The sequence below is a fragment of the Fringilla coelebs genome (genome assembly GCF_963513975.1).
Source record: "Fringilla coelebs genome assembly, chromosome: Z".
NCBI lineage: Eukaryota > Metazoa > Chordata > Aves > Passeriformes > Fringillidae > Fringilla > Fringilla coelebs.
The window spans coordinates 23,331,061-23,403,149 of record NC_140031.1 but is presented as its reverse complement, the minus strand read 5'-3'; the positions used below and the strand labels follow the sequence as shown (position 1 = coordinate 23,403,149).

The 72,089-nt window shown below is 41.1% G+C and overlaps 1 protein-coding gene across 1 annotated transcript; it reads left to right on the top strand.

Annotated features, from left to right (window-relative positions):
• The first annotated feature begins 24,927 nt into the window (after positions 1–24,927).
• SCAMP1 (secretory carrier membrane protein 1) lies at positions 24,928–63,681 on the top strand. Its single transcript, XM_084224606.1, has 9 exons — positions 24,928–25,154; positions 37,527–37,604; positions 45,256–45,354; positions 45,615–45,726; positions 51,970–52,098; positions 57,630–57,789; positions 59,488–59,589; positions 61,347–61,464; positions 63,066–63,681. Exons 1-9 carry the CDS (start codon positions 25,098–25,100, stop codon positions 63,228–63,230), a joined length of 1,020 nt encoding a protein of 339 aa, XP_084080732.1. The 5' UTR covers positions 24,928–25,097; the 3' UTR covers positions 63,231–63,681.
• The last annotated feature ends 8,408 nt before the right edge of the window (positions 63,682–72,089 follow it).

Below are 72,089 nucleotides of genomic sequence, written 5' to 3'. Positions count from 1 at the left end.
GCGCTGCGAGCCCTCTTGCGGCTTCTCTTCCCTGTCTGCCCAGTCTCCTTTCTGGGGGGGCTTTTGCTGCTCTTTGCTTCGCACGCAGTCTGCAAATCAAAGAATTCTTATCAATGTTTCCTTCCTCTCACAAGGCTGCAAATCAGAGCGTCCAGCTCAAAAATCTATGGGCCAAAGCAAATTCTTCCAAAGCCCAAAGAGCTGAGAACACGGCTGGCTTTGGCAGTGGGCTGCGGCGGGCTGCCAAGCCAGCACTCGGAGGAAAAGACTCCTCTTTCCTACAGCCCAAAGGGCTGGGATAAGTGCCTGGCTATCTCTACTTCCACACTTCTTAATTATACCTCCCTGCCTAACATCTATTTCTCTCTGCTTTTCTTCCACAAATGTCTAGGCTTCAAATGGGATTTGAAATCAGTCAAATCAGTGAAGATACATGCTTCCCCCCATTTTCTATTACCCTCAATAGTACTTCTCTCTCTCTCTCTGTCTCTGTCTCTGAAGGAAATTGCTGTTTGCCAGTAAGGAAAGTTTGAGCAGAGCCACAGCAGCGGCAGCTCCTTCTTGGGGAGTAGGCTGGGATGCTCCAAAAGATCCCTGAAAATGTGCAGCATCTGCATGAAGGCAGCTGGGATTGCTGCTGTTAGCAAGCAGTGGGGAATGAAGGGTGTGATTGGAATCAGCAAGGCTGCCAGCCCTTGAGAAACCAAGCTGTAGAGAGTCAAAGGCCGTGTTGGTGGCAGTGCTGCTTTCTTGGGTCAAAGTTATGCTCCAGGATTGCGTATTCCAGGGCAGCAGCACAATGAAGCCCTGGGCAGCATCTGCTGCGCCTTTCCCAGTGCAGGGGACGACGGGATCCTGGCAAAGCGGCATCTGGCATGGCTTGCCAGCAGCTTGTGTCCCCTTCTGCCAGTTCCTTGATTCCCTCCTGGCATGTCTCGATTCTCTTGCCACTCACCTGAGCAAGGGTGCTGGCAAGTTGATGCTCTTTTTTCCAGGAGTAGTAGTACTCCACACACTGTGCCACGGTCTTACTCTGGATCTGTTGGGAAGAGAAAAAGAAGGAATCCCAAATGAGCCTGCTGTAGAAAAAGCAGAAGATGGAGTAAGGGAGGAAGGAAAATCCTGGAGGAAATGGAGTAGGGTGTAAAATGAAATCATCTAGAGGAAGCGAGGCATCATGCAAAGGAATAAACCGTGTCTTATGCTACGTGGTACCACATGTAATGCACAGACCAACAACAAATCCATCGAGCACCGTTCTTCTTTGCCCGCTTCACTGCAATTATGCCAGCGCAATGTGTGTTGTGCAAGCAGCAGCACACCTGTGAGACAAGTCTGACAGAATACAGCTGCTTCTTGCAAGAGAGCTTGCAGAAAAGGGCTGGAGAGGCAGGATCGTCATTTTCCCGCAGGCCTTGGATGTCCCCTTTTGTTACTACTTGAAGGTGTTTGGTGCTTGAGAAGAGAGAGACTGAAGTCCCGTCTTTGGTAGCTGAAATAACCAAGCTTTCCTTCTGATGATCTGCTAGGGTAAAGAACGTCCTATGGCTTTACCTGCTTCTGGATCAGATGAAAATCCTTGCCGTAGGTGTGGAAAGCCTTTTGGAAGGACTCCTTCTCCTCAGGTGTCCATCTATCGGAGCCTGGCCGTAAAAAGCAGCAGCGGGTCAATTGATGCCTCTATCCGCTTGAAGCAGATCCCCCTGGCTGCCGAAACCAAGTCGGCGCCAGCCATCATTCACCCGTGTCTACGTCTGCTCCCTCAGAAGGCAAGGAAGACAGGAGCAGGCATGGCCCAGGGAAAAGGCATGGAAAGGAAGTAAAGCTGAAGGAGGAGATGCTGGTGCTTTGCCCGCCCCCCGGAGAAGTGGAGACCTCGTGTGGGTGTTAAGCACAATTTGTTGAAGCAGAAATGCTTGCCACGGCACTTAAGGAGCCGGCAGCATGTGTCATTGAAGAAGAAGCTCTGCTTTGGTTACCTGCGTAATGATAATCGGCCAAGGGATGGCCTTGAGGTGTTGGAGGCCCCCCCGAGAGCAGCATCTCCAGAGCCTCCTGCAAGATCAAAGGGGGAAAAGGCTTTAGCTGCCCCACAACAAAAGCAGAAGCCAAAAATCATCCATGCTGCCTTTCAGCTACTTTGCCTCTTCAGGGATTCCGGCCACTGGCTCCCATAGGGCTCAAACACTGGCATTTGCTGCCAGCCCCTGGGTTTTGCTGCCCAGCCTTTTGATCCTGCTCCCCAAGAGTGCCATTTGGCTGACCAAGTCAGTGATCTTGCTGCTCCTGCAGCCAGAATTGCCTGGGCCCACTGAGGCTTCTGGGAATTTCCCCTGCAAATGCCTTAGAGAACAGGGATCTCCAGGCCATTCACAAGGCAGCAGGCTGCAGGAGCGTCGGCCAGTGCCTCCAGGAGAGATATTCTTCCTGCTCGAGCCATTAGGGCTCAGGCCAGGCCCAGCTGCAGGAGACACAACAGGCAGCAAGGGCTCTGCTTCCTGTTCAGTGCCTTCTTCAAGGAGCAGCCAGGAAAGGCTGTGCCAGTGCCCGGGCCTTCTGAATTCCCTGTCCACTCCTCCCTGCACCCAAAGAGCCGCTTCTTACCGGAACGCTGCCGCCAGCCTGGTGCAGGCAGTGCAGGGCCAGCTCCAGGTTAGCTGCTGCCCCGGGAATGCCACGGGAGCTGGCCATGTCCAAGAGTTCTCTTACTGCAAGCACAAGAGAAACCCACCGAAAGTCAGGCTTGAGCCCAGAAGGAGCAAAGCCTGCCATCTCCAAGGCAGAAGGAAAGCACAGGAGCTAAAGTCATCAGCTTGGAGAGCATGAAAAGCACAGCAAAGACAGGGGCATCTGAAGCAAAGGCCCACACAGTGCTGCTGGCTCTCCCATCCAAGCAGCTTTTGTAAGAAGAAGTGGGGGCCAATCTCTCCTCTGCCAGTGGCAAATGGCCCTGGCCAATTTGGAGAGCAGGACGCTAGCTCTTTTGCCCGCTCTGCTGCAAAAGCAGAGCATTCTCCTTGCCTCTAAGACTTGCACGTGGCAAGATGGGCGAGACAAGGAGAGAAGCAGAGCCTGCAAAAAGCTGCCTTTGGACCCAAGAAGCAGCCTTTCCCACAGCCCAGTATGCCAGGGCTGGAAGAGAAGCTTGACAGCTACCTCTGTCCGGTTTTTCCATGTCAGATTCATCTTCCTCCCAGGGTTTCCACACCAGGCTTGCATGCTCTTCCTCCTCACTGGCTGCTCTGGTCTGCAGCTCTGGGAGCTCGGCCTGAAAGTCACTGCCAACATTGATGTGTCTAAAGGAAGAAGAAGGCGGACGTAAGAAAGGCGAGCGGTCAAGAGACAGCGCCCGTAGACCCAAAGCCTTGCCCCAATGCCACCCTGACTCTGAAAGAGCAGTTCTCCTCTATGCCATTCCTCAAGTTGGCTGTCCTTTAACCCTGTGCCAAAACTCACGGCTGACTCTTGGCTCTTGCTTTCCTTTTCATTGTGCCTCCCCTTTCCACCTGCAAGAGATGAAAACAATGCTCCAGATAAAAATCCTTCTGCCAAGATGTGTCGCTAGCCTTCCTTCTCATCATTGCAAAGCACGAGCTCCTCTGTCCCAGCTCCCCTCCCTTTGGTGGAATTGCTGGGTTTTTTCACTTGGATTTTCAAAGGCAGCACCCCCTAGCAGTCTGCAGCTTCCTCAAGACGGGAAGCAGAAGGGCGTGCACTACTCTCTCGGGTCTTGGGGCCATGGAGAAGAACCAAGAGAATGGCATGGAAGATGTGCCAGTGGAGGCTTGGGTTGCATAGAAGGAGAAGGCTCTTCAGCCACAGGGTGCTTGGGCACTGCAGCAGCCTCCCCAGGGAAGGCGTCACAGCACCAAGCCTGAGAGAGCTCCAAAACCCTTTGGGCACTGCCCTTGGGCCCAGGCTGTGATTCTTGAGGCTGTCCTGGGCAGGCCCAGGATGCGGGCTCGATGATCTTTGAGAATCCCTTCCAGCCCAGAAAATTCTCTCCTACTGTGATTGTGCTCTTGAGAAGGACCACTCAAGATGGCATTTCATGGCTGCCTCTCGCCATGAAGCAGAGCCAGCCCTTCAGACATTGAAAAACTCAGACAAATCTATACCACTATCTCTATGCAAAAGAGATCAAAAAAACCCCCAAAAACAAACTATAAAGCGATTAAACCAGAATGGATCTGTGAGTGATGTAAGTATGCAAGTCTCTAAGAATTGCAGAAACCAGATCATTATTGAAGATGAAAGCCCCTGTTGGAGGAGAAGGCCAGCAAACTGCTTCCATGCCCTGAACGGTAGGGATCACAGAGGAGAAATGCCATCCTTCTGGTTTTTGAAGCTTTGGAGGAGGTGTGAGCAGGGTCAGGGCGCAAGAGGACTTTTTGACACTGGAGCCCTGAACTCCTCAGGAATGACCAATATGTTTTTGGGTCAGCACAACAAAGTTTCAGGAGTGAAATGGGTGCCAAGAATTTTCATCAGGTCATCAGTGGACGAGCATCTGCAAGTGCAGCGTGACAGCTCTCTCTGTCCTCTGTGGAAAGGTCTGTGTTTGCCCTGGGAGCAGCATTATTCCAAGAGAAGTAGGAGCCCGCTTTCATGAGGAATCTCGTCTGGGGAAAGCGAGCACGCACCCTGTCTGTGGTGGCTGGCGGGAGAGGCAGCTGGAGCCTCCTGCCGTTCTGTTAGTGCTTTGAGGGCAAACATGGACTTCCTTACCTTTGACAGTCCCAAAGGGACTGTGGGGATGCCTGGCGGCAGAGGAGAAGAGGAGGATGTGGATGCAGAGGCCGGGTGTGGCGCTGAGTGCAGAAAGCGAGAGAGAGAGGCAGGGAGAGCCCAGGAGCAGATCCTGCAGCTGCTGCTCCACCAGTGTTCCACCAACGGCCACAGGAGTGGGAGACAATGCCAGTTGCTAGGGGCAACATTCCATTGAGAACCCCAGGGGAGCCAGGGGACAGGAACAGGGATGGGCCACCTTTGCCCCTTTTGCTTCTTTGGCTGCAAGTTTGCTGAGAGAACCTTCCCCCTGGGGCATTTCTCATCAGTGGTCTGATGAGACGGGCAAAAGGCGTGCAGGGACAGCTCTGGGTCTTGCCTGGGCTTCTCTGTAAGGTGCCTGCAGCTGAATGTGCACAGGAGCCTGGCTCTGTCCAAGGGCCCAGAGCCCAGAGCCCATCTCCTGCCCTGGAGAAGCAGGGCGACTCCCGCCGCTGGCTCTCCTCGGGCTCTGAGAGGAGCTAGATGCTGCAAGGCGCTCCGTGCAGAACCAAGTGCAAAGCTTTCTCTGCAAGTGAAGGCATTCCTCCTGCCCCCTTGCTCAGTTGTCCTATTGCTGCCCAAGATGTCACTTGATGTTTTGCCTCCTTTGGCCTAGTGAGCGGGTCTCTCACCGCAACACTCCTTCCTTGCACCTTGGAGAAACAGGATGTTTTTCAGGGCAACTGATGGGGCCGCACACTGGGGCAGTCCACCAGCATGTTTTGGTAGTCAATCTGTTGTGCAGAATTTCTATGTCATTCTTCCAGCTGCCTTGAAGAAGGGAGAATGTTCATCTCTAATACTCTGGGCTTGCTCTGAGAAAGGAACACTGACAGAATGACTTCTCCACACTGACGGCCTTCACCTTTGTTTCAAGACTTAGGTCCCAGCTATGGCAAAACCCAGCCAGTTTTGCTGCCATCCCGCCTAGCGTTAAGCAAGAGCAAATCTGGCTTCCTTGCCAGCCTGCGTGTTCCACACACGCCAGCAAAGGCAGGGCGCAGCTGTACCAAGGCCCACTGCAGTGCAGATACTTTGTAGGTTCTCAAGTATCTGCAGTGCAGATACTTTGTAGGTTCCAAATCCCACCTGCCCTGGCTCCGTCGGACAAGGGCAAGCTTCCCTCGCCTTGCCAGAAGCAGCCTGGCAATTCCCCCCTCCCTGGCCCCCTCTCCATCCTCCCCAGCCCCTGCCTCCAAAGCCTTGCTAGGCACTGCCATTTGCTGGGCTAGACCAAAGAGTGACTTTGACTCTTCTTTGCTGCAAATGCCAAAGCTGTGAGAAGTGAGAGGATAATGGGCACAGCCGCTCTGCTTTAGCTGAGGAGATTGCTGGAGGCCCAGAGCGGGAGAGTGGGCCTTTACATTGAAACTGAAATGCAACCACTGATGTCTTTGTGGTGCATAGGGATTTTATAGAATCGGAGAGGTTAGAAACGTCCTCGAAGGCGCTCAAGTCCATCTGTCACCCACAATGAAAGCAAGTTCTGTTGCTGGGCAGCAAAAAAGGACGGAACCCTCTGCTTTTATCCCAGAAAGTGGAGTGAGACAAGATCACTCATTTTGCTCCAATTCATTGAATTCAACAAAGCCTCCCTTTGCACTCCCAGCCGAGGTTTTTAGGCATCAAAGGATGAAGCCCCACCGTTATTTCCTTGGCACTCATGGAGACGGCCCTTTGGAAGTCCTGCCAGCTGAGCAGGGGGCTGGGCCGGTGGGAGGACTCACGTGCCCACATTCTTCTCTCAGGGCAAGTGCCATGCTTGCAACACCAAGCAAATGGAACAAACTTGGCTGGAGTGATTTCATGCAGACAAAAAGACAGAATTTGGAACAAACTTTGTTTTAATGATAAAGAGAGGTTGCGTCTCAACAAAGGCAAAATGACAAAAGACAGAGCGTAGCCAACACCAAACCTCTTCCATTTACTGAGAAATCTATGACTACTAAGAAAAACATCTTCAATAATACTACTTAACTAATCGGAACTAATCGGAACTAATCGGAACTAATCGGAACTAAGAAATGGAGAGACTTGCTACCATGTCAACTCAGTAGAAGAATAAGCAACCCTAAAGTCTTAAAAGCCATCTTATTCCTATCTAGTCTTCTTGAGGGCTAACTCTTGATGGCTAGCCCTGCACGACTGCAGGCTTGTCTAATTGGACCTTTTCTTCTTGGCAAGAGGCTCTGCTTCCTTCCGTGGGCCATGTCTTCTCCTGTGTTTGTTCCTTTCCTTGATGGTTTCAAACACCCTGGAAGATAAGAAACAAACCATCCATTGTCAATTTAATACACACCCTGAAAGCAAGCTCGGAGACCTCCCTTTTAGTCCGAATTTCTGTCTTTTCAGGCTGTGACACATATGCAAATTGATCATCACCATGAGTTTGCTCTCTGTGCTTTCAATTCCTTGGAACGTCATCGTCCTTTTGCTTCATCCCCGTTTGAAGTTGACCAGCCCCATCAAAGCAAGCTTTGATGCTATCTATTCCTACTTGTATGAAGTGCGTCTTGCTGGGGGGCAGGGCAAGGTTTCCTTGTGAATTGAAGTGGGTTTGAGCTGAGCCCTTTGGGTTGGAAGTGGGTTGTAACCTTGAGCACGGCTGGCAGGGCCCATCCTCCAAGTGGCCTCAGCTTGCCCTGTGGTGCCTTTGAAAAGGCTCAGCCTGTTTGAGTGCAGAGGCGCAGCTTGGAGCAGAGAGAGGAGGAACTTGCGCACCGTTTGCACTGCCCGCAGGGAAAGGGGCCTCGCGCCGGCTGGGGCGGCTGGCGCGCTTGGCAGCAGGGACAGTCCGCGCTGCGAGCCCTCTTGCGGCTTCTCTTCCCTGTCTGCCCAGTCTCCTTTCTGGGGGGGCTTTTGCTGCTCTTTGCTTCGCACGCAGTCTGCAAATCAAAGAATTCTTATCAATGTTTCCTTCCTCTCACAAGGCTGCAAATCAGAGCGTCCAGCACAAAAATCTATGGGCCAAAGCAAATTCTTCCAAAGCCCAAAGAGCTGAGAACACGGCTGGCTTTGGCAGTGGGCTGCGGCGGGCTGCCAAGCCAGCACTCGGAGGAAAAGACTCCTCTTTCCTACAGCCCAAAGGGCTGGGATAAGTGCCTGGCTATCTCTACTTCCACACTTCTTAATTATACCTCCCTGCCTAACATCTATTTCTCTCTGCTTTTCTTCCACAAATGTCTAGGCTTCAAATGGGATTTGAAATCAGTCAAATCAGTGAAGATACATGCTTCCCCCCATTTTCTATTACCCTCAATAGTACTTCTCTCTCTCTCTCTGTCTCTGTCTCTGAAGGAAATTGCTGTTTGCCAGTAAGGAAAGTTTGAGCAGAGCCACAGCAGCGGCAGCTCCTTCTTGGGGAGTAGGCTGGGATGCTCCAAAAGATCCCTGAAAATGTGCAGCATCTGCATGAAGGCAGCTGGGATTGCTGCTGTTAGCAAGCAGTGGGGAATGAAGGGTGTGATTGGAATCAGCAAGGCTGCCAGCCCTTGAGAAACCAAGCTGTAGAGAGTCAAAGGCCGTGTTGGTGGCAGTGCTGCTTTCTTGGGTCAAAGTTATGCTCCAGGATTGCGTATTCCAGGGCAGCAGCACAATGAAGCCCTGGGCAGCATCTGCTGCGCCTTTCCCAGTGCAGGGGACGACGGGATCCTGGCAAAGCGGCATCTGGCATGGCTTGCCAGCAGCTTGTGTCCCCTTCTGCCAGTTCCTTGATTCCCTCCTGGCATGTCTCGATTCTCTTGCCACTCACCTGAGCAAGGGTGCTGGCAAGTTGATGCTCTTTTTTCCAGGAGTAGTAGTACTCCACACACTGTGCCACGGTCTTACTCTGGATCTGTTGGGAAGAGAAAAAGAAGGAATCCCAAATGAGCCTGCTGTAGAAAAAGCAGAAGATGGAGTAAGGGAGGAAGGAAAATCCTGGAGGAAATGGAGTAGGGTGTAAAATGAAATCATCTAGAGGAAGCGAGGCATCATGCAAAGGAATAAACCGTGTCTTATGCTACGTGGTACCACATGTAATGCACAGACCAACAACAAATCCATCGAGCACCGTTCTTCTTTGCCCGCTTCACTGCAATTATGCCAGCGCAATGTGTGTTGTGCAAGCAGCAGCACACCTGTGAGACAAGTCTGACAGAATACAGCTGCTTCTTGCAAGAGAGCTTGCAGAAAAGGGCTGGAGAGGCAGGATCGTCATTTTCCCGCAGGCCTTGGATGTCCCCTTTTGTTACTACTTGAAGGTGTTTGGTGCTTGAGAAGAGAGAGACTGAAGTCCCGTCTTTGGTAGCTGAAATAACCAAGCTTTCCTTCTGATGATCTGCTAGGGTAAAGAACGTCCTATGGCTTTACCTGCTTCTGGATCAGATGAAAATCCTTGCCGTAGGTGTGGAAAGCCTTTTGGAAGGACTCCTTCTCCTCAGGTGTCCATCTATCGGAGCCTGGCCGTAAAAAGCAGCAGCGGGTCAATTGATGCCTCTATCCGCTTGAAGCAGATCCCCCTGGCTGCCGAAACCAAGTCGGCGCCAGCCATCATTCACCCGTGTCCACGTCTGCTCCCTCAGAAGGCAAGGAAGACAGGAGCAGGCATGGCCCAGGGAAAAGGCATGGAAAGGAAGTAAAGCTGAAGGAGGAGATGCTGGTGCTTTGCCCGCCCCCCGGAGAAGTGGAGACCTCGTGCGGGTGTTAAGCACAATTTGTTGAAGCAGAAATGCTTGCCACGGCACTTAAGGAGCCGGCAGCATGTGTCAGTGAAGAAGAAGCTCTGCTTTGGTTACCTGCGTAATGATAATCGGCCAAGGGATGGCCTTGAGGTGTTGGAGGCCCCCCCGAGAGCAGCATCTCCAGAGCCTCCTGCAAGATCAAAGGGGGAAAAGGCTTTAGCTGCCCCACAACAAAAGCAGAAGCCAAAAATCATCCATGCTGCCTTTCAGCTACTTTGCCTCTTCAGGGATTCCGGCCACTGGCTCCCATAGGGCTCAAACACTGGCATTTGCTGCCAGCCCCTGGGTTTTGCTGCCCAGCCTTTTGATCCTGCTCCCCAAGAGTGCCATTTGGCTGACCAAGTCAGTGATCTTGCTGCTCCTGCAGCCAGAATTGCCTGGGCCCACTGAGGCTTCTGGGAATTTCCCCTGCAAATGTCTTAGAGAACAGGGATCTCCAGGCCATTCACAAGGCAGCAGGCTGCAGGAGCGTCGGCCAGTGCCTCCAGGAGAGATATTCTTCCTGCTCGAGCCATTAGGGCTCAGGCCAGGCCCAGCTGCAGGAGACACAACAGGCAGCAAGGGCTCTGCTTCCTGTTCAGTGCCTTCTTCAAGGAGCAGCCAGGAAAGGCTGTGCCAGTGCCCGGGCCTTCTGAATTCCCTGTCCACTCCTCCCTGCGCCCAAAGAGCCGCTTCTTACCGGAACGCTGCCGCCAGCCTGGTGCAGGCAGTGCAGGGCCAGCTCCAGGTTAGCTGCTGCCCCGGGAATGCCACGGGAGCTGGCCATGTCCAAGAGTTCTCTTACTGCAAGCACAAGAGAAACCCACCGAAAGTCAGGCTTGAGCCCAGAAGGGGCAAAGCCTGCCATCTCCAAGGCATAAGGAAAGCACAGGAGCTAAAGTCATCAGCTTGGAGAGCATGAAAAGCACAGCAAAGACAGGGGCAGCTGAAGCAAAGGCCCACACAGTGCTGCTGGCTCTCCCATCCAAGCAGCTTTTGTAAGAAGAAGTGGGGGCCAATCTCTCCTCTGCCAGTGGCAAATGGCCCTGGCCAATTTGGAGAGCAGGACGCTAGCTCTTTTGCCTGCTCTCCTGCAAAAGCAGAGCATTCTCCTTGCCTCTAAGACTTGCACGTGGCAAGATGGGTGAGACAAGGAGAGAAGCAGAGCCTGCAAAAAGCTGCCTTTGGACCCAAGAAGCAGCCTTTCCCACAGCCCAGTATGCCAGGGCTGGAAGAGAAGCTTGACAGCTACCTCTGTCCGGTTTTTCCATGTCAGATTCATCTTCCTCCCAGGGTTTCCACACCAGGCTTGCATGCTCTTCCTCCTCACTGGCTGCTCTGGTCTGCAGCTCTGGGAGCTCGGCCTGAAAGTCACTGCCAACATTGATGTGTCTAAAGGAAGAAGAAGGCGGACGTAAGAAAGGCGAGCGGTCAAGAGACAGCGCCCGTAGACCCAAAGCCTTGCCCCAATGCCACCCTGACTCTGAAAGAGCAGTTCTCCTCGATGCCATTGCTCAAGTTGGCTGTCCTTTAACCCTGTGCCAAAACTCACGGCTGACTCTTGGCTCTTGCTTTCCTTTTCATTGTGCCTCCCCTTTCCACCTGCAAGAGATGAAAACAATGCTCCAGATAAAAATCCTTCTGCCAAGATGTGTCGCTAGCCTTCCTTCTCATCCTCATCATTGCAAAGCACGAGCTCCTCTGTCCCAGCTCCCCTCCCTTTGGTGGAATTGCTGGGTTTTTTCACTTGGATTTTCAAAGGCAGCACCCCCTAGCAGTCTGCAGCTTCCTCAAGACGGGAAGCAGAAGGGCGTGCACTACTCTCTCGGGTCTTGGGGCCAGGGAGAAGAACCAAGAGAATGGCATGGAAGATGTGCCAGTGGAGGCTTGGGTTGCATAGAAAGAGAAGGCTCTTCAGCCACAGGGTGCTTGGGCACTGCAGCAGCCTCCCCAGGGAAGGCGTCACAGCACCAAGCCTGAGAGAGCTCCAAAACCCTTTGGGCACTGCCCTTGGGCCCAGGCTGTGATTCTTGAGGCTGTCCTGGGCAGGCCCAGGATGCGGGCTCGATGATCTTTGAGAATCCCTTCCAGCCCAGAAAATTCTCTCCTACTGTGATCGTGCTCTTGAGAAGGACCACTCAAGATGGCATTTCATGGCTGCCTCTCGCCATGAAGCAGAGCCAGCCCTTCAGACATTGAAAAACTCAGACAAATCTATACCACTATCTCTATGCAAAAGAGATCAAAAAAACCCCAAAAAACAAACTATAAAGCGATTAAACCAGAATGGATCTGTGAGTGATGTAAGTATGCAAGTCTCTAAGAATTGCAGAAACCAGATCATTATTGAAGATGAAAGCCCCTGTTGGAGGAGAAGGCCAGCAAACTGCTTCCATGCCCTGAACGGTAGGGATCACGGAGGAGAAATGCCATCCTTCTGGTTTTTGAAGCTTTGGAGGAGGTGTGAGCAGGGTCAGGGCGCAAGAGGACTTTTTGACACTGGAGCCCTGAACTCCTCAGGAATGACCAATATGTTTTTGGGTCAGCACAACAAAGTTTCAGGAGTGAAATGGGTGCCAAGAATTTTCATCAGGTCATCAGTGGACGAGCATCTGCAAGTGCAGCGTGACAGCTCTCTCTGTCCTCTGTGGAAAGGTCTGTGTTTGCCCTGGGAGCAGCATTATTCCAAGAGAAGTAGGAGCCCGCTTTCATGAGGAATCTCGTCTGGGGAAAGCGAGCACGCACCCTGTCTGTGGTGGCTGGCGGGAGAGGCAGCTGGAGCCTCCTGCCGTTCTGTTAGTGCTTTGAGGGCAAACATGGACTTCCTTACCTTTGACAGTCCCAAAGGGACTGTGGGGATGCCTGGCGGCAGAGGAGAAGAGGAGGATGTGGATGCAGAGGCCGGGTGTGGCGCTGAGTGCAGAAGGCGAGAGAGAGAGGCAGGGAGAGCCCAGGAGCAGATCCTGCAGCTGCTGCTCCACCGCTGCTCCACCAGTGTTCCACCAACGGCCACAGGAGTGGGAGACAATGCCAGTTGCTAGGGGCAACATTCCATTGAGAAGCCCAGGGGAGCCAGGGGACAGGAACAGGGATGGGCCACCTTTGCCCCTTTTGCTTCTTTGGCTGCAAGTTTGCTGGGAGAACCTTCCCCCTGGGGCATTTCTCATCAGTGGTCTGATGAGACGGGCAAAAGGCGTGCAGGGACAGCTCTGGGTCTTGCCTGGGCTTCTCTGTAAGGTGCCTGCAGCTGAATGTGCACAGGAGCCTGGCTCTGTCCAAGGGCCCAGAGCCCAGAGCCCATCTCCTGCCCTGGAGAAGCAGGGCGACTCCCGCCGCTGGCTCTCCTCGGGCTCTGAGAGGAGCTAGATGCTGCAAGGCGCTCCGTGCAGAACCAAGTGCAAAGCTTTCTCTCCAAGTGCAGGCATTCCTCCTGCCCCCTTGCTCAGTTGTCCTATTGCTGCCCAAGATGTCACTTGATGTTTTGCCTCCTTTGGCCTAGTGAGCGGGTCTCTCACCGCAACACTCCTTCCTTGCACCTTGGAGAAACAGGATGTTTTTCAGGGCAACTGATGGGGCCGCACACTGGGGCAGTCCACCAGCATGTTTTGGTAGTCAATCTGTTGTGCAGAATTTCTATGTCATTCTTCCAGCTGCCTTGAAGAAGGGAGAATGTTCATCTCTAATACTCTGGGCTTGCTCTGAGAAAGGAACACTGACAGAATGACTTCTCCACACTGACGGCCTTCACCTTTGTTTCAAGACTTAGGTCCCAGCTATGGCAAAACCCAGCCAGTTTTGCTGCCATCCCGCCTAGCGTTAAGCAAGAGCAAATCTGGCTTCCTTGCCAGCCTGCGTGTTCCACACAGGCCGGCAAACGCATGGGGCGCTCTTAAAAATATTTTGCTGCAAAACAGTGCATTGTCAGTGCTTTCAGTGTTTTTTTGCAGCAATTCTTGTCTGGATAAACGACAGCCTTTCATGCATTCCAGATCTCTGAGCTCTATTAAGAACATAATACCTCCTTGGTATGAAGATTGTTTTTCATCTTGTATCCTCTTACAGACAATTGAAACATAGATCTGAATCTCTGGTATTTTCTCCCTGTTAAGAGATTGTGGAAATTAATTTCATTTATTGCTAATCAATCCAGAGTTGGATATAGGAAAATAAACTTAATCTTATGTTTTCCTTACTTTCTGTGGGTACCTCTCATTTCCCAACCCTCTCCCCCCCTCTCCTCCCGCCCCCCTTTTTTAGTATGTTCTCCCAGAATTGCTCCCAGCTTTGCTGATTGATTTTGTATTTACTTTGGCCAGGAGGGGGTTCATCTCGAAGTCAGCTGGAACTGGCTCCATCAAACATGGGGCAGTGTCCGGCAGTTCTCACTGAAACTATCCCTGTAGTTCCCACATGAAGTGCAGCCCGATGATTGTCATCCCTTTTCTTTGCCCTAAGGAAGCCATGAGCTCTTTTCTTGAGACCAAGAGCTGTCACAGAAATCTGTCTGGAGGCATTTTTGTCAGAAAACTCTTTAAGTTTTAAAATTATACATTTTGACATTGTCCTGTAATTTGCTAAATTGCTGAGTAAAACCAAAATATTTTCCTCAGTGTTTTAGCAGTTAGTGGACTTTTTTTGCCACTTTTCCTTACGCAATTTATGAGTTATATATTGCTTTTGTAATTCCAATAAATAACTGTAAGTTAGGTATTTTCTTATTTCAAGTCTTTACTGATATGGAGCCTGGCACCCTCACCAAGCCCATTAGTGCTGCAGTAATTACAATCACTTCACTTTTGTGGTATTTAAATATAATTTGGGGAATCTGAGTAAAATTTGGGGGATTTAATGGAGTCATAATATTAAGCTGTGGAGTAACTGGGGAAACTTTCAGACTGCTGCTATATTAAAATACCTAAGGAACTTAACTGCCACCCACCTTGTTGCTGGCATGCAAGGGTGAGCTGACACCAGCCAGCAGATAGAGATCACCAGGGGAGCCATGGTTCTGCCCTTCGACAGGCACTCAGGGTTTGCAGGGGTGTTTTTTGTATCTCACTGTCTCCAGTGACACTCCTGAGTGTTAATGCTTCTCATGTCTCGCACCATAACACAAAAAAGGGGACATAGTGGGGGGGGGGGGGTGGGGGGTGGGGGTGGGGGGTGTGGGGATAGTGACTGGGCAGTGGCCATCCGAGGACCTCAAAGTCCTTTGCAAATAATTCTCAAGTCCTCAGGAATGTTACATTCCTTGTTACGTAAAATAAAAATGATAATATAAGCAACTACACCAAATTTCTCTGAGCACTATGTTATTCAGAACAGAGCAGGTATCCTTAGCATTACAATTCCTTGTTTTTGTTTTTAAAAAATTGAGTTTGCTGTTGGCTAGAACGGTTTTTTGCTCCTATTTCACAGCTAAAAGCTAGTAACAAAATCCAGAAACAGTAACATTAAATGGAAGAAAAAGACATGGACATTTGTTATACTTACAACATTTTTAATTAGAAAGCATTTTGGATAGTTGTGTGGCGACACAGAATAAGGTGAAGGGATTTACCTACTGAAAGCAGCAATTAGATTTCCTTATATTTTTATGACTTCATGTTCATCGTATAATATGCATAATAAATTTGGGAAGGATTATAGAATGTAGACTTCTTTCAGCAACAGGCAAATTATTTAAAACACTCTAAGTCACATACAGCCTTGTTGTTTAAAAGAGTAAAGGATGGCAGATGTCTTCAAAAGTGTATAGATAATAGATGTTTTGGCACTAATGATACAAAGAAGGAAGACCTATTTCAATGGTATATGGAATGGCAACTTCTTACTCTTTTGTAAGTGTGAAAATATTATTACCAGTGAAAATACCTTGTGAATTCTTCAGCTTTAAATGTATAGTGGGCCTTTATTTCTTTTTTTTTTTAAATCTGTTAACCCACAGAATCTTGAGTAACTCTATAAAAATAATTTAACAATTCCTAAATGTTAATTTCTTATTACACAAAATATAACAACTGAAACAGTTCTGTAGAAGGACAAACCAGGACAACACTGTCACAAAACTCCTGCAGGAAACACTTCTTTGGAAACACTGATGGGATGGATTTTACTGACATCAATCTTGTAATGTAGCTGGGTGAAAAATATTCCATTTATTTGCTCAACAATTCTTGAAAGCATAAACAACCTCTAGAATTTAAAAGCACAAGTGACAGTCTATGGCACATTATGCAATATACAATTAACCAATATAAATACAGTGCATAGAAACACACACACATTTACATACACAGAGAGAAAGAGAGGGAAAAAATATTTTCACTCAGCCTCAAATTAAATATTGCTCAAGTCTTAAAACAACAGTAAGTATTAATCTATGGCATACAACCTTGGGAAACAAATTTTAAAGAGACAAATATAAAGATAACTATCTGTGATAGGAATTTTTAAAAGCAGTCAGTTATAAAAAGTTTATAAAAGCAGTCAGTCATTAGAAAGCAAGCTGATAAACTATTTACCTTATGACATGTCATAGAGACATCTGCAACCTTCAAAGGCAATGGGAATTGTTTTGCTACGTATTATTTCAATGCTATGTTTTAAAAGGCAAAATTCAGTCTCTAAATGTATGGAGGATGGATTGCAAATGTGAACCAAAAAATTAGAATGAGCTGATGCAGATCACAACTGTGACATCAAAATTGATCAAGTAACACAAATTCAGTACTGTTTCATGAAACATTTTAATTTTTATAAACTCGCCAGTACTGTTGTCCCATATGTCAATGTGAAATGTAAGATTACGTAGGCCCCGTTTTATACAGGACATATTGGAGAAGGGAGAGCTAACGTAGTGCTGTTACACTGAAGTGGAGATGAATTTAGCAATGTCATTCTGGGAAGAGATGCGCAATGAAAAATGGATTAGTCAGGGAAAGGTTGTTATAGTAAATGAGACATGAAATGATGAAAGCCTTGCTGAAGGTTTTTAGGTGTTAGGGTGGATAAGAAAGGAGTCACTATGACTGTGTATTTCTAACATTTTTACTTCACTTTATATTTCATTGCAAATGCTTGACAGAATCATTAACCAGCTTATCTTTTGGATGGGACGTCTAAGTGAAGCTGCATTGCTTTTTAACATTTCCCAGATAGTTACTAAGAGGATGGAGTACTTTTGTTGTATTTTTCACATTAATTTTCATCTGACTTAAATACCAAGTATATTATTTTGCTCTCTGCATTTTCTCAGCCTTTCTGTGATGTCTTTTCACAAAAATAGGAAGAATGTTATTTGGTTGCTAAATATTACTCTAATGTTAAGTGTATCTCACAGCATGTGCACAAAGCAGAAAGCAGAAAGTATACAGCATCCTTAATCTTATTATGAATATTTCAAATCAAAGAAGAAATGTTTTACAATGAAATTATCTATTGGAATAGAAATTCCAATAGTATTCTTGATTCAAAATTCTGCACTTTGTGTTCTGCATCGCCTTTGGGTTCTTTATTATTCATATTTTCACTGATTTTAAATACGGATTTTCTTCCATATACAGTTATGGAAGTTAAAACAGCATGAAAAAATAAGTGATTTTGAGTTACAGTCATCGTTTACATAAAAAAATATTAACTTTGAGTCCAAGAATAAACTTTTGTATACTATTTCTAAGAGATGTTTAACAGGATGGTACCATGTTTCAAAGTAAGTTTCTTTCCACCAATCGGATCATATAGCTTCTGGTGACTTTTTTTTAAAATTAAGCTTAATAGAAGTGGCACCTTAAGTATGAAAACAGACACACCTACCAAAAGTTAACATAAAAAATGGGAAAAGAGTTTGGGGCTTTCAAGGCAAATGTGTTTTGAGAATAAAAGTAATAGTTTATTATACCATCTTTTCCTGGCCACTTATGACTATTTAAATGATACTGGTACTTTCAAGATAATGATAATCTAAGACATTAGTAATACCCTAGTAGATAAAAAATCAAACCTTAATTTCTGCTAAAAATGCCATGACACTTAACAAAGAAAATTATTTAGCAATTTTTAATACCTGGTTATGGGCTGTATTCCAGCACTTTCAGTGGTTTGAGAAGTTCACAGATATTTCAGTGTTCTATTACATATTCATAATTCCTTAATTCATAAGTCATTTGCTATAAGAGAGATTGAATTTTCTTAGGGGAAAACTTGCTTTGGATTGATTCACAGTATTCACATGTACTTCTAAATGTTTTTTATTCCATGAGAACACAAGCTGGAGCAGAGCACTCTGCATGCACTACAGCTATACCACACAGAAATAATGGTACCTTACGATATTTGAAATAATTTGGCTACCCAGTTTAATAGATCTTTACTAAGAATATTCTCAAGCCATAACTCTTTATCCATATTAATGCTGACAGTATCATCTATCATCTATTCATCCTTATGGAAAGACAGAAACAAGAACATCTTTGACAAAACATTCTCTTTGTCACTGGCCAGTCTTTTTCATTATGGACCTACATGTTTTCTCTCCAACACTTCAGATCTGTTTACTAAAATTATGATTTACCATTTTCATTTTCTAGGTTATTGTGAGATTTGAATTTTCAGCTATGGGCTAGAGCTTACTGCACATTTGTACTCTGGTATTTCACAGGGAATAGTGAATCCACTTTAGCGTGCTTACCAACAGTTCAGTGCTGGTGCCATGACCTCTTATGTCAAGCATTTTTGTGAAGTTCTGGATTTCTTTACCTATTCATTCAGATCATGTTAAAGTTTATCCATATAAATTACACGTGATAGGACACTGCTTCCGGTTCTGTCATGGCCCTATAAAAAATTCTGAGGAATAAAGTTTGAGCAAAGAAAAACAAGAAAAATACTGTATGCTGTTAAAAAACAGTTCTGCCCAAACTGGGATATCTGGTTACTTAACTTATGGTTTATTGTCATCTCTCCTCCTTCCGCTTGTTAAAAGTTTTGGAAATCACTCCTTTCACTGAACCAAAATCTGCTTAATTTTCTTTCAACACTATATCTTTCCTATTTCATGTTTAAATTGTTTATTTATGTAACCTTTTGTCAGTTTCACTTGATGTCTGCTACAACAGCCTTCAGAATAACTACACCACACTTTATCTTTCCAGCAGTGTGATAATCTGCAAGATGAATTTCACCAGTAGATCCTTATATTTAATAACTTTATAGATCCTTAGATTTAATAATTTTATTTTTTTATATCCATGCCTTAGCTTCAAACTATATGTGACTGTCTTAAATTTTCCTTTTTGTCTAAAGCTGTCGTGGCATGCATGAAGTTGCCTTGGAATACTGAAATCTGAGTCAGTTGCGATGTGAGGGCACATTTCCAACACTGTTGCTCAGTTAGCAAGAGCTATTAATGGAGGTTTCTGGATGGTGAGAAGCCTGGTACTCTACTGCTTTGTATGGAGCCATTCAATGGTTCATCGTCTTTCCCTCTGGGACTCCTCGTAGACTGCACTCATTGGAAAAACTGGCCTTCTGTGTATTATATCAGAGTTCTACATTACAGGCCAGAAAGAAACCTGTCCTTAAATCACTGCCTACATCCAGGACACCATTCAGCACTGCAGACGCTACTTTTGCTTTTGATGGGGTAGTGACTGCAGCAGCAGAGGCACGGATTCCTGCCTGACACAGCTGTATCGAGACTCTCTGCGAAACTTCTTGTCCACTAATGGTCACATTCAGAAGAAACGTACATCTGTAGAGATGGAATTACACCAGGCTACCTCAAGCAAAAAACTTGCAATTTTTGTACTTTGTGTGAAGAAACTACTTGCACCTGTGCAACAGAATCAGGAGAATCCAGTTGCGACGAATACACTCTGAGCTATTTTACACAAAATCCTAGATTTGTTCTACAAAACTGTATATTATTGAATTGATACCAAAACACTTTTTGTTTTTCATCTTTCATCCTTTTTTTTATTTGTTCAGATCTCCTGACATTTGAGGACTACAGTTTTGAATTATTTTTCATTGAAATTGAAATTTAAAGTGAAATTGAAAGTAATTATGAGAAAATACAATTGATTAAAAGCAATGCTAAACATAAAATAACCAAGAAAAGCACACAACTATTTATGTTCAATTACAAAAGCAAAGTTTTAAAATTGAAAGGATGAGAGATACACTAAAAAGTTATTTCCTAGGATCATTTTGCTGGAAGGGATCATAGTGCAAGTTATGCCACTGTCTAGGAAACTCCCACTGATGGATCCCTGTGTACTTCTTATTGGGTAGTGCAGATGTGAGGAGAGGCTGGGGAGGTATAAGATAAGGACTACAGAAGACAAGCATATGCAGTATAATACAGAAAGAGAAAACACAATGGTAGGAGAGACTGAGATCTTACTGGCTGAAACAGCTCCTTTATCACTTTCCTTAGCTTCTGCTCTTCCTCCCAATCTCAAGTTGGTAAATGGAACCAACAGACTGCCAGTGCTGCTTGGCTTCATTCCAAAGCCAAGCATGCTGTTTGGGAGTGAGGAGCCATACACTCGTCACTCCCAAACAGCATGTGTTTGCTTCGTCACATCTTCCCTCATGACTGCAGCTTACTATTCAGTGCACCCACACACTGGCTTTCATGATAGATTAGCCATCCTCGTAAAGGTAGCAGTGTGTGGCTGCATCCATGCCTGTCATGACTTTTGAGAAAGGAGGGGAAAATTGCTACTGTTCTAGACAAATAACTAGGTGTTCTTCCAGCAGGAGTAACTTTTGCTACATGATTACATCCTGATGTTTTGGCCAGCGCCAGTGACTGCCAGACTCTTTCTTACCTTTACTGTCTGTGGAATGGGGAACAGGCAGACAAGTTCAGTCAGGGGAAAGAATGAAGACAGTTATGATGTGCCTGCACAATCCTTAAATACAGGCAATCCCTCTCATGGGAGAAGGGATTTACTCCTTACATGAAAACAAGCAACTGCTCCACAGGGAAAAAAATAGAGGGGAAGGATGATTTGATGATGATTTACTTTTTGTCCCAGAACAGACAGACCACAATAGAACTGAAGGCAATAAGAAGAGCAGCAGCATCTAATGGGTCCACTGAGCACAGCTTTTACTTTTCATATACCTTAGTTTTGAAAACATGACATTGAGCAATGTCATTCTAAGTCAGCAAAACTGATTCTTTACAGAAGCCAAGACTGGCATGAGTTTGTTAATACACAGCATGCCATTACAGCACCTGGACGTCAGTAAAATCACTTACTTTGAGAAAAAAATACAAGAAGTTAGTTCTCTGCTGTAAAATAAAGTTCAGTTCTGATCCTCCTGAGGGGCATGACAAACACTGTCTGCATTCATACATTCTTACCTCAGTGTGGGTCTGGGGTGGTGTACAGGGCAGCAACAGCCACAGCAAGACTGGTGCAGAGCAATGAGCACACAATCACTTGGCAGTACTAGGCTGGCTTTTGGCAAAATGACTGCAGTCTGGCTGTGAACCACTTACCTGTTCCCTTCTACAAAGCTATTGCCTTGGAAATCCTTCTTTTCCTCCCAAAGATGTGAGCTCTTTACAGAAGAATTCCAAATATCTTGCTACAACTCTGGAACATACTGGGAAAATCTAAGTGTAGAGCTTCAGGAAGTAGTCAGTGTTCTCATAAGAAGGGCAAGGTGCTCATCAGCTTGTGAGCATTCACTGTTGTCCTTGTTAGGTGACTCCAAGGGCTTGACTTCGTTATGCACTGTATGCCTCCTCTAAGTTGGCTAAGCTGGTTCTACTCAGAAAAGAGTGCTACTGTAACTTCCAACAGTAGAACTGGCAAAGCTGCCCCACTCCCAGAAAAAGGAGTGCTTCAACTAATGCTACAACTTCAGATTATTAAAACAGGCTTATATTAGCTCAACATTCTGTATGCTGGAAACAAAAAGATTTTGATTAAGTCATTGGCACAGTGAAACTGAAGTTATTATCTTGTGGAATCAGGGCTCCCTTGATAATAAGAACAAGAGGTGAAATGAAAGTCTGCACATATAATTCTGCATGCTACTATGATTTCTCCTATTTTTTCTCCTTTTTTTTCCATGCATTTTTCTTTTAAATTGATATAAAAGATTTTGGGAAATAATGCAGAGCTCATGATCTTCAAGTAATACAATGAAATGCCAGTTTAACACACTTCTGTTCCTTCCCCTAAAGTTAAAATCTTTCCAAATTTTTGAAAGTAAATGTCTTTGCTGCAAAGCCTAGAAAAATGATCTTGCTTCTTCAAATAATTCAGTTTGGAAGAGCTACTATTGAATCACTCTTCTTTTATTAGTAGGAGCTACTATTGAATAACTCCTCACTTAAAGTTTTACCTAACAGACTAGGTGTCTTCTGCCTAAACTTTCGCAAGACTTCACAAGTGGTATCTGCACATGATCTAATCTGAAGTTGTAACTTCTACTTGTACCACCACAGAGTTCTACTCCTCGTTTCCACTATGTGAGCTTCTAGCTGTCATCCAGTCTTCCATGCCAGTAATTCTGCTCAATGTCTGCAGTTTTAGCCATGTGCTGATGTGGCACATGGACACTCATCATCCCTGCTTTCTTCTAATCATCATGCTAGCATTTGATGCTGGAAAGATTGCTCCACTTTATGAGAGGAAACACTCTTTATAAGAGTTAAGGTTAAAGAGTTAAGGTCTTTGTAACAGCTTGGTTTTATGATTTGAAAGCCCATTCTCTGTAAAACTGTGATCTATTTGATTGGAGCAGACTACTGATCAAGACAGACCACTTGATGGTCTACTCAGCACTTGAACATTTTAGACTGAAAAAACCTGAACTCTGTTAGGCTGTGACCACTTCCCTGGGGGGCCTGTCCCAGTGCCCAACCACTCCCGGGGTGAAGAACTTTTTCCTGATGTCCAACCTAAACAGCCCCTGACTCAGCTTCATGCTGTTACCTTGAGTCCTGTCACTGGTCACAATAAAGAAGAGATCATGTCTGCCCCACCTCTTCCTCTCATGAGGAAGTTGCAGACTCTAATGAGGTCTCCCCTCAGTCTCTTCTTCTCCAGGCTGAACAGACCAAGTGACCTCAGCCTCTGCTCATACAGCTTTCCCTCCAGACCCTTAACCATTTTCATTGCCCTCCCTTTGGATGCTCTCCAATAGTTTCATGTCTCCCTTACACTGTGGCACCCAGAACTGCCCCCAGCACTCGAGGTGAGGCTGCCCCAGCTCAGAGCAGAGCAGGACAATCCCCTCCCTTGCCCAGCTGGTGATGCTGTCCCTGATGCCCCCCAGGACACAGGTGGCCCTCCTGGCTGCCAGGGCACTGCTGACCACGTTCAACTTGCCCTCTCCAGGACCCCCAGCTCTCTTTCCACAGTGCTGATCTCCAGCCTCTCATTCCCCAGTCTGTCTGTACATGGATGTCCGTACACGGACGTACATGGTTGGTGATTGTCCATCTCCCTAATTTGTTTTGATCTCTCTGCAGGCCCTCTCTGCCCTCAACAGTCGACAGCTCCTCCCAGTTTAACGTTGCCAGCAAACAGTATTCCTTCGAATCCTGTGTTCAGGTGAATGAGTAGGTTGAAGAGGACAGAGCCCTGCAGAACCCCGCTAGCTGACTGGATGCCAGCCTGATATTTTTGTAAAATATGTGCTATTCTATCCTAAGAAAACATCCCACTGCAGTTTCATAATTGCCTTGAAAGGCATACAAGAGGAGAGATTATTCTTCTCTGTAACTGTGCACAAATTATTATCAGAGAAATGCCACAATGTCAAATGTGTGATTTGAAGCACCAGCAACCATACAGGAAAATACATTCTTCTCATCCAAACTTCATGCATGCATGTTTAGCTAAAAGAGAAGCAAATACACAGTTGTCAGTGCACACAGCATTTGGACTATCAACATATATTGAGCCATGATATATATGGCCATGGGTGAATACTGGAAAACAACATGACTTCATGCGCTGTCACCATAACTGAGGTACATGTATGATTGGAAATAGTACTGTAATAAACTTCTGTTGATTGTGCAACACTTGCCTTGTAAATTTTTTAGAAGTATTTTACACTTCATAGCAGCCAAGAAGTTGAAAGTGTTTTGCTTAGAAGTTATGCTTTTATGATTTGTCCCATTTCCATACCATTTTTTGTCTGACAGTATACTTCACAAAAACTGAGAAACCTCTGCATAAATCAGAGCAGGCCCTGAAGCAAGTATTGCCTTCTCTACTGATCCATGCAAAATCAATTCTCATTTACATATAGCACTCTTCCTGACCTGTTGACAGAAGGGTCTGAATGTAATGACTGTCAGCGCAAAGATCAGAGTAATGATACATGTAGAGCTATTAAAAATCATAGAAGGGCTAACATTTGTGTGCCTCACTGTCTACATTATTATGTGGGGGAAAAAAATACACATTTGAATAGCAAAAAAGAACATGTTTGCTGCCATAATCATTTCATCTGACCCACTTCAAACCTTTTTTGGTTTTTTGGATTTGAATGAGACTTCAAATAATTTCTCTAGAAAGCAAGTAAGGAAATTCAGGATTTGCTGGTTTTGAAAGTGCTGCATCAATTTAGACTGTTTTGGTAGCACTGAATGTCACATTTCTCTGAACCAAAGGTGCTCCTTTGCATTTACTTGCATCTTTTGGACCAGGTTTTTTAAACTGCACTGACAGCATTTCTGAGGAAATATTTAAAAAGTCTTTTGAACTGTTGGAAATGCTTGAATACTTCCAAGAGGCCTTTTTAATACTTCCTCCCATGGGAGCGGGATTTTGTGATAGTGGTTCAAAGCCGAACCTTCCCTACTGTCCTTGTAGAACCTTTGTACAAGTCACCTGCAGCCCCAAGCTGGGTCAGCTATTTACCATGCCAACAGGAGGCGGGAACTAGAGAGTAAATGCATGTTTTACCAGGTAGGGCTTTCTGCCTGGGCGCGCCCACTTCACTCCCCAAACCAGAGCGGCTGTCCCGACCCGCCCTGACGGCTGCGGGAGCGGAGGGTCGGGGAGGCCGCACGGGCTGGGCGGGGGCCGGGACACCGGCGCACACACCGGGCCAGGCCGCCCCTGTCGCCCCCCGGTCCGGCTGCCCTCCGGAGAGCCCCGCGCCTCCTCCCTCCCCGGCTCCCAGCCAGCGCTAATACCGAAGGCGGGACACAGCCCCCATTGCCCCAGAGGAGCAGCTGCGAACACGAGGCCGGCCCGTAACCACAGGCCCTCCAGCCACCAGCTTACGCCCAACCCTCAGCCAGCGCTGGAACCGGCTCTTCTGGCACTAGCCCCGCCTCGCCCCCGCCCAGCTCAGGCATGAGCTCTGCTCCCGCCAGCCTCGGGAGCAGCCGCTCCGCCCTCATCCCTTTCTCCCTCCCAGGGCCATCCCACCCGTAACTTCACTTCCGTGGCTGCCATTTTGGGCGGTCCGTGGCTGCTCGGTGCGGCGGGGCGGGCTCGGCCCGGGCCGTGGGGCTGTGACAGGGGCTGTGACAGGGCTGTGACAGCCGCGGGGGGACACCTGCGCCGGGCACTGTCGGGGCGCCGCCGCAGGGGCAGAGCCGCCGGTCGGGGACCGCAGCGCCCGCCTGCCCCCGCCATGTCGGACTTCGACAGCAACCCCTTCGCCGACCCGGACCTCAACAACCCCTTCAAGGTGAGGGGGCCGTGAGGTTTCCTCGGGGTTTCCGCTAGAGGAAGCAAGGAAGGAAGGAAGGAAAGGGGGAAGGGAAGAAGGAAGGAAGGGCCCTGTGGCAGCTGCGGGCCGGGGTCTCTGCCCTGAGTGGGCAGCGGAGACTCGGAGTGGGGGCAGGGCGCGGAGGATAGGCAGCGTTTCACAACTTCAGACCTCCGTGTTTCCTTCTGTAGCTAAAATAGTACAAGTCGTATTTCAGATGCGTTATTTCGATGGAAAATAAGAGAAAAGTTTGAGGTTTTGTATTTTGACCCTAGCTTTGTGCTAGGAGTAATGTTACTACTGTCTTTTTTTTTTTAATTTCATCTGGTTGAGCTAAATAGTTAATGAATTAGAGAATTTGCCGTCTTCTGTAGCATTCTCCCACTGCCTTTAAGCTTAGTTGTTCCCTTACCTTTGTCTGAAGTAATCAGGGTACCAATGACTGGCATTAATTCTGTGCTGCATCTCAAACTGGTTTGTTGTAATGTGCTATAACGCTTTTAGGTTTTGCACTGTTGTCTTGTCATACAGCTGTGAATGCTTTCTTCACTCACTGGCTTCAGTTGTCAAAACGAGCTGACCTCTCTGGATGCTTCCCCTCCTGTTTTTTTCTTTGTTGCTTAAATCCAGTTCATCTAACTTCTGAAGCTACCTACGTTGATAATATTACTGGACCTTTTGCAGGCACTTTAAAGCACACAGATAGTATATATGGCAGCGAGTTTAGAATGTTAGCTGGAATAATTAAGGTTTTTAAAAATTGAGCTGTCACGTTTCAAGCCAAACATGCTTCTGTCCACATAGATGCTGGAAGCATAATGTTCCTAACATTTGTTCATTAGAGTTGGTCTGAATCATTAGTTTAGTTTTTATGGTCATAAAACATAGGCAATAGCATTCATTAGGCTAGAATTCCTTAGGCTAAGATCTGTTTTCACTTGTTGTATGCAGTGCAATGATATTCCAGGTGAACACAAGTCCTGTTGTGGAGTCTGCTGCCAGCAGTAGTTGGGGCTGGTAAGAGTGCCAGTGAGCACTGTTCTTTTTGGCACCAAACACTGAAAAGGTGTCGTTCTAGAATGTGTCTTCAGCAACAGAAATACATGATACTCTTCCTCCTACTTCCATCCTTCTTGTAATAGTTAATCAAGTAACATCTAGCAAAATCCAGGGCAGTAAGGGGTATTAGATGCAAAATTGCTGCCTCTGCAGTGCTCATCAGGCCGTGTAACTGATCCTGTGTGTGCTGTGAGACCTAAACTAGGCACGCACCTGGATTATAGTTCCACTTTGAAGATACTGCTTAAAGTGCAAAAGGTTATTCCAGTTTCTTTGTAGGGAAAGACTTCTGTTGTAACTGTTGGGCAGAATCCATGCTCTGCTTCTCATCTGCAGTGCGTAGTGATAAAGAGACTCTATAACAGCTTCTCTGTAACTTGAAGCTCTCTGGACTTCTTCATTTGCAGAAGATGGTTCAGGAAAGCTGTGTGCTTTTTCAGAGGCTTTTTTCTCTTCTTTCAGTCTTTGCTAACCTCCATCACGTTCTACTGCCCATGAAAGTTATCTTGCATGCCTTTACTTACCTGCACATTTAACTTGAAGGGGCAAAAGGCCTCATATATAGCTAAAGCTTGATGGCCATCTTGTTGGCAGAACAGCTTTGAAGTTAGTGGGTACTAATGCGTGTATGTATTTAGGTTTATGTGTTTTAAAATACTTCATGCATAGAACCAGTATTTCCAGATGGACCTTTACAGCCTAAGTCATATTTTCTAAACTTATGTACTCATATTTTTGTCTTTACGTGACAGTTTTATGTATCATGTGCTTAGTTGTTTTCCTTGCTTTTGAAGCTGCTTCCTGTGCTAATGTAAAATCACCAAGTAGTATGGCAGAGAAGGGGTGGTGGGAAGGCATCAGGTGGAATAGTTGTTGCCAAGATCTAAAGAGAGATCCTTTTTTTCTTAAAGATTTTGGCTTTACTAGCTGTCTGTGATCTACATGGGAGGTTTCCTGTAACTGTTTGTTTGCCTTTTAATAAAAAGATTAGAGCAGAGCTTCTTGCTTGATGTTGAATCCCATAAAAGTGTTCTCTGGAAAGATAAAGGTAAAGCATAAACACCTAGTGCTCAGTATTTTGGGTAGTTAATACTTTTGGAAGTCTAAAGTAAATTATCTGCTGGAAAAACTGAAATTAGCTTACCTGGCTTGATCATGAAGTGCTGTGGATTTTGAGACAGGTGGCTACCTAACCTTTGCATTTTTTTTTATTCTTTGTTGCTTTAAAAAAAGCAACAAACTGGAACTGGATCCAGAGTCATATATGCTTTTGAAGTTATAATTTTCTTCTCTAAATAAATGGGAATAGCATTGTGAATGCTATACCAACAAATCCAAAAGATGGGGATTTTTTGAAAGTCAGAGGGTACTGAAATAAACAGATAAGTGGCAGACTAACATTTACAAGCTTTTGATAGCATTAAAGTTGTGAAGAAGAAAATGCATCCATGTACCATACAAATGAAGATGTGAGAATCCATTTATAATATGATATATCAGCAATATGAAGATGTCCACAGTTGGTATAACCTCAGGTATCATGATCGGAAGCGAGTTAGTAATGAAATCTATTAATTTTGTTGTCTAAGAAGCACTAGTTATAGCTTGTGAGTGTGAATTCAGAGTTTGTAAAGTTCTCACTTACAAATGCTGCAGTCTGACAGCGCCCAAAGAGGGTGAGCAGAGCAGATGTGGTGATGGTACCTGCATTCAGTGCTAGGTAGATCTATAGAGAGGTGAGAGATCTGAGCCCAGGTTAGAAAGCCAGGGTCAGGATCGTGTCCAGTGAAAGTAAACATGATTAGCCAACAGTGCTCTGATGATCAGGTAAGGTCTGAATAAGGAGTGGGGGTCTGACCCATTAAGAGGAGTTTGGGAATCCTCAAGGTCCTGACAGTCTGTCTTAAATAGGGTAAAGCAGCATGAAATAAATTTTGTATGACAAAACAAAAGCACATTTCTAATGTAGCTGTCTCCTTGTGTTCTTTTTTTTTTTTTTAAATGTCATAGGATAGGTGATAGTTGTAGTCTTCTGTCTTGGGAGGTGATACAGTTACAAAGGTTCTGAAATAGCAGTCTCAAAATTTGCTGTAAGTATCATTTACTCTGAAACAATCAGCCGTTCATCTACAACAAAAATTGTTGGTTCTGTGTTCTTGGTTTGATTTTTTTTTTTTTTTTTTGGTAAGTGAACAGTCCTCCTACTCAGAGAAGTCTTTTTAAGTAGAGCTATGAATTTCATTGGCCCTTGGATCTTTGCTGACAGACAGCAAAAGGTTTGAAAACTGACTGTTAATTATCCTATCATATGAAACAGTTGTTTTTTTAGCGGCTGTAGAATGAGAACTGTTAAGACTGAGTTGTGTGATAAATTCTGTGGGGTCAGTTCATCTGATGTGTTTAGCTCTGAGCAGATGCATGTATTTGACACCATAGAAATTATGATAGGCCTGAAAACTAAGATACATTTCTGTTCAAATGAGTGGTGACCTTCAGGGAAATGCCAAATCACTGTGCGATAGGAAGATTTTTCTGTTTTCTTCATCAAATTTAGTGTGGAAGGGCACAATCAGAGCAGGCCTCAAATGTATGTATTGTTAAGTATTTGCATAGTTTCTTTAAGTGGGATTAGGGATCCAGACTGTGAGTTGATAGCTTTGAGTTTTGCTCCAAAAAGAAAGATCTTACGTAGTTCTGTCATGACTGACATTCTTGTTTGGATGGCTGAGATACTCTGCCATACCCAGAAAAGGCACTGACTGAATTGCTCCCACTGAGATCCCAGGATTACTTGAATCACTAGAGCTAAGTACAGAAGTAATTCTAGTTATAAATTGGATATTACGCTTAATCTTGACTCACATGAGCACAAATTAATCTCCTGTCTGATTTGGTGGGAAATACAACCCAGAGGTTTGATACTGAGAGCAGTTGTGCAAATGACTGTTAGCTTCTGTGGTAGCAGAATCTATAGAGTTTATATTGTAGTTGCTGAGGTGAAACTAAAGTGATAGTAACATAGAGGAAGAAAGAGAAGTCCTGATTTTTTTGTTTAAGAATTGGGACCCTTATTACATAAAATGTTTGTGCCTGTTTAGAATGAAGCAGTTTTGTCACATGCCTATATGCATAAGTGAGTTTTAATTCCTGTATCTACCTATAAAATCTACTGACTTAAGTTGTCTGTCTTAAAGTTAGTATAGGGCATAAAATATAGGGATTTTTTTCTGACTTCTACTATCTGCTTTCCCTTCATGTCTTCAAATATTATGAATACCCCTAAATCTTGCATAAATTAGGGTTGAACATCATGGTAGTGGATTGTCCTTTGGGTGTTCTACGTGGAAGTTGGCTTCCAAGAGTATACTTCACCAGTGCTGTAAGTGCACTGTAATCTGTTAAAAATGTGAAGCGTTTTAATAGTTATTCAGTATCTTATAGCTGCATTTTTCCCTCTAGATTTTCACTGAACTGTTAGCCCATATTGCCGAGGGTTATTATTGCATGGTATAACTAAGATTCAACATAACAGAGGAATGAGCATACATGTATCAGAGCTGGGAAAGGATGGTTTGAGAGCAGCTGTGAGATGGGGGTGATACTTTGTTAGGCATCCAGTACTCCATTGGAAGATGAGGCTGGTGCAAACTTCAGGACAAATTTGGCCTTGTCAACCTCTGAATTTCTAGGTTTCAGAGGTGGGGATCTTGCCTTGCTCAGCTGCTCAGAGTCCTTCACAGCTCTGCTTTCATGTGATGAATGTCACATATACAAGGCAGCATTTGATATGATAAACTTGAAAAATTTGGAATTATGAAAAAACTGTTATGTGGCTACTCGAGTATTTTTATTATTATAAGTCCAGAATTTTTTACCACATGTTTATTCAACATGTGTGAATTGCAATTTCAGAGGCTTAATCTGGCAGTCCTGGGGGATGGAGAAATACTCCAGAACCTGTTTATGAAAAATGTGATGGACAATTTTCTCTTTGGTCACGAAATCAAAAAAGTCAGACCAACAGTTTCAGGCATTTTGTATTGCATTTTGCAATAGAAATAAACAATTTTCTGACCCAGTGGTGTTATCTTAGGGAGTACTTCAGAGAGAGCAGGAAGTACAACTGTTACTGTTACTATAACCTCTTCCCACCCCCAGAATCAAAATCCACAAAACTTCAGGATGAGTTCTTACAAAAATCTTACTTTCCAACTGTTTTTTTGGTTCTGTGTAGCTTCAGTGATTTTTATTTGAAATTGTTTTCAATTGCTGATGTTTCGTAAAAGCGTTATAATCTCTATCCAAATCAGTGTTTAGTGTTAACAAATTCCATTTCCTGACCATGGCAATAAGGTACTGCTTTTATTTCCTTGCTAGTCCTTGGGACTAAACTGAAAAAATGTTCTGTGCAGAAAATGCTTCTCTCTTTTGGTAGAAGAGTAGGTATCCCTCAAAGTGGTAAGTTTTTTCAGCAATATGAGTGACAGTTTGGATGGGCTGATTCCTAGTTCACTATATTCCCTTCACTTAAAGTCACACCTTAGAGTACAAGCTTAGCTGATGCTGTTTTTCAGATTATTACTATATTACGTATTTTATAGAAGTCGTTTACTGGTGGTGGAACAATTCTCGGCACATATCCAGTGAAGGGTAATACTAACCATTGTTAGAGATGTATTTACTTCTTCAGTCTTTAATTTGGTAGAGTCCTCTGTGTTAGTGAAACTGGTAGCTGATTACTAGTTTTGGTCTCCTAGACAACAGAGGTCTATTCCCTTAAATTCTGTTTTTTAAAAAGCTGTAAAAGCTCACATAGAATGGATTATTCTGCTCTGTTTTTAACATCCTTGTTTGTACTTAATTGTGTTTGTACACCCTCTGTGATAACTCGGTATTCAACTAGTTTTTTCTGTGTCTGAGTGATATGAGCATAATTTGTTACCTTGGCACAGAAGATGCTTTTAATAGTTCTATAGGTGCTCTTGCCAGTATGAAATATAAATGTATTGTTTTTTCTGTGTTTGTTTTCTCAGTTTGTGTTACTGTTTGTTGAGGGTTTTTTATGACTTTTCCATTCTTGGCATAAAAAATAGCTTGCTGCTTGTACCTATCTTGTCAGGGTTAAAAAAAAAGTGTTAATATTTCTTTTCAAGATTGATGGTACAGGAGAGAGATTGCAAGAAGCAGGTAAAAGGAGAAAGATTGAGATGGAAAATGGCTAAATTAAGTTGTGCTACTTTCTTAAAGCTTCAGTCTCCTAAACTAATTCAGATCTTGAAAATGTTGTCTGAAATGACTGTGTGACTTAAATGCAGCAATAGCTACAATAGCTGGATATGAAAAATAGTCTGTTTTTAATTCTGTTCTATGATTGTATGACTTATAGTTAAAAAGATCAGAAGCTCTGGGTTTGAACTGGCAGGAATTTGGGTGAGATAAGGCTGGGTGAAACATGAGATACAGAAAATTATTACAGCTTAAATTCACTTATTCCTGTGGAATATTAGTTTTTACTGTTTTTAACCAGTAGAATATGCATGTTATGCAAAATAGAAATTTGATGGCATTTGTTTAAAGTCCACTTCTGAGTATGTCATCATGCACATCATTATTGGTTGCATTCATTATTCAAGCCCTGAACAATTTCTAAATTCAGTGGGGTTTTTTTTATTCTGCAGCAGTGAGTATGAGTGCTTCACAATTTCCATCACTATGTTTAGATGAGTTCGCATGTGCTCCATTTTTAAAATGAGATGCAATGAGTGTAAGGTAAATGATTCAAAACAATTCTTTGTGTTTTGTGGGATGTAATGTCTAATCTCTTCAGAAATATTGCAAGTAGTGTTTTGAAATATGAAGTGTAGCTCCTGTTGGTATCAGTCATTTGATGCACTGTAGGTGTTCAGAACAATTAGAAAAGCACCTACACCTGGGCACCCTGACTGTGAAGAGCTAAGTTCTAGCAGTGAATGAGTTATAGGAGAGATATGAATTTCCAGACTGGTACTTGCCTCCTTCAGCTGTGGCATTCCTCTTTTCCTGTGATGGCTAGTTTACTTGAGTCTTTCTGTGTCACAAACAGTCTAGACTGTGTAATTCAAGTTTTGTGAATACAGAATTTCAGTGCTACTTACAATGGTGGATGTCAATTTGTGTATTTCAATACAACTGTAATTTTCTTCCTTTGCTGGTTAATGAAGCTTTACTTGAACAGAGCTATTATTGAATGTCTTTTGGGTCATTCAGGTTTTTTTTAGAGCTGCTGCTACTTTAGCAAACAATAGCAGTATTTCGCAGAGGTGTAGCAGTTGCTAATTCAAAATGGCAGTGGAGTTTTGATTAAGGGCTTCTTGCTCTAATCACTGTGCGTATTTAAATGTTGAACTTATTTTTGAGCACTAAGACTGTTGCTCTAGTACACCCTGTTGTCTCAGCATATGTTCTCTTTCATTGTTAGTGTTGGAATGTCACAGTAGATGTACAGTGAGATCTGAGGAGTTTTTTACTCTGGTCTTCTTGAAAACACTTGAAGAAAAAAAGGCTTTCTTTCATCAGATACTGATTTTTGTTTGTATGTTGTATTTCTGAATATAGGTTGCTCTTCTGAATTTGGCTTGACTACTGTTTCATGCTTTTTGGAAATGGCTGCTGTTCAGTTGGTGTCTCATGAGTCTGGTATTGTAGTTGTTCAAATAATTGACTTTATAGTGTGCAGGCTCATTTTGGTTCAGTTATTTGGTTAGTACTCTGTGCACTCTTCAAACACAAGTTCAGTGTTGAAATATGCTTTTTAAGTGGCTAATTCAACCTAAATTCCTAAGTGCTATTCAAGTAATAGTAATTAGACCTGCTGTTTCACTGTGTGGCTGGTGGTTAGCAATCGCATGTTGCACATGTCCATACTCGAACATTTTTCTGTGGAGGAGGGAATTATATGAGAGCATTCTTGAAAAGGGTACCACATTGAAAGCATGAACAAAGTGTTTTATGCTCTGCTAATTGGTGTTAATGTGTAAAGACTGGAATAAGTGTACTAGGCCTGACTAGGATGGAGTTAATTTTTTTCATAGCAGTCCCTATTGTACTGTGCTTCAGATTTGTGACCAAAACAGTGCTGGGAAGGCACTGATGTGTTTGCACGTTGCTGTGCGGTGCTTGCACTGCACCAAGACCACCTTTGTTTCACACTCTTGATTCCTCTCAGGGAACAGACTCGGGCAGGAGGCTGGGAAGGGGCACAGGCAGGACTGTTGACCCCAGATGACCAGAGGAATCTTGCATGCTTCATAACATCGTGCTTGGCAGCAAGGCTGGTGGTGGTGGTAGTAAGTGGGGGAGCAACCATTGCTCAGAAGCTGAATGGCCATGTTGGTGGGAGTTGGTGAGCAATTGCCTTTGCTTGACTTGTGAGGTTTTGTTGCCTTTTTTTCCTTTGCCTCCACCTTCCCCCCTCCTCTCCCAGCCTTAAACTGTCTGTTTTCTTAACAACCACAAGTGGTATTTGCTTTTTCCTTTTTGGTTCTCTCCCATATCCCACTGCCGAGAGCAGTGAGTGAACAACTAGTTTCAGGGCTTTGCTGCTGGCTACAGTAGACATACCACAATAAGACAAAAGTTTTCAGCTGTATGCAAGTTTCTGCTGTTCTATATATTGAATTTTGAAATTGTCTTATTTATATTAACTTTGTTTTAACTTCATCTGTTTTGATCTTCTGGTGAGTCTAGTAAACCAATGTATAATTCAAATGTTATATTTAATTATTTGCATATTCTTATGTACTTTTCTGTTCAACATTTCAAGTAATTTCGGGTTGAATTTTGACAAGAAACATACGGCACCATGTTTTCCCTCTTTTTTGAGGTTCATCTGTTCAGTATTTTGTGATTGCATTTTAGCAAATAACATAATAACAATTAATTAGTTTACCAGTTTATGTAAGGCCTGATGATATTTTAGTTGTAACAATGTATTTGAGTCTAGCATGGTAACTATCACAGGCTTGTGAGGGAGACTCACCAGCAAGGCTATTTTAAAACAACTAATTAAAGATGAGTCAAATATAAGAAAGCTGGTATTGAATTCCTTTTAACATTGTTTTGTATGCATCTTTAGAAAGGATGATTCTTTTTCAGTGACCATTGGAATACTGTTTTGAAGCTAAATGTTTGCTTTAATGAAAAGTGGTTTGTGACCAGAGGGTGTTTCAAGTATGCTTGTATACATTAATTTGTATAAAATAGACAACATATAACTTTTTAATTTTTGACGCAATGATTTTTTTTAAGTTTTTTTTTGTAGCAAACTTCAAAAATTGCCTTATATGAACAATTTTGTGAGCATAGCTGTTGGAATAAACATACTTGTTCTCATTTGCTCTGTTCCTTCAAATTTTAGAAGTGATTGGTGTTCTGCCTGGGTTTTTTTTCTAGCTGTAAATAAGTTGACTGCAGCCATTAAGAAAGTCCTCTGCCTGCATCTGCAGATAAATTTCCTGCTAACAAGACTAAGCTAAGGCCATAATAGATGCCAATTCTAAGAAAGCAGAGTCTGCATTTAAACTTGATTTTTATTTTATTTAGTTTAATAATTTCAGTATTTACTTAACTGTAGATTGTCACTTTTTAAAAAAGTAATTCACTTAAGTCACTTACTTAAAAAATAATAATTATGTAATAGAATCATAGAACAGCTTAGGTGATAAGGGATCTTAAAGATCATCTAGTTCCATCTCTCCAGCCATTGGCAGGGACACCTTCCACTAGACAAGGTTGCCCAGAGCTCCATCCAGCCTGGCCTTGAGCACTTCTGGGGATGGGGCATCCACAACTTCCTTGGGCAACCTGTTTTGGTGTTTCACGATCCTCACAGTAAAGAATTCCTTCACAATATCTAATCTAAACCCACTCTCTTACCGTTGGAATCCATGCCCCTATTCCTGTCACTACATGCTCTTGTAAAAAGTTGTTCTCCATCTTTCTTGTAGGTTCCCTTCAGGTACTGGAAGGCCACAATTAGGTCACCCTGAAACCTTCTCTTTTCCAGGCTGAAAAACCCCAAATCTCTCAGCCGGTCTTCATAGGAGAGATGTTCCTTCCCTCTGATTGTCTCTGTAGCCTCCTTTGTACTGACTCCAGCAGGTCCATGTCCTTGCTGTGCTGGGACCCCAGAGCTGATGCAGCACTGCAGTGGGGTCTCAGCAGGGCAGAGGGGCAGAATCCCCTCCCTGCCCTGCTGCCCACACTGCTCTGGGTGCAGCCCAGGACACGTGTGGCTCTCTGGGCTGTGAGTGCCCATGGCTGGGGCATGTCCAGCCTCTCAGCCAGCAGCACCCCCAAGCCCTTCTGGGCAGGGCTGCTGTGATCTGTGCATCCCCAGCCTGTGCTGGTACCAGGGCTGCTCTGAGCCAGGTGCAGCACCTTGCACTTGGTCTTGTTAAACCTCATCAGATTCCCATGGGCCCTCTCAAGAGTTTGTCCAGGTCTCTCCGGATGGCATGCCATCATTCAGCTGTGTCAACTGCGCCGGTCATCTTAGGGTCATTTGCAGATTTGCTGAGAGTGCACTCAATCTGTCCACAGCATTAATGAAGATATTAAATAACACTGGTTCCAATAGAGATCTTTGAGGGACACCTGTCACTGATGTCCTCAATCACGTGCCTGTCCTCCATGTGCCTTAGCACAGCTACTGGGACTTCTGTTCCATCATCTTCCCAGGCAGAGATGCAAGGCTGACAAGTCAGTAGTTCCCAGGGTTCTCCTTTCTGCCCTTCTTAAAAATGGCTACCATGTTTCCCCTTATCCAGTCACGTGGGAACTTGCTCTGTGTGCCATGACTTTTCAAATGTTATGGAGAGTGGCTTGGCACGTACATCAGGCAATTGCTTCAGGACTCGGGGATGCATCTTGTCAGGTCCAACAGACTTAGGTAAATTTCGGTCCCTCAGGTGATCAGGAACCTGATCTTCTCCTACAGTGGGTAGTACTTTGTTCTTCCAGTTCTCTTCCTGTCATCCATCAACTTCACAGGTGTAGGAAGAGAGGCTGCCTGTGAAGACCGAGGCAAAAATGTTGAGTACCTCAGCCTTCTCTTCCTTCATTGTTACCAGTTTTCCATTGTCACCAGCTGCATTATTGGGGGTGAACTTCTTTAACCTTCCTTTTCTGCTTAACATACCTGTAGAAGCCCTTATTGTTATCCTTTGCATTGCATGTAAAGTTTTTAAATGTATCTCTCTTCAAAGGGAATATGAATGTGAATATATATAACTATATATTTATTTTCTTCTCAGTCTTTATCAACTCCATTTTTTTTCTAATGGTGAACTAGACTGTTGGAAATGAGAAAATATCTGTATATATCTGTATATCTAAACATCATAGTCATAAAATAAGTAAATACTTACATATATAAGTATATATATATAGCTCCTTTTATGTTTGGTGTACATACAGAATATGGTACATTTGTACATTTATGTAAATATGTAACTAACAGTACTGAAAAAATGGATGTACTAATTTTCAGGAAAGCCTACCTTTTATCCATTGTTATATTCTGAAAATGCAAAAATTTTAAGGTGCAGAAACAATCTGATAGAACCAGGCATCACATGAAATAAGTACAGTTTTTTCAAACTGAGTTGGTGTGGTCCATTGTAGTGAGCTCTTCTGCAGAACAAAGCCTCCCTGTCAGTAGCACAGAGAAATGTTTAATTTCTGAAATAGTTGTCTCAAGCTAAATCTTGAGCAGTCTTTTTGCTGTATAATTAATTGAAGGAGAAAATTAAACTTTTTTCCTTAATTTTACTAGTTCAAGTAGAAGCTGAATTAGAAGCACTTTTGGTGTTATGGCACCCTGTTTCTTCAGCTTCATTTTTATGAAATGCTTTCTCTGTTCTTGATGGGGTTGGATATACTTCTGGGTAGGGAAGTACAAGGGTTGCAGAAAGCTCTTTTCTTCTCTTGCGCTTTTCAAGTGTATAGTCATGGAGTCTATATCTGGTCAACATAGGATAGAGGTTTTTCCCCTTATCCCTTTTTTCGTTATAAATCAAACATATGACAGATGGGGTTTCTGTTACGCTGTGTTAATCTAGGTTTATAAAAAGCTAAGAATTAAATAATGTTAGTTTGTAGATAAAAGAGGTAGATGTTTACACATTTTTTTAGTGAAAGCAAACCTTTTTTAGTTTGAAAGAAAATCTGACTTTTATATGATACAATGATATGGTTATCACGTTTTTGATTATATGCATGTTAACAATTTTACACAATTGTTTCCTCTTCTAGGATCCTTCTGTTACACAAGTGACAAGAAACGTTCCTCCAGGGCTTGATGAGTACAATCCGTTCTCTGATTCACGAACAGTAAGCATGTTTATTTCTTAATTATGCTGTTAGTATTTCATTTGTGAGGTTTTATTTTAAGAATTGGGACTGATGTTGTAGAATGGGCTGGCTACACATAGTGGAAGATGTGTAAGAATAGATAGTTCTATTAAATATTTGGAGGATGCACTGGCAAGGTTGATTTCAGAGAGCTTTGACTTTTTAAGGAAGACTGGCCCTCTGAAAGGGGACCAAAACAGAACTGAGTTTTTTTCCAGTTTTTCTAATTTCTGATAGTTTTTACTAAATTATTTTTCCTGTTTTTACAGACTTCTGATAGTCTGTCCTTGTGGTTTTCTGCATTTCACTAGCTTTGGAGGTTTTGAGTGTGGCACACTTCCCCAGCGTTTTGCTTTTGTTTTCTCTTTCACTTTATGAAAATGCTGTTCAGAATAAGGAAAATATTGTGTTTAAATAACGGTCCACAGGCTTTGTATAATGGTGCAGTAGTGAAAGGAAAAATTTATGTCAGAGAAACAGTTGGTTTATGTCTCTGATTTATATAGTTTCAATATACCTTGTGCTTTTCCATTGTGGGGAGGAATACAAGAAATAGGATAGTAAATTCATACTGTAACTGCATTTTTCAGTGGCTGCTTTTGATAGTGAAGATCTTGTGCAAGATTATTAAAATGTGTGGCTGGTTATTGTCTGTCAATATAGTTTATAAACATTTAAATACGTATTTTTAAAATGCAGTCTTATTTTTTATGACAAATCTGGTAGTGCTGTTAGGGAGTGTTCATATTTGAGTATTTGCAATGCCATGGATGGAACAACGGAATTCACTTGTGAGAGAGAAGAAGCTTATGTTAATTGATATAAACCAGCATTTTAACAAAGTTGCGTAGCAAATGCAAATGTGGTGGTAAAGTGGTTTAACAAGATTCAGTGGTGATGTACATTTGATTACTGCCCAGAGGACATGGTCAGAAAAACCTGTCAAGAAGGCCTTCCTGTTTAATCATGAGGCTCAGAAAAGTTCCCATTGCATTCTGGACTCCTTCCTGAAGGCAAGGGTTTTGGTATGTGTAGATCCAGACTTAGTCCCAGATTTTGTCAGTGATGCACATCTAAAGGACTACATGTGCACAATCAGTCCTTTCTATCGCTTAGCTACGATTTCAGAGTTTAGTGTCAATTACTGAAAATCTGTTGTGGCAAGAATTTCTCTTGCTTCAGGAGTAGTGCTGAGGTGTGCTACTCAGGGGGAGGTCGTTTTGTGCAGCCCATTGCTGTGTGGGAGAGTTCAAGGGGCCCTGGGCTGTGCACTGTTTATGAAGTAAGAAAATTATTTATGGTAATATTTGCATACCAATTACAGAAGTTAGCTTCTTCCAAACTTGGCTTGAGTCAAATCTTTATTAGAACTATGGTTAGGTGGGTGCCTTGCTCAGATCAGCCCTTGGGTACTGTTACCTGTTTCCTGCAAGACCTACTTAAGAGCTGGGTGTAGTTTTCACAACCAGGTAGATCCATTGCAACTGTCACTGGTTATAACTTGAGCAAGATTGTGGGAAATAATGGGAGCAGAGAGAGCAGACTCTCAGAGCAATGAAACAGTAAGGTTTCATACAGTTTTAAAATTCTATGTGGAGGAAGCTTGGTTTTTGGTATGCCTTGGATCAGCTGTTTAAGGTAGAATATTTACAGCTAGCCACAATGTTCAGTAAGTCTCCAAAATTATTTTCTCCTTGGTCCCAATATCAGGAATTATGTTAGATTTCATTATATGAAGCTTGAAGACTTTCAAAATTGCTTTGTATTGACCATAAGTCACGAAGAAAGTAGATCTTGTTTTACAAAAATATAATCTTGAGCTACTTTGACTTTTTTTATTAGTTCTGTACTTATTTTAACATGCAGCTTTGTGGGAAAAGGAGAATTGAAGCATAAGGCAAAGCTTATCTGGCTTTGAACAGTCAGTTGTGCTTGGAAAAAAATTCTAATTGTTCATTAAAGATGTTACTCAAAAAAGCTGGGACGATGAAAGAAATCCAAGTCAATGGTCAGATCTACAATGCACTGTGATTCAGTTAAAAATCTGTGGCATGTTTACAGATTAAGGAAAGTTATCCACTGAATGAACACTTCTCTGCTGAGATAAAGAATTTCCACAGGTTTTCTTGACAAGAGCAAGACTGAAAAAATTCAGAGTGCAGTAATAATCAACCTGTATGTGTTACTCCCCTTCCTCTCTATCTTGTGAATGCTAAACATACGAGTATTTATTCTGTAATCATATGCATTTGAAGGAGTGTACCTAGGTACCTGAAGATATACTCACAATTCCATGCGCTCAGCTCTGTTTTCCTGTCAGCTTTGTATGCAAGAGAAGAGTATACTATGTGTGTATACGAAGAAATATGTGCAACAGGAGTAATTGAAGAGACCCTGGAAGTGATGCCTTCATAGACTGGATAAACAGGTAGAAGCAGGATCTGTGAATTTTGGACTTGGGGAAATACCCAAGTGTCTTCTGGTATCCCTGTCTGATGCCCATCAGATAGGGATAGAATCACTCTGTTTTGTGTGCTGCTCAGAGCAAAAGCATCCAAGTAGTTTTGGTGGGAGTCAGTTTCCACATTTATAGTGGTTCTACCAAGATGGTATCTTGCAGACTCTAGAATTAACAAAGCATCCTGTTTTGATCCTGGCTGTACATAAAAGATGTGGAGAGGCTGGAGAGTTTCCAGAGAAGGGCCACAAAGACCATCAAAGGCCTGGGAAGCCTGACATATGAGGAATGACTGAGAAGACTGTGTTTGTTCAGCTTTGGGAAAGGAAGTCTTAGGGAAGACCTTAAGTCCATGTTCTGGCCTCTAAAAGGTGGCTACAGAGAAGATGGAGACTCCACTTTTACAAGAAGTCATATGTGAAAAATGAGAGGTGATGAGTAAAAGTTACTCCTGAAGACATTCAATTGCACGCAAGAGCAAAATGTTTCACAGTGAGAGCAACCTGATCAACAACTTACCTCGACTGATCTCCCCAGGGAAGTGTTGGATTCTGCAGCATTCAGATTGAGCTGGACAGAGTGCTAGGCCATATTGTTTAGACTGTGCTTTTACTAGGAAAGGTTGGGCTAGATGGTCCTTGAGGTCTCCTTGCAGCCCGGTGTTTGTGATTCTTTCCCCATTCTCTCCAAATGGAGGTTAATGAAGTATGCTAGAGTGCAAAAATATTTCTCCAATTCAAATCCAGATGGATTTCAATGGATGATTATTCTGTGAGAAAATGATTTCAAATAGAATACTAGTATTTGTTGCATTATCTCAGGTGTGCTCCCTTTGTCAAATGAGGTGCTTCCTACTAGTCTTTTTTGGATACAGGAAAAAAACTCTGAATTCTACTTTTTCTCAGTATTCCTTATTTTGTTTACTGGCTTCTGGTATTTTTGTGCCTTGACTTTTTTTCATCCTTTACCTTCAGTGGTAGGAAGGTAACCTGTAAGACATATGGAGAAGAGCAGGTAGGCATGGGAATTTTTGGTTGCATATGTCACCGCCTTGTTATCTAACATGAGAAATCACTTTTGTTTGGGTTTTTTTTTCCCTTTATGTTTATCAGATTTCAAAATCTGTCTTATTTTTGATTGCTAAACAAAAAAAAATTAGGGAATGGTGTAAATGTCATATTAAATATCCTTGGCTGATCTTCAGTGGTTTTGTCTCCAGCTCCAATAGTCACCATGGAGATTGCATTGTATCTTTTGTCATGTTTTTGAAGATCAGCAATGAAGATTAGATTATACAATTACTATTTCTGCTTCATCATTTAATTAAATTATGTTAAAGAAAGCTTTTAATCTTTTCCTGTTTCTATGTTCTGACTTTTTCGGAGCACTCTTTGTGTATAGATAAGCCTATACACCCATATATGCTTATATACCCATATATACCTATCTTGGTGTGAAGAGACAGATGTCTGCTAAGGAAGGCAGGAGCGTCCCCCAAAATGCAAAATGTAAAACTCCTCCCTCCGAGTTATTATAATTTTGAAATTAAGGAGCTCTCAGGTAAAGATATGGGTGTAGGAATAACAGTTCTTTATTGGGGAAGAAAATAAAAATAAAATTAAAAATTGCAGTAATACAAAACAACACTGACAGAGTCAGAATATGACCTGACACCCTGTTGGTCAGGGTATTGTCCCATTAAATGGTGGCTGCAGTCCTGGGTGGCAGATGTGGTTCTGTTGGAGCAATGATCCTGTAGAAGGGTGAAATTCTCCTCTGAAGGTCCCATGGTGGTGTAGATGGGCCTGGTCTTTGTCTGGGAGTCCAGTGGAGAAGAAAGCTGCTCCTCTGGGAATCCAGTGGGAAAAGGCTGCCTGTGGTGTTCCAAATATCAGATTATATCCAGGTAGGAATGCTTGGCTCCTCCCCCTGGTCAGATCTTCTCACAGTGGGATGATGTAATTTTATCAGTCATGCCGTGAGACTCAGTGGCCCATTAAAAAAGATATCTCTCTGGAGGGAGGATTGATTGCGGAAGAGATAAAGAAAAACTGCCCAATTAACAGAAGATAACTGTCCCACCTCTAACAGATGGTGATAGAATGCACACCCTCAGCTACATCTTCCAACCTCAGACAGTACCTATACATTGGTTGCATATAGCAACCAATTTCAAATTTCTGCATTAGAAAATTGGGATAAAATCATTAGTGGAGTTGGATTTTCTCTTGTTGTTTCAAGAGATCTATTTAAATGGACTTTTTTTTGTCCAGCGAATTCCTGGGTAGCTCCCTATCGTTCCATCTTGTATCTAAGCACAGCAGAAAAACACAGAAGTCTGTAGGAAATCAAACTGTTCATCCACTCCTGACTTCTTCTGGAAGTTTTAACCTGTCCCAAATAAATAAACTTCACTCGTATGAGGAAATCAATTCAAGAGAGAATGTCTTTTGAACACCTATCTCCAGTCAGCTGTTGAAAACAAGTTTAGTTAGATGAATTTTTTAAACTATGTTCTGATTGTTTTTAAACTGACTATTGCTGAAACCTTAGGCTACAAACTTTCACTTTGGGAAGTTGAACTATTCTTTAACTCTTACCTAATTTTGTGAAGGGAGCCTCTAATAAAGGTGCAAGCTAAATGATTAAGAAGCTGCAGCTGTCAACTGAAGCTGCAGTCTGTCCAGATAAAAACAGATACACATAAAGAATTCCACAAAGAGCTAATAGGCCCCACATCAAAAATCATATGGGACCAAAAGGCATATGCAGGGCGCAGAAAGAGAACATGTGGAGAATGAGTTCACAGGTTGTGAAGGTACAGAAGCCCAGGGACTTCTTTGTTCTAGGTTTCTCTTATGATGCAGCCAGCTTAAGCTGTCTTTCAGGTACTGGAAAGTTCTGTAAGGTCTTCCCAGAGCCTTTTCCTCTGCAGGCTGAACAAACCCAACTCTTAGCCTATCCTCTGACTATCTTGGTATCCTTCCTCTGAACTCACCATGTCCGTAGTCTTCTTAGACTGAGGGTCCCAGAGCTGGATGCCGTAATCCAGTTGGGGTGTCACGAGAGGAGAGGGGAGGGACAGAATTGCTTTCACTGACACGAGCCACTTCTGGTTAAGCTTCTTTGGATGCAGCCTAGGTTGTGAGCAAATGCTAGATCTTGAGAGTACACTGATACAACTTCAGTACTCTTCACTTTAGGAAAAGCCCAGACTTTGCAGGGTTTTTTGTTGGGCATTATTTTGGGGGCTAAATGATTTTCCAAGGCATTTGAATACTTCTGTTTGTTTCATTGTAAGTAGCTGTGGTATTCTTTTTGCTTTTCAGCTTTTATTAGGGTTATAAAAATAAGTACTTTAGTTTGGCAGGAAGACTTAGAGCAAACTGAGTTTAAAAAGCATGGTGGTAATTTTTTAAAGTCATCTTTTAAGAGTTCAAGAGCAAGCAATTTCAAAGTGTTGTAATACAAGGAAGTGAATCAGAAGGCCAACTTGGCTGAGCAGGGATCTTTTTCTAGAATGTAAATAAAAATGGAAGGTGTTTGGACATTGAAAACAGGGACAGATAACACTGGAGGGTTTGCAGAGATGCTGTTTGCCCCTGCAGGGAGGGGCTTTGTGTGGTTAAAGTTTGATGAGCATCCAAACTGGACAGCAGTGTGGTGGATGACAAAATGGCCTTTTAAAAAAAAGGTCAACAGCAAAAGGATGTTCAGAGATAATATTGGTCTATTACTTGATAAGGTCAGTTACCTCACAATTAGGGGTGTGGACAGAGCAGAGATGTTTAATCCCTTTTTTACCTATATCTATAACACCACTGATAGGCCCAGGGACCCTGTAGTCATGTGACTTGAAGGCTTTGTAAACTTCGAAGTTTTTCAGGATTTACTGCTCCAACTGAATGCACAGAAGTCAGTGGGGCCTGATGCAATTCATCCCAATGTACTGAAAGAGCTAGCTGATCATTATCGTGGGTCCTCTCCATGTTATTTTTCAATGGTCATGGGAGTCTGGAAAGGTACCAGTTGACTGGAAGCAGGCAAGTGTTGTTCCAGTTTTCAGTAAGACTAAGAGGGATGACTTTGGTAATTACAGGCCAATAAGTTTCAATCCAGTGCCTGGTAAAATTATGGAGAAGGTTATTGTGTGAGCAAGGGACAAACACTTGAGAGACAATACAGTCGTTAGTCAGAGCCACAGTTGGTCCCTGAGGGGAAAGTCCTGCTTAACCAACTTAAGCTGGGAGCTGGACTCCATGATCTTTATAGACTCCTTTCAACTTGAAATGCTCTATGATCATGATGCTTTCTTCACTAGGTTCTTCATCTGTCGCAGATAACTTATAATACCTGTGCCTATTGTGCATTGCTGTGATCTTTGCGTAGTAACTTGTGAAAACACATTAAAGCCATATTGAGCTTCTAGCATTTAAGATCGTTTTGATCACTACAACTTTGTTTCCCTGTGCACACATTATGGAGCTAAGTATAAAAACGCGGTAGTATCAAAAACATGTACTTTTTTTCCTGTGCTTAATGAAAGAAATACTACTGTATTTCAGCAACAGTCTGTATCCTCTAAATACAATGGCTGAAATGCAACATTTGCTGAAATGCATATTTGCTGGGATTATATTCTTAACACATGTATTAACCTAGCAGAAATTCTGGAGTGATACCTAGCAAAAATTGGTGAAATAGTAAAGCAATAGATTATGGATCTTGAATTTGAAAGTTTCATATGTTACATTACTTCTCTAGTTAGCTGGGTGATATAAACCTTTGTTAAGTAGAAGGTTCTGGAAGACATTATTAATAAATTGCATTGTGTTTAAGAGTATGAATAGATGACTGTTAAACACTGCAATCCTCTGAAACAGTTACTGATTGTATTAATATTCATGTCTGAACGAAATTAAAATTCCATTTACTTTTACTGAATTCCTAAAATTCTTTGTGTGTTAATAGAAAGTAATGCAAGATAACCTGTGTTACAGAACTCACCTGATGTCTTTTTTGTAAAGATCGTTAATATCGAAAGCAGCATATCAAGTTTTCATTTTATTTTGGTAGCACTTCCTGTAAAACATCTCAATTGGTTCTTACAGATATAATGAAGTTTATTAAAATAGGAAAATGTTTCTCTATAATTGTCTTTTGTTTTCTTAGCCTCCTCCAGGAAATGTGAAAATGCCGAATGTACCCAGTACCCAGCCAGCAATAATGAAACCAACAGAAGAACCATCTTCCTACACACAAATAGCAAAGGTTTGTCTGCAACTTTTAGGCACTAGGTTCCTTTTAATAATAATTATTGAAATATGCTTCTGGAATAATATATTTTGTAAATAAGTATTGTTTTCCAAATTAAAATTAATACTACCTTTAAGTAATTGGAAATACATGAATTTGTGCTATATTGGGTCAGTCTTCATAAATGGAGATGCTTAATTATAGTGAAAAAACTTGGAATATTTCTACCATGTTCATACTTTTTGTCAATATCTGGTGATATTTGTTTTGTTCAGGAGCATGCCTTGGCTCAGGCAGAACTGCTAAAGCGTCAGGAAGAACTGGAAAGAAAAGCGGCTGAACTAGATCGCAGAGAAAGGGAAATGCAGAGTCTCAATCAGCAAGGGGGTATGCATGAAAAATATACTTTAAATTTCTGAAATGTCACTTTTCCTAAGAAACTTTTAATTTTACAGTGACATTGTGAAGCAGATTGAAGAGGGATTTTTGTAATATCTTCAGGAAAAGGAAGTTTATCTCCCTTGAGAAGATTAATACAGTGAATAAACTGTGCTGTTCTTTCAGATTTTCAGTGAAAAAATTTTTAATTTTAAATGTGGCCTCTGTAACATGTTATTCTCTTTTATCTATTATTCTCTTCTGTTTTTATTCTAGATTAGTATCTGAGTAACACTACTGAATAAAAATGGAGCATTTTGAGATGAAGTATAACCAACTTCTCAAAGTAACATCTCTGATTTCTCATTTGTCTATTTTCAGCTGTATGAGAACTCTTCTGGTTTGAAACATTTACTTTCTTTTGCTGTGTTACAAACATAATTTTCTACACAAATAGCAGAAAGATCTATTATATTATTAAGCTTTTATTAGATTTTTTTATGTGCCACAAACTCTGTGCTGTGCAAAATCAACCTTTTTTTACAGCAGTTTCACACCTGTGAGATTTACATCCTCTTAACTGAAGATGCTTTACTACAAGTACATCTGTGGGAAAATTCCTTTTCAAAAGGAAGAACTTCAGGCTGAAGTTCAAAAGAACTCAAAACTCAACAAAGCAAATAATTGTGTGTAAAGTTGACTTTATCTGGTCATTTCACTTTTATGTACAGTTCTGTTTTATTTTCACACATACTGGTCTTTTTTTGAATATGCAGTGTTACAATCCAAATTGCTTAATTCCTTAGTAATTCAAGTTGTCAGATTTTGTAGACTAGAATAAAATATTTTCAGTTGGAAGGAACATACAATGAATCACAGAATAGTGGTTGGAATAGAGTTGGAAGGGGACTCTGGAGGTCATCTCTTCTAAGGCAGGGTCACATGGATACAGGAACAGGAATGCATCCAGGTGGGTTTTGACAGTCTCCAGAGAGGAACACTCCACAAAGCCGGTTTCACCACTCTCAATGTAAAGAAGTTCTTCCTCATGTTAAATGAAACTTCTTGTGTTTTAGTTTATTGCCATTGCTTCTTGTCCAGTATCTGGTCACCTCTGAGAAGTCTGGCACCCACCTTTCAGATACTTATATGCATTGATGAGATTCCCTCTCAGTCTTCTCTTCTCTAGACTAAACAGGCCCAGCTCTCTCAGTCTCTCCTCGTAAGAGATGCTCCAGACCCCTCATCATCTTTTGGACCCTCTCCAGAAGCTCCTTATCTCTCTTGTCTTGAGGAGCCCAGAACTGGACACAGCATTCCAGATGTGGCCTCACCAGGGCCCAGCAGAGGGGCAGGATCAGCTCCCTTGACCTGCTGGCCACCCTCTTCCCAGTGCAGCCCAGGATCCCACTGGGCCTGCTGGCCACAAGGGCACACTGCTGGCTCGTTGTCACCTGGGGATCCACCAAGGCTCCCAGGGGCTTCTCTGCAGAGCTGCTCTTGAGTGGGGCAGCCCCAGCCTGTGCTGGTACTTGGGGTTATTCCTCCCCAGCTGCAGGACCCTGCATTGCCCTTGCTGAACCTCATTAGGGTTCTGTCTGTCCAGCTCTCCAGCCCACCAAGGCCCAGCCCAAAGGCAGCAGAGCCTTCAGGTGTGTCAGCCACAGCCAGTCTGGATCCTCAGCAAACCTGCTGGGGGTACCTTGGATCCCTTCACCCAGGCCAGTGATAAACAAGCTGAGTGAGACTGGACCCGGTGTTGATCCCTGAGGAACACCACTGACTGCAGGCCTCCAGCTGGATTCTGCTGCCCTGATCCTGACCCTCTGAGCTCTGCCATTCAGCCAGTCCTGGTCTACCCCACTGTCCATTCATCTAAACCACATTTCCTGTGCTTGCCTATGAGGATGTTATGGGAGATGGTGTCCAAAGCCTTGCTGAAGTGGAGGCAGACAGCAACCACTGCTCTCCCCTCACCTACCCATCCTGCCCTGCCATCACAGGAGGCTGTCAGATTGGTCAAGCATGATTTCCCCCTGGGGAATCCCTGCTGACTGCTCCTGATGACCTTCTTTTCTTCTGCATGCTTGGTGATGACCTCCAGAACGTTCTGTTCCATCACCTTTGTGGGGATGGAGGTGAGGCTGACTGGCCAGTAGTTTCCTGGATCCCCCTTCTTGCCAGTTTTGAAGATTGGGAGTAATATTGGCTTTCCTTCAGTCATCAGGCCCTGTTCTTGTTTCATATGTTTTTTCAAAGACGGTGGAGAGTGGCTGAACTACAGCATCTGCCAGCTCCCCCAGCACCTGGTGTGGGTGCATCTCATCAGGGCCTGGAGGTGTGGCTTGGAAGGAGAAAAATGGCAGCTGGCCCCTTTATCTCAGGGCAGGGGAAAAAGGAATTCATACCACAACTCAAGCAAAACAAATGGGAACCTGTTGAACTTCTGGCATTGTTGTCCTCCTCGCAGCAGATGAAGTTAGTAGATTTTGGTGTCCTTTTTTTTGTTGGCTCAGCCTTTTTTCCTGAGGTCTAGGGCTCAGTGTAGCCCCCTGCTGGTCCACCATCTCAGCAATTTGCATCTCCAAATGCAAACCAAAAATGCAGCAGAAACAGTTCAAGAAAAAGGCCAAAATGCGGCTGAAAGGATTCTTGCTGCAGCCTCTAGGCCAGGGAAAAGGAAGGAAAAAAAGAAAACTCATCCTTAAGCTAGCAAAAACTAATCTAGTGAGAGCAAGAATGTGATGTCCTGGCCTGCACCACAGCTGCACGCTCTGGAGAGAGGCTTTGAATAAAACCCATGCTGGAGCCCAAGGCTCCCCGCCCCTCCCTGTGATTTATCTTAAAGCTACAGCAGCCCTTTCTGGGAATAAGGCAGAACACATCTTTATTAATTGACTCTTATACTGCATGCATCAAAAAATTGTCTTCAGTGATCTTCAGGAATTTCCTGGACTATGTATGCTGGGCCATGCTATCCTGCAAATACCAGGATCATTAAATCCCCAGGAAAACTGGGGCCTGTGATGGTGAGGCTATTGCCAGCGGTCCATAGAAAGCCTCATCAACTTCCTCCTGCTCATCAGGTGGCCTACAAGTAAGCACCCACAACAGTATCACCCATGTTAGCCTGTCACTTAATTCTCACCCATAAACTGTCCACTCATTTGTCTACCCCTGAAAAGAGCTTGATACAATTCAGTTTCTTTCTTATATGAAGAACAACTCTACCACCTTGTCTCTCTGACCTGTCCTTTCTAAAAAATTCACAGCCATGCATGAAATTATTCCAGTCATGTGAGCTATCTTACTATATCTCTGTAATTGCAATGAGGAGATGGGCTTGCAACTACATGTAGCTTTCCATTTCTTATTTATTCCCCATGCTGCTGTGTGTGTACAGGCAACTTCTGACAGGTAATCCAGCACCCAGATTCCCTAGATAGAGTGTAACAGGATTCATTGCAATCATGAACAGCCTTGATGTCATTCGCCCTGTGATTCTCATCTTGAGAAGCAGTCAGGGAACATCTGTTGATGCATTGGTTGACATGACCTCATCCCTAGAAAGAAGCAATAGAATGATCATAGCCACTTTGGACCCTACCCCCCAAGTCCTGTAGTCTAAAGTCCATCTCAGCAAATTGGCCAGCATGCTGCCAAAGATTCTCTTGCTGTTTTTTAAACAGGTGGATCTCATTCCTCCCTAACATGCCACAATCATTCAAGCAAAACCCATTGTTACAAAAGCCAGAACCTTGATGGTGGCTAGGAACCCAGATGTTGAGCTGCACAGTGTGGCTGCTTGTGGCTGTCCCTGTTTCTGTGACCAGGAAGAGATATGAGAAGATGACTTGGGCATCAGTGTTTGTCACTTGTCTTGCCAGCACTTTATAGTCTTCTGTGATCCTGCATATTTTTTGGTTTGTGGTATCATTTGTACCCTTGTGAGAGAGGAATAGCGGGCCGTGGTTCATGCTCTTGACAAGTTGGGCTGCCCTCTTGGCAGCATCATGGATCTTAGTCCCTGGTAGGCAGTGTTGCCTCTTGTAACTCTTGACTGGACTGGTAGATTGTGTCTTAGGGACCCTAACACAATTAGGACCCACCACAATTAGTCAGCATTTCATCTTACAGTAGCAACTATGTGCTGCTGGTCCAGATGTTCCTTGTTGGACTTGCTAATGGACATGTAAGGCCTTTAAAACATCATATCTGTTCCGGTGTGGATGTTGGAGGGTAGAGGTTGGACTTGAGCTCTGTATTTGTGGGTCACCAGGATGGAAGGTGTCTCACACTCAGTGATGTCCGCTGTAGGTGTATGGTTTTGAAGCCATTCTCTATCTCCATTTCAGTCCCTCTAACACTGCACAGCCTGTTGCAATTTGTCCACCTTCTGTAGCAGTTCATTAAACTATGCACATTTCATGCAGGTACAAGCCTTTTCTCCAGTAGAAGTATCCGTGTATCCATTGCAAGCTACTACCTGTACACGTCTCTTTCCTTATCAGTTCCCTCAGTGGATGTGTCAGTCAGACTTCTCTGGGGCTGTCTCAGGATCAAAACACTTGTTTTAATCCTGAGACAAGTGCCCACCATTATGGCAGAGACCTAGAGCACTTAGCATTTACCTGAGGCATGGACCTACCTGCACATTGCAGCACCCTCCCTGCTCACCTTGCTGCACAAACTGCCGCACCACATTTTTTTGATGCGCCATGTTCTGGTCACTTGTGCTCCCTAAAGCTGATTAAATCTCCCACACTGCTCCTCGTAATTCTCACTCCACTCCTCACTGTTTAGTGAGAACTTCTGGGTCCTTACAGGGCTTTGGGCTGCTGTTTAGGTATCCCTGAGCTCAAGAAACCTCTGGACAGCTTAATTTCACCCCCAAAACTTACTTTGATTGCTGCTGCTGCCCTCCTGACAATGGCCATATAGTCGAACTGCCTATCCACTTCAGTACCATTAAGTTAAAGCATGTTATTAAGGGCATTGTTCTTATGCCCTGAAACACTGACAGCCTGAGAATGTTGACCAATCTAGGAAACCCATTCTAGTGTTTGAATATTTTATTAGTAAGGAAATGCTTCCTGATGTCTGTTGTGAACCTACTCTGGCACAACTTTGAATTATTCTGTGAATTGAATTTCTGGATCCCAGGCATATGCACACTAATTTGGACTCTTTTGAAAACACCGTAGAGTGGTCTTGGTTGGAGAACAGGGTCTTTTGGAATTCTCTAGCTATTTGCATTCATTTGCCTTAAGATGCCGGCTGCACATCTAGGACACTGCTGTCCTATGTTGTCTAAATTTACTACAGTGAAAGATCCTTGAGCTGGTACGTCACCTCAGCTTGATGCCTTTGACCTTCTCGGATCAGGTTCTGTGTGGCATTGCATTCGACCTAATAAAAACATGCTGCTTTCTATTTAAACTAATTCATTTAGTCACATGGTGATTAATATATCTCTTGCATTCAGAGTTTGAAATGCTATGGCAAAGGTTTGTTGCAGTGATTGTCTCAGCTGAATCTCTGAGTCTGTGCTTGGTATGACTTGTATTCAGCAGAGTGTAAACTCTAGCCTGCAATCAGATAAGTATTCAGGAAATCCAAGTGTCTGATCCTGTGTCCTTTGCAGTGTCCTCACTCTGTCACACAACTGTATCAAAATACAGTGATGCTGTAGGGCATATTCTTTTTAGAAAAAGGTACTTAGAGACCATTTCAGTAACTGTCTTTCTTGAGACTTCCTCCTTTTAGTAAGTTTTGACAGGAAACCATATTGGAAACTAGAGATAACTTTGACACTAAAAATACCAAGATTCTGAAAATAAAGAATGCTTTTTCAGTCCCCTATCTTTGTCTTCAGCAGACTTTGTGAGTATGGTGGGACTTTAGGGAAATACTCATTTAAAAGTCAAGGAATTCTCATAAATTGTTTTTCTGTCCATATCTGTTTTGTGAAAAATTCTCTTACTTTTTAGGAAATGTTAGATGCCTGCTCAGTCTTTTATGTAGGTAACTATTTTACTTTCCTTGAGCTGTCTATACTTAATTGTATTTATTTTCTGAAGTTTACGTTGAGAATTGCTCTTAAAACTCTTGGTTTTTGGTAGCCCAAGTCCACTTGAGAAACTCATGCATCAAACACTTCAAATAAGTTCTAACATGTATCTATTTCAAGTATACAGAGACTGAAACTACATTATAAACACCTTTTTTTTTTCTTTATTTTCTATTTTGCAGGTAGAAAAAATAACTGGCCACCTCTCCCTGAGAATTTTCCTGTAGGTCCTTGTTTTTACCAGGATTTTTCAGTGGACATTCCTGTAGAATTCCAGAAGACAGTAAAGATTATGTACTATTTGTGGATGTGTAAGTATTTTCTTTTTAAGAAAAATAAAGTGCTTGTTCAAACTTTGTTATATATACCTACTACTTTGGCTTTTGGAGCATCTGTCATGAAGAATTATTTCAAATCCAGAAGCCAAATATTGAAACAAAATTTTATGTTAACTTCAGTTTTAAAAGTATTGAATTACATCATAAAAGCTTCCGCAGAAGAAAAGGAGGATTATCCTAGGGCTGTTTGATTCTAATTTATTGCAGTTGTCTGGTTTAAGTTTCTCCAGTTTTAAAATGAGCTTTGACCATATATAAACTTAGAAATAATTTTACCAGTTTTTAAATCAGCTTATATGTTAAGGAATAAGTCTCACAATTAGTGTTAATAGACTTTTGAGTTCAAGATGTATAATAGCCATTTACTTTAATATACATAATTTTATATAGTTTAATATGGCTTTAATCTATAGCAAAGGCTTAATATTGTTTTACCCTATTTTAAGAAATAGCGTCAATTAGCTGAAGAACCAATCCATGTTAAAACTATCCTTTGTAGGCAAAGAATTCTCTATACCATCTTTGTAGGATTAATTTTGCCCTCACTGGGCATCTGTGTTTTTACTGGAGAAATGCTGGATTAAAGAAGTGTGCAGATGCCATACTTGTTTCTTCTACCTTGTCCACTGTGATTGATACAAGCCTAGTAAATACTCCTACAAAATTGCAAGATTTAGATACTTTAATGGCTTTAATATATTTTCAGCCTTCCTAAGAAAATGGGGATTTCAGATATTTTCTAAATTTTTTTGCATAGCTTAAGATGTAGTTAGGAAATCTCCATAGTTTTACACGTTACTCTGGTAATCTTATTGCTGTGATTGAACCACGTAATTGAAACACATGAAATGAGCAGACAGCACTGAATCAAATCAATTCCACTTCATCATAATCTACAGCTTTCTATATTCATTGCTAGATCGTTAATCTTCAGGTAAGCAACTACAGAGCGTATGACTGGTCACTCTCATAAAATTGATAGATGATTGAGATGTACATGAAATCTAAGGTGAAATACTCAGAATTTTAGGATGGTTACCAATTCTGGCCTTTTGCAGGACTGAGTTCTGAAAGGGCATATGTTTCAAATGTGAGGTGAGGTTGCGCAGTTAGAATTGGAATATTAATACTCTTCTTTATTTTCCTTTTTATGGCAACAAGTTAAGTAAGAAGCAATATTATATTTTATCAAAATACATAGGAACTGTGCTTTTATACTGACATGACTATCTTCTAGGTAGACTGAGGTTTTAACCAAGTCTTCTTGCACTCTTTGTTCTTTAGCTGTAGTGCTCTCTGACTTACATGTATTACTCAGGAAGGCAGGAATAGGGCATAATAAAGGAACAGAAAGACAAAAGCTATTTCATGGTTATAAAAAGAATGATAAAAAAGATTTGGTATAGAACCCCATTCCTTAGGGTTGGCTGTTGAATTGGGTCTTTTTGTTCTTAGGATTGCATCTATGTGCTTTGGCTAATTTCTCTTTGACTGCTTATCCTCTGAGGAGGTACTTATTCCCATAGTAGGCCTGCTTCTGCTTGCCTCCTTTATTTTCCTCTTCTAGAACTTCCTATGTCTTGTAAGGTCTAGAAGTTCTGTGAACATAATCACATTTGGATAAATCTAGTATTACATTCTCAGCACTTTATAAAGTAGGTCCTCTTCCTTTGTAGTAGCCCTAGGAACAAACTTACTAGTTTAGTTTTCTGCATTTCCACAGTTAGTATTAATTTGATATCATCATTCTTGGTTTTTATATCTCTGAGGAAACTTCTTTACCTGTTTAAGATCCATATGCTTTTCCTTTCATGAGAAAGCCCTGTTTGTAACCCTATTTCATTAACTCATTCCTCTTTTCTCCGTTTGTAGCAGAAGTTAGAGTTTTCTAATTCTTTAATTTGTTTTTCTTTGCACATTTTTTTCTCAGGGGAGGGACTTTTTTTTTCTTTTTTACAGACTGAGAGCTCACATGTTTTTATGAACTGTAACAATCAATTAGCAATGACTTTTCACACTTGCTATTGGAGCTTTTCTAGTCTATCTTGGCATTGTGGCTAATGGTGTTTTATGGGCTTACACATGAAAATGACAGTTTTCCTAGCTCATTAACACTGAGCATTGATGTTTAGAACTTTTTGTGCTATTACAGTGTCCAGTGTCAAGTACAAAAACAGACTCAAAAGCATGTTTTCAAGCTACTTTCCCCACAGGCTGATTGCATGTGCAAAATAAGCACCACTTTGATTTTCAAAGAATATTTCTTATTTGAAGTTACAAATGGAAGAGATTCTCGTAGAAAAATGATACACTGAAGTGCCAGCTTTTTTTCTTTTTCTGTTCAGGAGAGTTTCATCTCACCCTCTGTCAGAGGATATGATAGATGGTGGGTGGGTGTGTGTGTGTATCAGCCTGTGTAGATGTTTGTTCTGCCTGTCCCTGAGAGCCTCCAATGACAGACACTTCACAAACTCCCTCCAAACCTGTTCTAATGCATTGCTGTCTTTTAGAATTAGAAGATGCTTCTTAGTATATTAATTTAATTCTCACCTCCTGTATTTGATCTTTCATGTTCTCTCCACTGTTGCTATGGAAAATATATTTATCCCCATTAGTCATCTGCTTTTGCCTTACTTAGCTTATTTCACTCAGCCTTTCCTGGTGAGTGATGTTTTCTCAAGGTTTGACTGGTAGCTGTCATACAAATTCACTGTTAGTCCACTCCATATTGCTATGTGTTTTTCAGTGTGTAGCATCAGGAAATTTTTTAAATGTACCTTCATGTTTTAGATAGCACATGTTTATATGCTGATACAGGACTGTTTAATGCTTATGTTATCTATTTTAGAATCTATTTTTTCCCTATGGAAGATCTTCCTCTTTTTTTGTAAGGCATGTTAGCACATCTCTCTAAGTAAGCAGAACTAGGGACAAAAGCCTAAACAACATCTGAAGCTACTTGGTGTGCCATTGTTATATGTGATCAAACTTCACTAGCCCAGTCCTCACTTGTGAGTTGCCTTGTGGCTTCAAAACTCTCCATTCTATAGGCATCCTGTTTGCCTTTAGGCTGTTTCAATCCAGGGTGACAGTCATGTGTCCTAATGTGGACTTAGGTTTCCTGAAAATATAATCAATGAAACATTACTGAAATTAAGCTTAGTACAAAAATTTGTTTTCATATGGTCCCAAATGGAATAGCAAGATCATCTCAATAATGTGCATGCCAAATATCTTCAGTACAAGTTGTGATCTTTATCTACAACTCACTTTGAGACATTTATGGGTGATAAAGTGTAGTTAATTCAGAAAAGGAATATATCTGAATGAGAATTCTTCAGGGAAGTTTATACCAAAAAAAGAAAAGGTAAAGTGTTAATATTTATTAAACTAATGTATTTTCCCATTGTTGACTCTTATTCTGGCATGAACACCTTTCTTTTCAACTTCAGCTGCTTCCACACACAAACTAGAAGGCTTTCTTCAATCACACAGAGTACTCTATTGTTAAAGCTGTGAGGTTGTCATACAGAAATTGCATGTTGCAGACTTTTGATGAAGCCCTAGGTGATTTCAGCTCCTAGGTGGTCATTATTTTCTAATAGCTTGTATTAGGGTTTAATTTGCTGAGGCAAGTAGGTGGAAGGTACTTTATAACTGTTACCCTGAACCTACAAACACATCTGTTCATAAAAGAGCTTAAGCTTGCCTACAGCAGTTAGTGAGCGTGTTGGCTCAAAGGATAAATGATTCTCTGTATCTTGCAGCAAGCAAGTGAAGGGCAAGCATAGTGAAGTGAGAATTGTCAGTCAAGTCTGCTGTCTTCCTCTATAGCATGCTAATACTTGTCTTGTACAGCTGAGTCTCTCTGTTACTGTAGTGAAGCAGACCCCTGTGTTGCTGATTTTAGTATCAGTAGTGGTGTGATTCCTCACCCTTTTCTGCACTGATGGTACTCTTTTAAAACTTGTCCTGTTACCATAATTGCAGTTATTAAAAGAAAGTAATTTTGTAAAGTTCAGTCTCCACCAGAATTTGAATGTTTCTAGTAACACAGGGGTCTCCATGTGTTCCACTATTGAGTAGAAAAAGAGAGAATACCCCTTTCTTGTACTTATCACAGGAAGACAGGAACTGGGATTTGTATAGTTTCTTTTGCTTTATGCGGGATTAACACATGAATTTGGAAAGGAGTTGTTTTGCCTATCCCTTGGAGCAGTGCTAAGAGGCAATAATTGACTTTTATTTTAAAGAACAAAGTGTTTTGATTCTGGCAGCTCTTACTGGAAAATATGATTTATCTGAGGAAAGGTTTTCAATTTCATCAGTCTTCCATGCAATGATCTGTGCATCTTGCTTTTAAGAGTTTTTCCCCACTGTGTTGATTTAGAGCTCAAGTCATAATGAGGACATCAACAAAGAATTTCAGGATTCTCTTTTTCAGAATCTTTAGTATCTTGCCTGTTCTGCTAACCTTGCTATCCAGGAGAATGACTAAAATGTTGCTCTGAACTTAAATAAAATAAATACAATTGCTGTCAGGAGCACTTTGTGCAGTCATAAATACCCTACTTTATCCTTATCCACAAGGAAAGAAATTGTTCTCTGAGGCAGCAAAATCCTTCCTGAATCACTGATTATTGCTGAACAAAGAGAAAAATTCATGTTCATCTTTGAAGTCTAGCAGAACTAACTTCTGTGCTAGCTAGCATGAAGGTAGTACTTGTAATGTTTCTTAATATTGCCTTACTCTGTTCTAAGAAGTAAACTTAATAATGCAAATGCATTTTTTTTAGCAAAAATTGAATAGTTACTGTGTAACAAGGTCTGCCAATAGAAAATTATAGTATTGAGCTAACAACAGACCCCCCAAAAAGGCAGATGTTCTAAGACCAGTGTTCTGAGAAATAGTTGAATATACAAAATATGTTAAAACATCTAGCACAGCTTCTTGCAGACCATGTTTTACTGAAGAACATTATTAGTAAGTGGGGTATTTTTTTTTTTTTATTATATGGAGGACAAAGAGCTTTCTGTTGAAAGACTATTTGGGAAATTTTTGTTTTCAAATTTGAATGTGTACAGTGCCTATTATTCAGTGGTCTCATAAATATTTATATTCAGTTATTACTGTAGGAAAATGGTATTCTACAATTATTGCAGCTGTAGAAACCTCTTTCTTCTTAATTTAATGTTTGAAAGTTTTATTTTTATGACAAGATATTTTCCATTGCCAGGTAGCTGGTGGTACTTGAATTTTCAAGTTGAGTGCTCTCACTTGTGAATACAGGGTTTATGTAAAATTTAGAAAACTATAAAAAATCAATTTATTACAGAAGGCCTTGAGATGGTATCGGTATTGTCTGCATGCTGATATTTTGTTTAAAATGCTGTTCTCTTTAAATATTTAAAATGTTTAAAAGTTTGGGTATAACTTTAGCAATTGCAATGATTTATTGTTTAAACATAACTTAATTAAGATTATTTTACTTTTGCTCCTACAGTCCATACAGTGACACTGTTTCTTAATATCTTTGGATGTTTGGCCTGGTTTTACGTTGACGCCACACGAGGGGTTGATTTTGGATTGAGTATTCTCTGGTTCTTGCTTTTTACCCCTTGTTCTTTTGTCTGCTGGTACAGACCACTTTATGGAGCTTTCAGGTAACAATTTCAGCTTGACTTAGGATATTTAAAAACTTGTCAAAATGCATTAACATTCCAGAATTTGCTTGATTATCATGATGATAATCCTTTAAAGTGCTTTCATTAGAAACAAAGAGTATGTTCGCCATTAATTCAGTTGTTGAATTTGAAATACAGATGCCAGTAGTTAGTAATCTCGTGGAATATCCTTTAAAATATTTACTGCTTTTACCACAGACAAAATATTTTTCGGAAATCCTTGACTTTGTTGAAGTTAATAAGGGATGGTAACAGTTGCAAAGAATATTCTCTCTCATTAAATCTGTTTCTACACACCAAGAATTTGAGCAGATTAGCAGTCAATAGTGTGTTAATTTTTTTGCTATTTATGAATGAACTTCATAAATAGCTGCGCTTAAAATCTTGTATTTTTAAGTGATAGACATCTACAGTATCTGTAATTAAAATAGCCTGAGATTCTTACGAATTAGTAGAGCAGGTATATATTAAAACAAACTAGTATTTTTCCTAGTCTTAGCAATCTTTGCAAACTTCAGAAGCATAAAGTGTGTGATTAAGAATAGAATGGTGTGTTTGCATGCAAAAATAAACTTTTTCTTAGTGAAGGTCAGCATGTAGAGATTTCAAGTCCCATACTCCTGAAGTTTTGGGTTAGTTTTTTTTTTTTACATTGAAGTGACTCAGGATGTTCTCAGTTAAAATACCCTTATTCTTGCATTAAAAGATTGATGGCCAGAAGTTGCAATTAACTGTAACACTTAGACTACAGGAAGTGTTTCTTTTTGCTAACCAAGGAGGTATTGCTATACCCACAAATCTTCAAGGAATCAAATAGTTTAACTTGCATTTCTTGTCTAGTAAATTCATAGCTTTTCTTAGAGAAAATTGGTTAGTTGAGGAAGAAAAACTCTACTTGCATATTCAACTTTCAGTCAGTTGCTCAGCTGAAACTGAAATAGTTATTGAACTGAACTGATTTTATAGGAATTACAAACTCCCTTCTGCAGGAAGAACTGTTAAGGACAAAATCTCTTTCTGTGACTTAACTAAATGATTTCTACTTTCTTAAGAAATCTAGTAGGAAGCATATCATATGGTCAATAGTTTTGACAGTACTAAGTTGAGTCTTCATTGAAATTTTGCCTGTAAATTTCTGTTTGGCTGGGTTGTTTGTTTTTTGTTTTTGGTTTTTTTTTTCATTTTCAGTCTTTGTAAGGCTGGCATTTTAGTAATATAAACAGGAAATGTATTTCGTACATTTTACTTTAAAATAACAACTGCTTCAGTATTCTGATGTGCCATGTGTTTCAGTAGTTCCATATGAGATCTTATTTCATTTCACAAGTTAAATATTCTCTTCCCATCTTGCTATCGCTGTGAACTTCACTCTGAAAGTTGAGCAGAATATAAACTTAAAATGGTTAGTTGAAGGGCCCCTGCTCTGGGCTGAACAGAACTATTCTCACCTTTCTTAGAGATGCAGGTGGCAAAATCACTATATTAAAGAAGACAGAGCAGCTCTTGTAAATAAACACTCTAAAAACACATGGAATTTCTAATACTTCAGGTCACTTGATAAATGAAAGTACTTTTTGTCTAGTTAATGCAGTAAAAAGTTAGATTGGTACTACAGTATATGAATAAAAATAATGAATTTTCTGGCTGCTTTAATCATTTTTCCCCCACCTCTTTCAGGAGTGACAGTTCATTCAGGTTCTTTGTGTTCTTCTTTGTATATATCTGTCAGTTTGCTGTACATGTACTTCAAGCTGCAGGATTTCAAAGATGGGGAAACTGGTGAGTACTCCGTTTGCTGTGGTGTTGTACTGTCTGTAAGACAAACACTGTTACTTGAAGTTACAGTTGCAATACAGGCTATGTTTTCGAAGGAGTAATCTTGTGTTCACTAAAATGTTACATTTAACTCTCAAAATAAAGCATTTTTGGAGTGCTCTTGACTAGGAGAAGTGGGTGAAATGTATCCAAAGAATGTGAGGTACTTCTGTTACTAGACTGGTCAAAATATTATCCTTCAATTTAAACCACTTTGAACTTACTCTTTCATACACTACCTCCTCTGTTTTGGTGGTGTAAGGAGTTATTACTCGTTCTGTATTTAAGGTAAAGGAAAGCAAAAATTTAGATATCAGTAATATATTCTTTGCATATTTTTTGTATTATTAGGTATTTCTAGTTATATTTATATAATTGCTACTTATTGAGAAATTTATGGCTAAAATTTGTAGAATTACTTAAAAAGGCATTTGGGTGAATATAGTCTTATATCTTGGATATTACTTGAAAAGTACATTTGTTTGAGTCACATCAATATTCTGCAATAAGTAGATCTTTCTTTTAAATGTTTGCAAATATATAAGCTTTTACATGAAGCTTGTATGCATATTATCTTTTATTTGAGTCTTTGAGGTCTAATATTTAGATTTTACAGGGAGAAACTATGGGGAATCAGTCACAGCAAGGTTGTAGTAGCCAGCTGGTAACATGAAGAGTCATGAGTGGCAGTGCTGTAGTTAGGTAATGACATGTCCCTCTATGAGTGTTTTTTGCTGCAAATCTTGAAATATATGGAAGGCAGACATTGTTTTAGGATTATTATGTAAGGAAAGAGCCTGTTTTTTTTTTTCCTTTGGAATCCTCTGTTGCTTATTCATCCAAGTCTGGGAAGTGTACTTTTAAGCATACTTGGGGAAGGAGTATTGAAAGTAGCCAGATAATCAGAAAGTCCTAATTACAGTTCAGATTTTGGGGTTTTGTGATAGATTGCAGTGGGATACAGTGGATATCAAAGCAGTGTGGAGCAGGTAGGGGAAAGTTTTAAGGTTTGGATTTACATAATTGCTTGCTGGGTTTTTTTTAATAACATGGAAAAATGTTATTATCTTAATACATGGGTTTTGTTTATAAGTCAACCTGCTTTTTTAGTTTTCAGGTCTGAAAGTGTTGGTGTCTCATGATGTTTCAATTTTGAACAATGGGGAAATGCTTGAAGTAGATACTTATATAGCAGTTCTTTTCTACTAGTTCATCTGACACTCTCTACTTAAAAAAATTATATTAACCTCAGTTGAGAAAGCATCACTGTGTGGATACAATTAAATGAGTCTTCACATAGAAGCAGTGTATGTGTGGTATTCTGTTCTGTATTTACAGACATTAGAAACTGTCTCATTAGGGATAATTTCTCATCTATGAATTCATGTAGTCTTGAATCAATCTGAAATGACAGTGTAACAAAAAACCTCAAGAAGTTGGGAAGCAGCTCTGTAATTTCTCCACAATTTTGCTCAAGGAGAATAATATTTACAACAATTTTTCATACAGTTAAACTACATTTTCAGTGAAAAAATGGAAATTAAACTTTAAGCATATCATAGAACCAGAATATGCTTATGTAAAATTCCCCTGATTTTTCTTTAAAAATACTCAAAGTGGTTCATAACCAGGAGGTTATGAAATTTTCTTTGGTGAAGGTATCTTTGATTAAATGGTTCATGTGCTGTACTAGTAAATTTTGATATTTCTCCTTCCTTCAGTGGGTGGATTTCATCTCTTACTGGACTTAATAAGAGTATTCCTGTTGGCATTATGATGATAATCATAGCTGCGCTTTTCACAGCATCTGCTGTTATCTCACTAGTTATGTTTAAAAAGGTAAGTTACATATTATTCCCCTCTTTTGTTTCCTACATTTGATTTGGATTTAGATTTCTGTCTTGAGAGAGGTACTCTTCCATAAAGTAGCGGGGATTAAATTACATTCTTCAAGGTGAGCCTTGCCTATTAACATTTGTACAGTTTTGCTTATACTGTTATGGAGTTACAAAATACTGATTATACAATGCAGGTATATTCTGCAGGTGGGGAATGATAGCTCTGAATTAGAGAACCTGAGAGGTAACCCCACCACAAAGGAGTAGGTGAAAGCACTGGACACTGTGATTGTAGCTGTACATGCCAGGTTGTCCATCAGGCACAGAGAAATGTGACTGAAATGATTGCTAAGTTACAGCTCTTACCAAAATAATTCCCATTAACATCAATAGAAGAGAGAGATGCTGAGCACCTCAGAAAAGGATTTTTATTTCTCTACTCTTTTAAAAAATATTTTATTTCCAGCTAATGATGCAGGAACATGAAAACTCAAGGAAATAAACTCTTTCTCTATGGTTACTTCTGGTGAATTTCCACCCAGAATATCTAAGTATAGATATACTGATGCACTAGTAAGTCATTGAGATAAATGTAACTGAGAATTCTGATGATGATGTGCTGGCTGGATTCCAGTAATTCAACCTCAGATACAGTTAGGTTTAAAGATTTAACAGATGCATAAATTCTTTTAACCTGTTCACAGTAAACTAGAAATTATAAGTGTGTGCCTGCAGATGTCCTTTCTTGTCTTCTGTAGAAATACTCTACAGATGAGAAGAAAAAAGCAAGAAAAAATTATAGTGGAATATCTTTTTACACTTTTTTAACCAAAAATTCTTTCCAAAAATCTGCATATTCATATATGACTTGGTTTATCTTTATGGATGAGAAGTAGTCACATTTATAACAGAGAAAAAAGTTACATTAATTTTCCTGCTACACTGGAATGAAAATGTCTTCGTAGTATTATTTTAGTTATTATTTAGTTAAGTCAAAACGTTTTTGTGACTTAATTGAGTCAAAATAGCATTTTAATTTCAATACTTAGATAATTGGAAATTAATCAGGATTTTTTGTCTGGTTTTGTTGGGTTTTATTTGGCTGTATGCCATATTGTTAAGAGTGTTGGTAAGTCATATTGTTTATTCCTCTGGTTATTATGCAGAGCTATTGGTCATCACACTAGTTTTGCAAATGTGTAACTGTGTAATAAGGATATTTTGAAATTTTTAATATTCAGTGTACAAGAGTGTTGCTTACTCTTGTAACCAGTCAGAGTAACTAAAATGTTTCTAAATATTGTTGTAGAGAAAAATTCACCAAATATACATCACACATTTTAGTGAACACGATGAGACCCCTCTGAACTTGCAGATAATTACAAGTATCCCCCACAGTCAAATAGTGTGTGCAACTGGACAATGAAAAATTAAGAATTTTGTGGGAAAAAATTCCATGTTCTCATCTCTGGATTCGCTCAAACACATGAACAAATCACATTTCCCCACCTCACAGCTCCGCTTTGCATTGAGGCTTTGCTGTTGGTCTACTAAGAAGTGGGAAGTGTGGCACCATTTTCTCAGTGTTGTTTCCCTCCGTAGGTGCACGGGCTCTACCGCACAACTGGCGCGAGCTTTGAGAAAGCACAGCAGGAGTTTGCCACGGGAGTGATGTCCAACAAAACTGTACAAACTGCTGCAGCCAACGCCGCCTCCACAGCGGCCACCAGCGCTGCTCAGAACGCCTTCAAGGGTAACCGGATGTAGAGAAACAAAGTCACCCCCGTTCTCCTCCACTGTTCTTTATTTTCCAGTCACTTACTGTATTTCTCTAAATGCCTAGATCAAAATTCACACAGCATGTTTGTTTCTTCTGCAGCTGTGCATGGGTTAAATGGGAAATGGTTGGTTTATTTTAATATAAATTTATTTATTTTAAGAAGAAAACCATTTTTCCCCCTTCTTTAACATGTTGAATTCTGCAGTGTAAAGCTTTACATATTTTATGGAGGATAAATAATTTCAACAATTGGCCTGAGAATGAACTCTGGTATATAATGATCAAATCAATGTGGTAAGATTCTGGAAGGTTTTTTAGCAATTCACTCCCTTTTTTTTTTTTTTTTTTTGAGTTCATGAAAGCAGTTTAGATTAATTATTTTTCTTTGTAAGAACTGATTTCCCTATTTCTACCTTAAGAAGAGAGGTAATAAGTGGTCAGTAAGAAGTGACTGAGAGATATAGTTAGGTTTGACTACATTTTTGCTCTTTCAGCAGCTGCTGAGAGTCAAATATAAGTAAGGCAGAGAATATAAATTCTTTTCTTGTTTGGTTTTGTTTTCTTTTTATTAGGTAAGTCTTTTGATATGGACCTGTAAGTTTGCATGAATACTGTTGAGTTACCTGATATTGTTTTAGTAGTGTTTTGGTCCAGAATTTACCTGTGCCACTTTATAGCATTTGTTTGTATGTATTTCCATGGAGTATTCTCTACCTGTGAGAAATTACTATGGGGCATAAACATTCTCTGTAATAGAATAGTTCAGTTTAAGGAAGTTAATTGGTGATTTCAATCACGGAGCTAAATGATTATATATTTGCTATTTTTAACTTCAGTATTCACATATCCCCTGTTCCTCTTCTATGTGCAGTGGTATTTTTGTTTTATTTGGGATTTTTTGGTTAGTTTTTGTTTGGGTTTTTTTTTCCAGTATAGATTTATGTTTAACAGTGGTACTAAATCTCTATCCTGGACAGGCACTCAGTTTACTGCCGGTCCAAAACACTATATATACAGTATTTAATTTTCTAACAGGAATGTTGTTTAAAACCAGGCTCTTGAAGCAATGGCATTTAACGGATACTTGAATGCATTTTAATATTAACTCAGCCATCTCTGTGATTTAAGCTATAGGAAAAAAGCTTTTAAACTATTTGATTTGGCAAAGGGAGAGATGTTTATCTTTAATAAAGTTAGATTTTAACTCATTGAATTGGAGGCCTAAGAGGTTAGATTGATGCTGTGAAACTAACAATCCATAATGGTACATACCATCACAATATTCTAGAATAAAATATAGTCAAGACTTGCTATAGTTTGAGTTTCTCTGCTTTGAAGACCTTACATTTTTGGATTGCCTCATGAGACTTACATATAATACACAGTTTTTCAAATTCTTCCAGAAAATGGAAAGATGACATCCCACAACCTGTGTAAGTACGCACCACGGCTGAAAATAATTCAGTTCTTAAGGTGAATCATAACACAGCATAAAGTTCTGAGGCCCCTCCACATTCTGAAAGTGGACTGAATTTCAATACACTGTATTCTATTTCAATACACTGTATTCATAATAACAGAAGCTCATTTAAAAAAATACTCCCCTAGCATAATCCTGGAATCAGTAATATACTGTTAGCATGAATTCTCCTGTTAGTCTCCTTTCACTTACTAATTTCTTTAAACCACACTTGAATTTGAAAAAAAATCATCATTTCACCTATGCTGAAGTTCACATTAATGAATATACGTGCTTAAGTATTCTATTTAACAAGGCTGTTAAAATGTCATAATAGTGGACATGCTAACATTGAACTTAAATTTGTGTGGAATGTTTTTAAAGCTTTCCAGTTTAAAGTCACTGTTCTCTGCTGAGAATGAGGGACCATCATTCTAGAAGCTATACATCAAGATTGTTTTTTTTCATATTTTAAACTTAACTTGAGGGTTGTATCTAGGAACTCTGCTATGGATTACTTTTAAATCTAAATTTAGGGAATTCTTTTGGTATCTCTTGGATTGGAATCCTAGGGACATTGTCCTTACAATTTAACTGAAGTTGAAGATTGCATAATAGCATACACAGATTATCAGAACAAACACCAAACACATTAGGAATAAAACCTGAATTTGACAGGTGGATTTTTTTCTCAAATGTTTGAAGGTTCTTTGAGAAAACATATGTAATGTTCTGCGTATAAGAATTGTTGATTTGTAATATCATGGGTTGAATGTACAGATTTAAGCCTTCTGAGTGAAATTCAGGGTTGTGTCACATGTGAATTCTTTAAACCAGAAATCTGTGACACTTTGCAGCCTAAAAGGGAGGGAAAAGTTTGTTTAGCTTTGACAGAAGGCTGAAATTTGTTAAAAATATTTTGTACCTAACAAAAATTAGATTTTACGATCTCTTATTAATCAGAGTATGGCACCCACTTGAGTTGTCTTTTTGTAGTATTGTGACAAACAGAGTACAAGGTATGAAGTTTAAACACTGGAATGTCAGTAGTCTTTGATTTGTAATTTAGGAGTTGTTTTTATTTATCTGAGGATGTTTGTATATTTTGTAAATTACTAACAATGTTCTGCCATCCTGGTGAATGTCATGGTTCTGTACAAATGCACTTCTTCTGTCCCTCTGTTGCATGTCTGAGTAGTTCAGAAGTTTTGTATATTTATTGTATTAACACAGTGTCATAGAATAAAAAAGACTTTTTTCCTAGGTGTTCGCTCTGTATAGTTTTGACCAATAATGGGGATTTTTCTTCTAACAGTCATGGGGATGTGCAGGGAGGATGATCTATGTAAAAGTCTGACTTGCTTTTTATAATTCTGTATATAGATGCTGTATTTCTGCTGAAATGGTGATGCAAAATGTCCACTATCAATAAATCTGGTTAAAGAGAATTAGTCTACTCAACTGTTAAGAAGAAAATTCTTAAAGTACTTGCAGTTTACCTTCTTGTGCTGTAAACTCACAAGGGTTAAAATTACACATGCTCTGTCATGACTGAATGGAATTCTACAGGTATTAAGTGACTCTTAAAACATTATTGAAAGTAAAATGAAGTTGCTGAAAAAAGCTTTGCTTTGGTAGTATTTATTTTCGTAATTTCTGCCAGTGAATCAACATTTCTGTGTTACTGCTGTCCTGCTTTCTTTTTTTTTTTTTTAATCACTAGCACAATCTGTTGATTTTTTTTCATGTAATGTCAGTTTTAGCACCTGCTCTCTAGTACTCATCTTACTACTAGGTTTCCTCTGAAGGGCTGGATGACTTCATCTAGATGACTGTGATGTAGGTAAGTTTGCAAATGCATGATGCATATTCATGCAGTGATACAGTGAACAGTGCTCTGAGGTACAGTCAGGATTATTTTGGGAGATGGCAGATGTGTTTTTAAAGACACTTCAACATGCATGCATCAATCAGTATTGAAATTCTTCATCCATTTATCTTTATAATTTACAGATCTAGAATGGCAGTGTCAGTTAACTGAAGGAAGAGGTTTTGTATTTCTTTGTAAATGTAAGCATGGTTGTGCCATATGATCCAGTCATGTTTTATGTTTAGAATTGTTACACAATTTTAGTGCTCTTCACGGGACATAATTCCCCTGGTTTGCTTAGGTTACTTTCCTCAAGAAGTTGTAAGCATGGGGTTGGAAAAGCATGCACACATTGAGAGAAAATCATGGGTTAAGAGAACTGTAATTAAAAATAGTCAGTGATACTTCTGGGAAGATATTTCTGCCAAGGAAAAGGCACACACCTAGAACATTCTGGTTATTAATCTGTAGTAGGGCACAGTTAATAATGAATTAGGTTTGACTCAGTTATAGTAAAACGTGTGAATTAGTTTGTACTTTTTTTCTACAAATTAATTTTATGTCTGCAAGTAGGTTTTATTTTCATAATTATAAAAATCAGGAAGATTGACAAAGGCAGTAGGGCAGATCTAGCTCAGCAGCAAAAGACAGTGAAACTTCATACAAGGATAAAACTAGATACGATGTCACATGATACTGAGAGGAAAAGAAAAAAGACATTGGTAAGGATCTGTAACTTGTGGCTCATGCTACCATACATTTTGTTCTGGGGAAAAAACCCCAAAATTTTTCCAGCAGTTTAACCAAAGGATATACTGCTCAACTGAAATTATGCTTTTTGTTGGATGGAAGTGATTACATTAAACAGTTGTTGTTTCAATACAGTCTCTCAATACACTTGGAGATTTCTGTTGACTAAGTAATGAGTGTATGTGTATATATAAAAGTAAGTGTACTGTCCTGCTTTTGGTGAGTGCTCCTTCATGTTCCTGTTACATTACACTCAGATGTAAAGGAAAATACTTCAGTGCAGAGGAGCTGCTCTTTACAGCATTGAGAATACCAGGTTTTACTTCTTTATGTCCATGATTTAAGAAGGGAAAGCTCCAGCTGGAGAGGTGGGAAGTATTTGGGACTGATTTTTATTAATAAAGTTTGAGGCTGTATTAGTAAAAATAGGGCTGGTGCAGGCCTGGAAGACAGGCTGGCTTCAGTTACTTGTGGCCTGCACTCAGCTTTTCCGCTACAGCTGGAGTTGGGTAGGCAGCACTGGCTGGAACCCAGACCACTGTACAGAACAGCTGCGTCTGACCACTGGTGCCTCTGTGATATCAGCTGCTCTGCTACTGCTCCAGCTGGCAATGCTGCTAGTAGATTTTATCATGTTTCTAGCCTAATTAAACAATTGTGTATGTCTGAGCTGTAGACATTGCACACATGCCAAAGCATGGTTGCTGTTTTTCAGTGCAGAAGTGTTGTCTTTGCTGTGCCTATATTTTTTTAGAAGAATGCATGATGTTCTTTTTAGAGGAGTGCATGATGTTTTGAAAGAAAAAATGCATATCGTGGGTTGGGCAGTGGGGTGACACTTTTTGTCCAAGGTAAGACAACAACCGGAAGTAGTCAGAATACAGAATCACGGAATCAATTAGGATGGAAAAGACCTAAACACTCCTGAGATCATTGACTCCAGCCTAAGACTTATGTAATTAAATATGGCATTCTTTCTCTTTTACCTTGGTCAGACCATGTTACTGATCCCACCACATCTGTGTGATACCTTATGCCAGTTACAGATACTGATTCCTACTCTCTCAGATTTTCATTGATATGAAGATACTCTAAATAAAATGCATTTGTTTGAAACAAGCTTTCAGTGAATTGCAGAACAAGACATCATCTGTATATTCCTGTCACTCTAACACTGATAACAGACATCCACTTTGTGATAGCTCCACTATTCTAAACCCAGCTGGAGCTTGGAGAACAAGTTACAAGAACACGGAAATGTGTAACAGTACACACAACTGGAGACTCAAACTCTGTGCTACTGCTAACTCCATTAACTTGACTGAAAAAGGAAGGTAATATTTTTAGCTGTTCAAATCAGTACTTCATAATTTCTTTAAGCAGTGTTTTATATTTGGAGAATAAGTGCTCTATCTAGACGTGTTTTCAAATTCGTAAATTGACAGAGATAGTGGTGCATTCAGTGGCATCTATCCCCTAACTTCTGGACTATGTTTCTAGATATTTCAAGTTGTAAGTAAGAGCTACTTCTCTGAAGTTTAGGAACTGTTGGAAGTATAATTAAACTATACATGAATAATTATATATAAATTTAATAGAAGTGGACCATTGCAACTGACAAATAAGTGACGTGCTGACTTTTCTTTAAACTACTGAAAGCCTTTCTCCTGGTTCTGCTATAGGCTGGCTTTGTAGCCTTTCTCTAGTGTTTGTCACGTCACAGCTGAAAGCTAAAACACACTGTGACAAACACCATTTTTAAAATCTGTGTATGATGAAGCAGTATTTGTTTCAGAACTGTTACTACCCTTTTTCATGAAAAAGGAAATGCAGTGCTTTAGTTGCAAAATGAAACACATTTTGTCAGAGCTATATTCAATTAGAAAGTCTCTTTAATGCAACTGTATTGTATAACACATAGTTACAATTTCAGATCACATACTTCTGATCAGTAAGCAGTAATAAGTGTTTAAGTCAGATGGGAATCTGAAATACATCATTGGACTGGGATCCTAAATGCTATTAAAGCTACAATCAAAGCTCAGCTTGGCTCAACTTGTCCAATATGCTTGTATTAAGGTAGTCAGACTCCTGTTAAAAGTTCAAAAACTCACATTTAATTGAAATTTAGATTAAAAAGAAGACATTAGGTACATCATTCATGCTAACAAATGTACATAGTGGTAAGTCAAGAACAGAAAAACAGTACCACAAATAAACCATGGCTCAAAACCTACTCTAGCTGGATCGCTGCAGCTGCTCTTCCTATACCAAGGAGCTGTGTATGCGTTGCTGCCATGCTCTGCTTTTGTGGGACTCTGCCCTTTCCTTGAGGTGTAGGCACCAGTGCCCATGGCTTTCAAGGCAGGCCTGAACTCCTCTCCATTTACCAATAGGATGTGGGAAACTTGGGGGGGTGGGGGTAACAATGCAAAATGGAAATTATTTGGCTGAAAAAAAAGTATCAGAATCAAGAGAACTTTATTGAGTAAAATAGATACAAAGGTGATATAGACAACCCAGAAATAGCTCAGTAGCAATGTTTTTTGCAGTGCCACATTACAAATAAAGCCCGCTAAGAAACCTTGCTGAGCTTTTTCAGCTTTTTGAGTGTTAATGGCAAGAGGTGGACACAGCTTCACACTGGAAGTGTCTGTATTCTGAGTAATTAAAATCAATCTAGAAGATATCTTTGTTAAATCTTCAAGCTGCTATTACTACTGTTGTGTTGATCTTCAACATCAGTGATTTTATTGCATTACGCTATATCTGCACCAAAAAACTCCAGCCACTTCTTCCCTGGGAAGTCCCTCTTCCAATCACTTGTTAAAATGCAAAAACTAAAAAACAAAAAACCAAAACCCAGCAAAATAACCAAAAAAACCCAAAACCCATTCCATGTATTGCACATCTCACACAAGTCTGTGTATATATTTAAATATGCTACAATTAAAAAAAGGTCTATGGCACTGTATTGAATATAAGTTTAAGAAGTTGATGAAACCACAGATGTTTGAAGAAATCTTCAATACCACAAAACAAAGTTAAACTGAACTAATTGGCACACAGGTTTTAAAGAATCCACAGCAAATTCCTCTAGATCCTATGCAGTGCACGTACATTAAGAAGCAGTTACACTCAACAGCCCCCTCACGAAATCAGTTAAATCAGCTTAAAGCTGATTTTGTTTTTTTTTTCTTTCCCAGAGTGCCTTTGAAAGCTACTGCTGAGGTGAACTTCAGGAGCAATTTAAACAGCTGTGAAATTTAATGAGTGCACCCTGCACCTGAAAACCTCATCCAGGAAAAAAATATTTCACTATATATACCACCTTATCACTTGCTAGAAAAACAGAACCCTGAGAAAAGAAATTCTGATTATTTCTCCTGTATTTCTTCCCAGCCTGTCTTCTATCTGTACTACATGAACATGGATATTCTGGCAAGTTAGTTAATTATGCTGTTGCAGAGCAAGCTGATAATATACCAGCAACAAGCAGAAAAGCTGGCTCTTCTTGGTTACGAATGCAAAGAAAAGCAAAATGTGCCACTGAAAATCTCTTTAATACTTAAAAAACCAAACTCAAAAAAAATGTACTATTGAAATTTTTTTAAGCATCATGTGGATCACAGAAGAGGTCAGCTAGTAGCATGAAAGAAGGTTGTTCATTGTTTACTTCTCAACCAGAGCAGAGCATGCTCTCTCAACCTTTGTATGGACTAACCTGACCTGATTCTGGCTAATCAAGTGCTTAAGCCAGTGCAGCATTTTTCACCCTAATACTGTGTCAAGACTTGTTTGCAGTGGTGACCTGGGCTTTAGATTGTTACCCACCTAAGGAAGCTAAAACCATACATCTGCTTAGTAATTAATTTTTAGCTTTTAGGTTTATATGGTACTCGTACAACTGCTTACCCCCTCTTTTCCAACTGCAGGGCCCCCGAGGGCAGGGCAGAGCTGAGCTGGTGGTCCAGGTTTAGTGCATGCTCCAGAAGGGGCTCAGGAGGGATGCCTGGAGGAAGCCTTGCTGGACCCCGGGTACAAGCCCAGTGCATGTCCTTCAGGTGCGGGGGATATGTATGGGGCAAAGCCAACGAGACACTCAGGTGTGGACAGGGTGTGTGGGCTCTGATTTTCACCCTCAAGCACCACTTTGTGCTGGTAATTTTGCTTTATTAAAATCTTTATTTGTGCAGGCAGTTGGTCCCAGACCATAACTTTTGGAGGGGATTTAAATTCAATATTTAAAAGAACAGTGAGTTCCCTGTTTTAAAGTAGAAGATGGTGGATGTGGGTTGCAAGAGCAGGTGAATGCAAGAAGAGGCTAGAAGATTGTTTTGTTCAAAAACAATCCCTTTTTGAATACAGGCAGAAGTTGACCTTGTTGCACTGCATCTCAGAGGTCACCTGTGTATCTGTCCAGCACACAGGTGACAGGTGCCATGGGCACAGAGGCACAGGCTGGAGCTGCTCTGTCACTGGTGGGCAGCAGGTGCTGGAAGGGCACACCAGCTCCGTGACTGTTCGCCAGTCCTCCAGGCTGCCCTGTGCCCGCCGTCAGGACTGCTGAACAGCTCTTGTCTTGGGAAGCACATCAGCAGTGCCTTGAAAGCAGCTACCTACCTGGACAGTAACAACGATTTTTTAATAATTAATGGCATATTTTATGGGACTGACCAGGCAAAACCAAGAATCTCTGCTCTGTGTAATAGTGAAGCAATACTGTCACTAGATGATGTTAAACTACCAACAAATAAGAAAAGGAAT

Coding starts and splice junctions, on each gene's coding strand:
- SCAMP1 (XM_084224606.1), top strand. CDS start 25,098: ATGTCGGACTTCGACAGCAACCCCTTCGCCGACCCGGACCTCAACAAC. Junction 45,355..45,614: donor CCTACACACAAATAGCAAAG/GTTTGTCTGCAA, acceptor TGTTTTGTTCAG/GAGCATGCCTTGGCTCAGGC. Junction 61,465..63,065: donor CACTAGTTATGTTTAAAAAG/GTAAGTTACATA, acceptor TTCCCTCCGTAG/GTGCACGGGCTCTACCGCAC.